The sequence below is a fragment of the Pinus tabuliformis genome, chromosome 1_1, assembly GCF_031772625.1.
Source record: "Pinus tabuliformis cultivar Carrire ecotype Pingquan chromosome 1_1, CPIR1, whole genome shotgun sequence".
Classification (NCBI taxonomy): domain Eukaryota; kingdom Viridiplantae; phylum Streptophyta; class Pinopsida; order Pinales; family Pinaceae; genus Pinus; species Pinus tabuliformis.
In genome coordinates, this window is record NC_142297.1 from 67,197,538 (window position 1) to 67,269,626 (window position 72,089).

General features: G+C 40.0%; 1 protein-coding gene across 1 annotated transcript; it reads left to right on the top strand.

Annotated features, from left to right (window-relative positions):
* Positions 1-36,674: 36,674 nt before the first annotated feature.
* On the top strand, positions 36,675-37,373 carry LOC149211599 (uncharacterized). The gene has a single exon (XM_089388437.1). It carries the CDS (start codon positions 36,675-36,677, stop codon positions 37,371-37,373), a length of 699 nt encoding a protein of 232 aa, XP_089244563.1.
* The last annotated feature ends 34,716 nt before the right edge of the window (positions 37,374-72,089 follow it).

The following is a 72,089-nucleotide window of genomic DNA, read 5'->3' on the forward strand; positions in this document are numbered from 1 at the left end:
GATAGCAACTCACGTGTGCATGCTTTCCCTTGAAGCAAAACAACATTCCCTTTACATGACAAACAACAATCCCTATGCCCAAATATGACACATGTTGCATAAAGATGAGAGCATGAACAACTCTTAAGATCAAGGAGGGGAAGCTTGATATCATCATCTTACCAATAAGTGACCAAGGATGATCAATTGCAGGATCCAAGGTAGGCTCCGAAATTTGCATGCAATCCAAAATTTTGGAGGATGGTTGTAGCCACTACAACAAAATAGTAGAATAAAATAGTTGAGGTTGATCAAGATGAAGACTATTTGTGTTTACTACATTTTCATTATTCACATTTTCTACCATTCAACATTATTATTTAAAAATTTTATTTCATCATTTTTCATAATTAAATTTATCAATAATATCTATCATCTCAACAAATTTAGGTAACTCAAGAAATTTAAAATTCAAACTACTCTTCAAGATATATTTAGTAATACATGGAGGGACACCATTGAGAATTAATTAGTTGTTAAAAATTGTGATACCTAAAACTAAATCACCAACTAATTACTAACAGACAATTACATACACATATAGAAATATAACACAAGAACTATAACATTCACAAACTTTACCATCCAAATCCAAACACTTAAACACACAAATCACTCCAAGCATCCAAACACAGACACACAAAAACCACTCAAAACATCCAAAAACAAATGCACAACCATTCAAGGAAAGAAACACAGACTAAATTAAATAAAACAATTATATGTTCATGTCAGGAAAATAAAAGGTAATGTAAATTTCAAAGTATGGAGTTTATCTCCAACATGTACATAATTACAAGAATATAAATGTATGGCAATGTTTCCCTTAGCTGGAATCAAGCTAGATCCATCTAAATTTGGATCTATCATGCGCCGAGAAGGATTAAATCACTCGAGGTGCAAACCCTTCCTCAAGTTATACACTCCGAAAAGAAGGTTTGCACCTCAAGGGATTTTGTACCTCTTGGCACATGATATATCCGCAATTAGATGGATTTAGGTTGGTTCTACAATCCAGTATGAGGGCGATGTGTAAGTATGTCTGTGCTCACCTTGGTTGAGTCTAGACACCCATTGCACCGAGATTCACATTCTACAACCCAGTATGACCCCGATGTGTATGTCCATGCTCAAAGTTACTTTTTAGCTAATGTCGGCCAACATAAAAATAAAAAATTAGAAATCTAAATAATGTTTATCTTCATCTCTCCAATAAATAATAATAATGAAAATAGAAAAAAATAATGTTGGCCCAAAACAAAAACGAAAATAACCGTATAGATAAAACAATTACAATACAATTGATGCGTTTAGATAAAAAAACTACAATACAATTATCTCATGTGCTTAATAGTTCTTTTATCATATACATTGAATTTGAATGGATCATAAATTTACCTTCAACAAAAAAATTTACTAGACTGAAATTCCAAATTAGGTAAAATTTTAAACATCTTTACTCTTTACTAAACTACCATTTCTTAAATCAAAGTAAAAATGTTAATTCAACACAAAGAATCCAAAATCTTGCTCTAAAATATTTTAATATTTCTTTTAATTAATTATTTGTAAAATGAATCTTTAAAAGGAAAACCATATCCTATGGATATATTAAAATATCTATACACAAATATTTTTAGGTCAAAGTTGTAATATTCGAAAATATTCATCTGATGTGGTTTTATTATAAATTTTGTTAAAATTCCATGTAAAAAATATCATTAAATATAATAATAATATTGAAAGATTAATTTTCATATTAATATTATTATTAAATATAATATGAATATGAATATATTATAATATTAATATTATTCAAACTAATAACTTTTAATTAATACAACATTTAATTTAATATAATATTAATGTTTTTTATATTATAATGATATATATTAACTCTAGATATATATGGGAGGGATGAACAAAGACATAGAGTGATAGAGGTGGAGAGATAGAGGGAGTGAGAGAAAGGAAGAGAGAGGGAGGGAGGGATAGAGAGATGGAGTTGGAAGGAGAGAAAGGGAGGGAAGAAGAAAGACATAGAGAGAGAAAAGTGGAGAGAGAGAGGGAGTGACAAGGAAGAGATGGAGAGAGAATGTTTATGCTTGGGGGTGAGATAGAGAGACAAAGGAGGAGAGATGGAGAGACAGGGGAGGGGAGAAGAAGAGAGAGAGAGAGAGAGAGGGAAGGAGATAGTGATATATTTGGAGGGCAAAGAGATAGAGAGAGAGAGAGAGGAGGTTGTTGGAAATAATACTGAGAGGGGGGGGTGAATCAGTATTATCACATTAATAAAACTTTTTCATTTCCATAATCAGATTCATATATGCTACTTCCACAACTTCTTATGATTAAGTTAATTGATCTTCAATGAGTGCATTACAACATTATCAACCATATTATCAGATAACAGATGCCGTAATAGAGAATAGATCATCACACATAAGGCACACACATGAACACCATGATATAAGGTGGAAACCCAATGCGGGAGAAAAACCACCTGCTGCAAGTCATCTCAATCTTCTTCTTAATAAGAAAATCCTTTTACAATATTTGTACTGGTGCAGTCTTATACCAGTACGGGAGCTACAACCCCCTTTTCTCTTGTACTAGCCGATCCATTTACTAGTACGCAGGCTGCTACCTGCTACAATGCTCCAAAGATCTCCCTTAGCTTTTGTACTAGCTTAGATACTAGTACATAGGCGCTGGCCTACAATCTTCTCTCCTCCAGGTACCACGTTTCATCAATTTTCAGACTGGATACACTGAAGCACAACACATAATCTGAAAGGCCACTTTTCATCCAATTTTCATACTGGACCCAACAACAACATTGAAGCTCATAATCAAACAACCTTCTGAATCACCCAATCACCAGATCCATACATATACAATGATATTATGAGAGTTATCAACCAGATCTAGTACATAAAGATAAGTCATTAATCATGCTATTATTTGAACTCAATACTAGTAACCAAACATCAGTTATGCACCCAAAACCCTACAGAATAGTCAAAGGAAGTTAAAACAAATTTTAAGCAGGGATCGCAACTTCACTGGTATAGATCTGCGGATATCTGTACTACCTCCACACCTGCGCCTTCTGTGGCGCCGCGACCACCGCACCTGCGCCTTCTGTGGCGCCTCCGCACTGCGCCTTCTATGGCGCCTCCGCACTGCACCTTCTGTGGCACCTCTGCACTGCGCCTTCTGTGGCACATCTGTGGTGTCTCCGCACTACGCCTTCTGTGGCGCCTCCGCACTACGCCTTCTGTGACGCCTCTGTGGCGTCTCTGCACTACGCCTTCTGTGGCGCCTCCGCACTGCGCCTTCTGTGGCGCCTCCGCACTGCGTCTTCTATGGCGCCTCTATGGTGTCTCTGCACTGCGCCTTCTGTGGCGCCTCCGCACTGCGCCTTCTGTGGCACCTCTGTGGCGTCTTCGCACTGCGCCTTCTGTGGCACCTCCGCACTGCGCCTTCTGTGGCGCCTCTGTGGCGTCTCCGCACTGCGCCTTCTGTGGCGCCTCTGTGGTGTCTCCGCACTGCGCCTTCTGTGGCGCCTCCGCACTGCGCCTTCTGTGGCGCCTCCGCACTTCCACAGCTGTAGCGCTCGAGAGATCACCCTTCACAGATTCGCTTTCAACTTCCCTTTCATAGATCAAACTTTTAAAACAATAACCCAATATTTCAGATCTTAAGATATTCGATTTGCCAGAATGAATTAGCCAAGTGATCTCCTTTGCTTTATATAGGCTTAGGCCTTTCACAATACCACGGGCCAAAACCATAGGATCAAAAAACTGTTGGACTAATACCATGAACCAACCATGAAAGTACGTGAGATCAACACTTTTGACGAAGTACCATGGTCCAAAACCATAGGTTGAAATACCAAGGACTAACTACCATGGACCAAAGGTAAGTTCTCCAACATATATGCACTTTTCCTCATAGGTTCAAATACCAAGGACTAACTACCATGGACCAAAGGTAAGTTCTCCAACATATACGCGCTTTTCCTCATAGGTTCAAATACCAAGGACTAACTACCATGGACCAAAGGTAAGTTCTCCAACATATACGCACTTTTCCTTGCATGAAAGTGCGTGAACTTTTTCTCTACATGAAATAAACTTTTCTCTGCATAAAAGTGCGTGAACTTTTCTCTACATGAAATAAACTTTTCTCTGCATAAAAGTGCGTGAAATTTTCTCTACATGAAATAAACTTTTCTCTGCATATAAGTGCGTGAACTTTTCTCTACACTATAATTTATTATCTGAGATGAGTGGGTTGCCATCAAGTACAACATATGTATCATAATGCCAACAATCTCCCCCTTTGGACTTGATGGCAACAACAACCAATCACTCTCCCCCTTTGACATCAAGGGCAAAGGGTTATGCTCCCCCTAAGAACATGCTCCCCCTGACTATAAACCAGATCTGCAAAGAAGAACCATAATCCATGACCATGAAAGAGATAGATTGCAGCAATAATCAGACCAGCATCCAAGATCTCCTTCTGTACGTCCTCCATAATGCCAACAATGCATTATAAGCTCCCCCTGAGTACCTGTTGAAATCTCTGAATGAGCTCCCCCTTTGAATATGTCATGGTGCACCAATCTGATCATGCTCTTTCTGAGAACACGCTGAAATGTCTGCTCTGCTATATAGTGTTGTTCATGCTCAGGCTCCCCCTGACTGTAAGCAAGGTCTACAAAAGGATGTTCTACATCACAAATGACCTTCCTAAAAGATTCAATACATACATCCATCACCCAACCAAGTGGGGATATATCAGAAAAATGAAAACCAAATACATTACATCTTCATCCCAGGCATAGTGGGGAAACCAACATAGGTCGTTACATGACCTGAAGAGATGACACTATTACATCATGAGTCTTGATATGACATCACCTAAATAAGATGAACATCAGCAACAACACTTTATGATCTGCTCCATAGTATCTGTCAACAGCAACTAGACCAGCAACTTGTATTAGTGCATGAATCATCAAGGTATGTCCGCATCAACAGAATTTCACATTCTATGTGAGAAACATCATAGCCATCCAGATCTACATGAATCAAGTATCATCAATTGGGAATATCTGCATTAATCAACATATGTATGAAACAATCCTATCATCATATAGATAAGAGCTCATTATCATCATGTCTCCAACAATGCAACTTTGAATAATCATCCATGTATCCAGCCAACAATCCTCATCCATTTGTGCCAAGAATGAAAGGAATCATAACTGTAATATATGATCTTTATGCATATGACGACAGCAGCATATGAGTGACTCAACATCAAGAAGATGTGAATTCAAGCTAAGTGCTTCCCATGCAAGCATCATTAGAGAATCAACCATAAATCTGATCCAAGAACCATGTGAACAACTCATAACCATAGCAAGATGAATCATTTATCCATATAAGTATCATCACCAAGGACTATTAACCATAATGCCAATAATGCATTAAGTCCATATGCTCCCTCTAAACCTGTGCCATCTGTCTGATCATGCATATCAATAAGAAGTATCACGACATCATCAATATCAAGTTAGAACCAAAACACTTCTAACCATCATATCCACACATCATTATTATTAACTAGAGCAAAACTGATCCTTCTCTTGAATCTGTCCCTACTGCCTTTCTTCAAACAATCATATACGCGACTGTGCAGTAACTAACTCACGTATATATGCAACTTTCCTTTATGGAGTTTGCATATGAGATTCAGGACACTGAAGTTTTTTACTTTCAGCTCCCTCTGATTCTGGTATGTCTGTACGTTGTGCAGTGCCACCTTTTTCTGACTGTACTTCCTTTTTCCTCCATATCTTCAAGCGTGATGATGACATTTTCTCCTTTTGATATGGTGCCCACACTTTGTTCCTGCATTCCTTAGCTATATGTCCAAGCTTGTTACATGCATAACATCTTACATGTTTCATATTCCTCCTTTAACAATCAGCAGCTTTGTGACCAAACATATTGCAAGAAAAGCAATATCCATAAAAGTACCTTGAATGTGATGATCTTTCTGCATAATGGTCTTGAACCCTTCTTCTTCTACATCTAGCTACAACATGTCCAAGATTATGACATACATAACATTCAACATTATTCATAGGAGGAGTAAAGGATTTTCTTTGAGGAATCTCTTTTCTTGGTTGATGATGAGATTGATCTTTCATTTCTTCGTTGATCACTTTAGATTTCTCTTTAGAGTTCCTTGCCTCACCTTGTGAACTAGATTCACCTTCAACAGATTCATGGAAACCAAGACCAGTCTTTATAGCAGGAGACCTTTGACTACTAAGAATATCATCCAAGACTTTAGAACTATCTTGAAATCGTAAAAGCTTATCCTTTTCTTCTAGTTTACCTTTCAAGATATTTACCTCAACCTGAAGCTGTTCTTCCTTTTCAAGAGATTGCTTTTTCAAATCTTCTTCAGCTTTCCTTCCTTCTTCCATTTGTTCCCTTAGTTTGAGAATCTCCTTTTCTTGTTCTTCATTCAGATCCTGCTGCATTTGACGAACTCGGAAGGCACATTCTAGTTGAGATTTTAAGCTGGTGACTTCGTTTTCTTGTTTTGCAATAGCTTGGAGTAGATCTGTATTCTGCTTCTTTGATTCTTCAAGATCTCCTTTTAGTGAGAGGATTGTAGCTTCAAGATTTTCATAGTAGCTGGATCTATCTTTGAGTTTCTTGATGGTTGTGCTTCTTTCGTTGACTTCTTTTCTTAATGATGTCACTTCATGCTGCAATTTTTGACATTGGTCTTCCTTGTCCTTGAGTATATTTCTTACCTTGTTTCCTTCTTCTAGTTGGGCCTTTAGTTTGGTAGCTTCTTCTTTGAAATCACATTCCCTTTTGTTCAATAGATCTTGTTGATCTCTAATTTTGTCTGTCAGCCTTTTAAATTCTGCCTCTATTTGATATCTTTCTTGTTCACCCATAAGAGCAAATTCAGTAGTTTCGCTATCACTTTCATCTCTTCCAAAAGGAAAGATAGCTGGAACATCAGAGGATAATATATTCATACCTGATAATGATTCTGAATCTGAAGAGCTTCTTATACATAATCCCCAATCGATTCTCCCACTGTCATAGTTCTTCTGAGATGACTTCTTTTTCTTAGGTGCTTTCTTCTTAAGCTTCTTTCCCATTGTTCCACGGATCTCCTTCAAGCGATCAAGCTTCTATCAAAGGACCTGCTCTGATACCAATTGTTGGAAATAATACTGAGAGGGGGGGGGGGTGAATCAGTATTATCACATTAATAAAACTTTTTCATTTCCATAATCAGATTCATATATGCTACTTCCACAACTTCTTATGATTAAGTTAATTGATCTTCAATGAGTTCATTAGAACATTATCAACCATATTATCAGATAACAGATGCCGTAATAGAGAATAGATCATCACACATAAGGCACACACATGAACACCATGATATAAGGTGGAAACCCAATGCGGGAGAAAAACCACCTGCTGCAAGTCATCTCAATCTTCTTCTTAATAAGAAAATCCTTTTACAATATTTGTACTGGTGCATTCTTATACCAGTATGGGAGCTACAACCCCCTTTTCTCTTGTACTAGCCGATCCATTTACTAGTACGCAGGCTACTACCTGCTACAATGCTCCAAAGATCTCCCTTAGCTTTTGTACTATCTTAGATACAAGTACATAGGCGTTGGCCTACAATCTTCTCTCCTCCAGGTACCACGTTTCATCAATTTTCAGACTGGATACACTGAAGCACAACACATAATCTGAAAGGCCACTTTTCATTCAATTTTCATACTGGACCCAACAACAACATTGAAGCTCATAATCAAACAACCTTCTGAATCACCCAATCACCAGATCCATACATATAAAATGATATTATGATATTTATCAACCAGATCTAGTACATAAAGATAAGTCATTAATCATGTTGTTATCTAAACTCAATACCAGTAACCAAACATCAGTTATGCACCCAAAACCCTGCAGAATAGTCAAAGGCAGTTACAACAAATTTTAAGCAGGGATCGCAACTTCACTGGTATAAATCTGCGGATATCTATACTACCTCCGCACCTGCGCCTTCTGTGGCACCGCGACCACCGCACCTGCGCCTTCTGTGGCGCCTCCGCACTGCGCCTTCTGTGGCGCCTCCGCACTGCGCCTTCTGTGGCACCTCTGCACTGCGCCTTCTGTGGTGCCTCTGTGGCGTCTCCACACTGCGCCTTCTGTGGCGCCTCCGCACTGCGCCTTCTGTGACGCCTCTGTGGCGTCTCCGCACTACGCCTTCTGTGGCGCCTCCGCACTGCGCCTTCTATGGTGCCTCCACACTGCGCCTTCTGTGGCGCCTCTATGGCGTTTCCGCACTGCGCCTTCTGTGGCGCCTATGTGGCATCTCCGCACTGCGCCTTCTGTGGCGCCTCCGCACTGCGCCTTCTGTGGCGCCTCTGTGGCGTCTCCGCACTGCGCCTTCTGTGGCATCTCTGTGGCGTCTCCACACTACGCCTTCTGTGGCGCCTCCGCACTATGCCTTCTGTGGCGCCTCTGTGGCGTCTCCGCACTGCGCCTTCTGTGGCACCTCCGCACTGCGCCTTCTGTGGCGCCTCCGCACTTCCGCAACTGCAGTGCTCGAGAGATCACCCTTCACAGATTCGCTTTCAACTTCCCTTTCATAGATCAAACTTTTAAAACAATAACCCAATATTTCAGATCTTAAGATATTCGATTTGCCAGAATGAATTAGCCAAGTGATCTCCTTTGCTTTATATAGGCTTAGGCCTTTCACAATACCACATGCCAAAACCATAGGATCAAAAAACTGTTGGACTAATACCATGAACCAACCATGAAAGTACGTGAGATCAACACTTTTGACGAAGTACCATGGTCCAAAACCATAGGTTCAAATACCAAGGACTAACTACCATGGACCAAAGGTAAGTTCTCCAACATATACGCGCTTTTCCTCATAGGTTCAAATACCAAGGACTAACTACCATGGACCAAAGGTAAGTTCTCCAACATATACACGCTTTTCCTTGCATGAAAGTGCGTGAACTTTTTCTCTACATGAAATAAACTTTTCTCTGCATAAAAGTGCGTGAACTTTTCTCTACATGAAATAAACTTTTCTCTGCATAAAAGTGCGTGAACTTTTCTCTACATGAAATAAACTTTACTCTGCATATAAGTGCGTGAACTTTTCTCTACACTATAATTTATTATCTGAGATGAGTGGGTTTCCATCAAGTACAACATATGTATCATAATGCCAACAGAGGTGGGAGAGAAAGGGAGAAAGAGGTAGGAAGATAACGAGGATGTGAGAGAGAGAAGGAGAGAGGGAAAGGTGGAGAGAGTGAGAGGGAGTGATAAGGGATATGGAGAGAGGGATAGAGGAGAGCAGGAGGGAAGAGAGATAGAAGGGGGGAGACAGAGAGAGAGAAAGGGAAGAGAGAGACTGAGGGAGAGGAAGAGGGAGGGAGAGTTATATAGATATACAAAAAGAGTTTGTATGTTTTGGGGGTGATATAGAAAGACAAAAGAGAGACAAAGGGAGATAGATATATAGATGGAAGGTGAAGAGAGGGAAGAAGAGAAGGATAGAGAGAGGGATAGATAGATAAATCGAGAGAGAGAGAGCATGTATTTGTGGGGGGGTGAGATAGAGAGACAAAGAACGAGAGGTGGAGTGAGATGGAGAGAGGGAAGAATATTTCTTGCACTAGATGCATTGATTTCAGTGTAGTTGGTGATTTCTAATTCTATTTTATTGGTTACAATGAAGAACATAAACTAAATTAGAGGGGAGAGGAGGAATGAAGAGATAGAGAAGGAGGGGAGTGAGAGAGGGAGAGAAGGCTAAGAGAGAGGTAGGGAGACACAAAGATGGAGGGGGAGAGAGGAAGAGAGAGAGAGGGAAAAAGTGACAAGGTTGGAGGGCAAAGAGAGAGAGAGAGAGATAGAGAGAGAGATGGGAGGAGAGAAAGGGATAGAGAGTAAGGGTGAGAGAGAGAAAGGGAGAGGGATGAAGAAAGAGGAGGAGAGAGGGAGGGACAAAGAGATGGAGTTTGGAGGGGAGAGCGGGTGTGAAGAAGAAATACAAAGAGAGAGTGAAGTGGAGAGAGAGAGAGAGAGAGAGAGAGAGAGAGAGAGAGAGAGAGGGAATGACAAGGGAGAGATGGAGTGATAAGGGAGAGATGGAGAGAGTGTGTGTATGCTTGTGGGTGAGATAGAGAGACAAAGAAGGATAGATGGGGGGAGATATAGATTAGATGGAGGGGGAGAGAAGGAAGAAAATTTCTTACACTAGATGCATTGATTTTAACATACATGGTGATTTATAATACTATTTGATAGCTTGCAATAGATGCATTGATTTGAGTGTAGATGTTGATTTTTAATGATATTTGATTGCTTTCACTATATGCATTAGTTTTAGTGTAGATGTTGACTTCTAATCCTATTTGATTGTTTACACTAGATGCATTGATTTTAGTGTAGATGTTTTCTAATTCTATTTGATTGCTTGAACTAGATGCATTGCTTTTAATGTAGATGTTGATTTCTAATGATATTTGATTGCTTGCACTAGAGGCATTGATTTAAGTGTAAATGTGATTTCTAATCCTATTTGATTACTTGCACTAGATGCATTGATTTTAGTGTAGATGTTTCCTAATTCTATGTTATTCCTTGCACTAGATGCATTGATTTAAGCGTAGATGTTGATTTTTAATTATATTTGATTGCATTCACTAGATGTATTGATTTCAATGTACATGTTGATTTCATATTATATTTTATTTCTCTCACTAGATGCATTGCTTTCCATGTAGATCTTGATTTCTAGTCCTATCTGATTACTGAATTGGATGCATTGATTTTAGTGTAGATGTTTTCTTCTAATCATATATGATTGCTTGCATTAGATGGATTGATTTCAGTGTAGATGTTGTTTTCTAATTTGATGTAACTGGATGTATGATCGTACATTAATTTTGAAGTGATTGGATTAAGAGTGTGATTGATTTTAGTGTAAGCACAAAAAAAGTATTGACAATGTGCATTGAATTTTTTGTTAAAGGAATTCAACCTATTAATATTAGAGAGCAAGAGAGAAAAGTAAGATGTTTACTACAATAGCTTGAGTTAAATATTTGAATGGTTTACGATTTCAAGTGTGCTTTTCAAATAATCGATATGAAAATATGGCAAGACTATTAGGGGTGACTATAAGAATAGTAGAAGAAAATAGTTGAGATTGATCACCATGAAGACTATTTGTAATTTTCTACATACTCATTATTCACATTTTTTTCCATTCAACACTATTAGATTGTCACATCACATTCAAAATATTTATTTCATCATTTTTCACAATGAAAGTTATAACAATATCTATCATGTCAACAGATTGCGGTAGGAGGGACACCATTAAGAATTAATTAGTTGTCAAAATTTGTGACACCTAAAATTAAATGTAATGGATGTGCAATATCAATCGTCATGCAAGATATTGACAAGATTGTCTTCCTTATTAGTCACCAACTAATTACTAATAGACAATTACATACACATATAGAAATATAACACAAAAACTGTAACATTCAAAAATTTTACCATCCAAATCCAAACACATAAACACACAAAACGCTCAAAGCATGCAAACACAGACACATGCAAACCATTCAAAAGATCCAAACACGGACTTAGAAACCATTCAAGGAAAGCAACATAGACGAAATTAAATAACACAATTCTATGGTCATGTCACGAAAAGAAAACAAAATGTAAATTTCAAAGTATAGAGTTTATCTCAAAGTGTTGTGCTGGCTACAACCATCCTCCAAAATTTTGCCTTACCTTCATTTTGGAGCCTCCCTACCAACCATCCTTAGCAGCATGTCTTGCACTAACAGGTACTTATGATTTAGTTGAGTTTATGTGGCTTATCAACTTGTGTTCACTATCTTGTTTTCCTTTGACCCGCAAGCTAACATCCTGTGACTTGGTCATCAAGTGGTTCTTGTGCTCACTTACAGAATTGCACAGAACTGGAGGGATACCATCTTTTCTCTCCGGAATTGCACAGAACATCAAGGAAGCCTGCTTCTCTATAGAAACACATAGAGGAAGACAACTTCCTTCCCTCTGAAAATTGTGCATAGTAGCCCATCACTGGGCTTGCTCTCAAAATTTGTGCAGATCTAGCTGACAACCTTGTCTTGAACCTAGAAATTGCATAGAGCCTGAGGGGCCACCAGAGCCACTCAGCCCAAAAATTGCGTAGATTCTGAGGGGCAGCCAGAGCCACTCAACCCAGAACCTACACATAAGTTCTATTTTTAGGAGCTGGGGTTTATAAAAAAAAATCATTTTAGAAACCTTTCGCCAAGTGTCGATGTTTCCTAGATTTGTGGCATGCATGTCAAGTCTTATATATGTTTACATAGGTTTCATTGATCTCACACTTAGCCATTTTCCCTAGCAACCTAGCCTCATCCATCTTCCTAAAACTGTGCACTTTTCTTATGCAATCCTCAAGCTTCCTCCCTTGCCTGCTGAAACCACTTAGTGCGTAGAGAACCAACATCCCTTGGCATCCAAAACTGTGCATTGCTTTCCTCCAGTGTTCTTCCCCAGATGGAACCCATTGTCATTAGAAACTGCACAGTATTGTCCCTCAGATGCTCAGTCTACTTTGCACCCTAAGACTGTGGTAGATGTGCCCGAAACCCATCCTGTAGCAGTTCTTTGCATCCAGAAACCATGCAATATTTCCTCCCAGCTTTCCACGCTGCATTGCACTCAGAAATTGCGCAGAGGTGTCCCCTTAGGACTGTTAGGCCCCTATACTACTAGTGTAACCCCTTATTGTTATTAGTACAACCCCCTTATTATACTGTTGTACCCATGTAATCCCCATATTGTTATTATTGTGCCCGCCCACTATTGTTATTATTGTGCCGTCACATTATTATTGTTATGTCGGCTCTAATTATATTATGACCCCTTAGACTCGTATATATAGAAAGGAGGTCTTGTCATTTGTATCATCTAAGAATTGTTCATTTGTGTAATGTAAAGGAGGTTTCCCCCTCGAAGACGCTTATTTCTAAAGAGTTGATCTATCTTTTTTATCTTTTTGTGAGCTGGTTTCATAACATTTAGTATCAAAGCTTTGGATTCTAGGGTTTCGCTGCTCCAAATAGGTCATCGTGGCATTTTCACTATAACTTGTTTTCTACGACGTTTCAGAAGCGGAAACAAAAACCCATTTGAGATGAAATTGGTCTGAACCGCGGCTCAAAATTTCAGATCCTGTATCGCTATATTTTTGGAGATATAGTCTGAGGAAGTTAGGGTTTTTGCAGACCCCTGAATTACATTCCAACAGGTCACCTTAGGAAAATTGTCATAACTATCTCTCTAAGCATCAGATTGAAATTTCATAAGTTACAAAAAGAGGACGGACTGTAGTTTCTTGTGTATATTTTTCAGATCTAAAGGTCAAAATAGTGACACGTGGCACTTCATACAAGTTCGCTCTTCTGAAAAGGTATATAATCAGGTCATCTTGGGAGATTGTGCATAACTCTTTCTTGGAGAATCCAATTTCGATCAGACTGGTGGCATTGGAAAGAGGACACAGAGGGCCATTGCAGGTCACAATTGCAAAATTGGAAGAGCTGAAATTATAGATTTATAGTCGTTTCAAGATCGAGCTCCTAAAATCAAGAAAAGGCGATATGAGGAAGTTTGATGGCAAGGATCCGGTAAATTGGATACTATAGATGGAGCAATATTTTGATCTACATGAGGTGCAACTGTTACAAAAGGTACGTATTGCATATTCATATTTAGAACCGAATTAATTTTTATGGTATAAAGGGCTTTGTTCTTGTAAACCACTTGTTACGTGGTCAATTTTCACGGAGGAAATGATAGGACATTATGAGGATACAAAGCAAAACACCTTCTTTAGCCAATTAATAAATCTCAAACAAAAGTGTTCAATGGCAGAGCACATTAAGGACTTTTAAAAATTGAATATAACGGTAAATGATATTCCAGAGAAGCAAAGGATTGATGTCTTCATAGGTACTTTAAAGCATAACATTCAACATGAGTTTCGTCTTTGGGAACCTAATTCATTGGAGAAGGCATTCAGGTGGGCAAGAAAAATTGAAAGCAAAATTATGGAAACAAGGAATCCCACCACTCACGACTATAATTATGGAAGTTTTTCTTCTCCTATCCTTCCACAACCTACAAGGTTTAAACCACAACAATTGAAAGAAAAAAGAGAAAAAGGGATTTGTTACAATTGTGATAACAAATGCACTAAAGGTCATAAGTGTGCTGAGAAGAAATTATTTTACATAGAGTATGAAGAGGAGGAATAAAAGGATTAAGAAACATCAAAAGAAGAGGATATACACCAAGACCCAACCCCACAGAAAAAAGAAATGAATCCGACCATATCTTGTAAAGCATTGGAAAGAATTACCACTCCTCAAACTCTCAAGATAGAAGGACATATCAAGAAGAAAAAGGTTCAAGAAGTGAAAGATCACATCAAGAAAGAAGAAATGAATCCAACCATATCTTGTAATGCATTGGCTGAAATTACCACTCAAGAAATCAAGATAGAAGGACATATCAAGAAGAAAAATGTTCAAGAAGTGAAAGATCACATCAAGCATCAAGAAATGAATTCGACCATATCTTGTAAAGCATTGGAAGAAATTACCACTCCTCAAACTCTCTGTGGGGTCGTTAATATGCCATGATTATTGTCACTTGTGAACGCTTATTCCACCCATTTCCACCATTCTTCATCATGTCATTTATTATAATTTATCATTTAAATCCATTTTATAAATGATTTATGCTCTCATGGATGAATATTATTTATTCTCTTTTATTTTTAATAAATTGATTATTATGCATTATTTTACCAATGATAGTTCTAATAAGTTGGTTGTAACTTTATCTACCATTTTTAGCCTCCAAAGTAACTTCCAGATTGAAGATTTGATTTTTAAATCAGCCAACTCAGAAATTCGCTGGTTTAAGGAGTGACAGTTTTGCGGTTAAGATTCTGAGAAAATGAAGACGAATTTGGAAAATCCGAAACATGGGTTTTGTCCAGAACGGGCCTAATTATCTTCATATAAAACATTTTCCCCAAATTCGGCTTGTACAGGGAGAAACGCAGGGTTCTTTGAGCACGATTTTATGAGATTTGTTGTTGCGGCCGCCCTCCAAATCTTAGCTGCAAACCTAAATCCGCCTTGTTCTTGTTGATCAATGGGTTAGAATCAACCTAAATTTGTAAGAGAAATCATGATTGTAATTATCCATGCTCTGATCTTCTTTATTTAAATGAAACCCAAGATCAGAGACGGAGGAGGGAGAACGATTGTATTTTGTAATTATAAGTTTTCAGAACAACTTGGACCATGGAGTCTCGGTGAGATCTGCTTTTGTATACTTTTGTTAATGCAATCAATATAAAGGAATTGGTGTTCACTTCGTTGTTGCATCTGAAGTAAGTTACGGCGGTGCCATTGGAAGCTACGGGCCCGGCTCCAACGGACACTTGCCGCTGTTGTATCATACGGTGATTTATGTGTGGTTTTCTTATTTCTATTGTTTAAGCAATCTGATACATTCTTTATATAATACGCTATGATTCTGTTATGATCAATGAATGAACGATTTCTCCATGTAAGAGCTCTGCACTATGTAAATGAATTCACACGGGGTCGAATTGTATCATTATTCAGCCATTTATGTAACAGAGTGCTGGTATGAATATTTGTGGGATTCGAGAATAGCATCATTCTGTTTAGAAACATAGCTGCATCATTCAATAACTTTCAGATTGCTATATTAATGTAAATCATGTACATGCGGATGATGATTTGCTGTTCCATTTGATTAAACTGTCTACTTGTACAAAAGATTGCTCCTTCTTTGTATATAAGTTGATGCCAAGAATTGAGAGTGTTGAACTCGTGAGACTTAGTTTCTTTCTTGCTGTTTCATTTTACTGTTGTCCATTTCATTTCATGCTGCTTTTTGCCATTTCCTTTTTCTTGCATTTATTGCTTTGGTGTGAGAGGAGGATCAAGGCTGTCGTGAGACACAGCAGACGCTATTATGCTCCCAGATCCATGATCCATACTCTAATTCTTTTTTCATCGATTTCTAGAGAACTGAGTTATTGCTACCATATCCTCGATTGATGGTTGTTTGAATGAATGATTTAGTTTAGAACATTTCAGTTTCTTGCTGTCCCAATTAGATTTCTTTTTCAAGCATTCATTTACTTGTGGGTTTTAAGCACTATATTGCAAAACATTACTCTTAAGTAAATAGCCGCCTCAGACAGAGTACACTCTTGAAATAAAAATTCGTCCCTGGGTTGATAATTAATGTGAGGTAATTAGGGGTTTAAAAAACACCTTTTTATCGCTCCACATTTTGGCGCCGTTGCCGGGGAGAGTGTAGCCATTTCTAAAGAGTAGTGTGAATTTGATGACTGCCTGCTAGGAAAGAGTTGGATCTTAAAAACGGAAGGTAAGAACCTACGTACGGAGCATGTAAAAGCCCTGCTCCACTGTCCGCTTTCCTAACAGACTTGCTCTTGCTTTATTGTGTAGAAGTAGATGTTTGAATTTTTGTGAATGACTAGAAAAAATAGAAATTTTGAAAAATAAATCACATAATTTCACTCAAGTGGTGATGTAAGCACCACCCATTTCACTAACTAATTGACAGGAATATTGGAAGAAGGAGCTTCGAAGGAACACATGAAGGACATCTTCTGTTATGGTAAGAAACTGCCCAACATTTTTTTGAATTTCCTGCTCAACTAATTCCACACCTTCACCGCAATAAACCAGTACAACATGCTTACAGTGTTGAATTGCCAAATTTACCCACCCTTCCCACCCATTCTATCTCACATGTGTTGTTAGAGAAAACCTACAATGAGATTCAGAATGTTTTAAATTCTAAAATTGTAGAAGCTATGGAAGAAAATGAGGTTTCTTGTAGGATGCATCAACAAGTTATTTTAAAAGCTCAAGAACTTCATGATATGATGGCTATGCGAAATCAAGAAAATAAAGGATACATTGAAGATTGGTTTCACTCCATCATTTGTTTGCAACATCACTCTATGCTTCAACAATTTTTGATATCATTTTTTCAAGGGAAGCCACCTTCTCATACCCTAATATCCATTAACATGCATTTTTCAAATTTGGGTATGTGCATACGTGAAGCCTTACTTCGAAAATGGCTTCACTGGAAGTACTCATATACGTAGTTATATTCATTTTTCAAATCAAAATAGGTTAGGGTAGAAAATAAAATAAATAAGGGAATAAATAAATGCATTTTTGTTTTTCCATGTAAAACTAGGGTTTTTTTTGCAACATGCTATGCAAATCAACATCGGTGATAATTTTTTTATAATTTGTGTATGTAGATGAATCATAATGGAAATAATAAGTTCTACAAACACTCATTTTCATTTTTATCACCAATTTGAAAAAATGCTTGAATTTCATTTTTTTTTGGCTTGCGGGCTTGATGAACTTTCTGGAAAAACAGTCGGGACAGTCATGTTTTGAGGGACCAAAAATGAATATTTTTAAAACCTGTTTCTACCCTAAGTAGCCCTTGATGTCTACTTTCCAATCCAATTTGAATCACTCAATTTGGATTTGAAACGAAAAAGTTAGAGCCAAAACATTGACCGGATGTCTAGCGGGAAGCTCAGGAACAGAGTTGGGACAGTCCGTTTTTGGAGGCCTAAATGAATGAATTTTTAAAACCTGTTTCTATGGTAGATTCCCCTATGAATCTAGTTTACAATGCAATTGGAATCACTCATTTTCGATATCGTATGGGGAAGTTATGATCAAAATACTGACTGTCTATCGTAAATCAGCACTCTTAAAACTCTGTTTTTCCGGCTGTTCCTTACACATTTTGACCTATCAATTCTTCTTGTCTTCAAAACCTGTTTCTATTGGAGATCAATAAATGAATCTATTTTTATTTCCAATTTGAATCATTTGATTCCGACATCAAACGAAAAAGTTATGCTTGAAATATCAACTGTTGGTCTAAGCCGGGTAATCGAAAATGACTCTATTATGCAGGTTGTTCTAAACAAATTTGACATATCATATCATTGAGTTTTTAAAACTTGTTTCTATTGGAGATACACCTTTGAATTAGCTCTCATTTGGCTTTGGAATCACTCAATTTCAACGAAAAACAAAGAAGTTGTGATTAAAACACTGCAGGTTAGTATGATTGGCCACTGCTCTCCCGCAGGTAACAAATAAATTTTACTTTGTTATTTTCTCTATGGATTTGTTATACAGAATAACTACTTGCTATTTTTTGCATAATTCTTGGATTAGGGGAGCCCGATCACCTCTCTTTATCCATGATTTAATGTTTTATTGCAGGTAGATACTCGTTTTTTGCAGGTCCTGGGAAAATAAAGAAGGTCAACTTATGGACGAGTGATTTTTCAAAGAAATTTTTATAAAACAAAGGAATTTTATCCAAATCATTACCCAACGGATTCATAATAGAACAAATGAGGAATTGATTTCAATTTCAAGATTCATGTCTTGTCACTGCTGCCAAAACATTTTTCAAAAAAATCATTTTTTTTACATAATATCATAGCTGTTGTAACTCAATTTACATATTGTTTTTTTAAATAAAATGTTGTTTCTTTTCTAATTTCTTTTATATTTTGTGTTTCAGGTGTTGCTTCATCCAAAGTGCAACTCATCCTCAGCATCAATGCAGTGAACAGCTAATTCATTCTTTGCGTGTTTTTGCTGTTCCTTTGCGAAAAAGGAACAGCACTTGTGTGTTTTTGCTGTTCCTTTTCGAAATGGAACAGCATTTGCGTGTTTTTGCTATTTTCGCTGTTCCTTTTCGAAATAAAACAGCATTTGTGTGTTTTCACTGTTCCTTTTCGAAATGGAACAGCATTTGCGTGATTTTGCTGTTCCTTTTCGAAATGGAACAGCACTTGCGTGTTTTTGCTGTTCCTTTTCGAAATGGAACAGCATTTGTGTGTTTTTGCTGTTCCTTTTCGAAATGGAACAACATTTGTGTGATTTTGCTGTTCCTTTTTGAAATGGAACAGCACTTGTGTGACTTTGCTGTTCCTTTTCCAAAAGGAACAACACTTGTGTGTTTTTGCCGATCCTTTTCGAAATGGAACAGCATTTGTGTGATTTTGCTGTTCCTTTTCGAAATGGAACAGCACTTGCGTGTTTTTGCTGTTCCTTTTCGAAATGGAACAGCATTCGTGTGTTTTTGCTGTTCCTTTTCGAAATGGAACAGCATTTGTGTGATTTTGCTGTTCCTTTTCGAAAGGAACAGCATTTGTGTGTTTTTGCTGTTCCTTTTCGAAATGGAACAGCATTTGTGTGTTTTTGCTGTTCCTTTTCGAAATGGAACAGCACTTGTGTGACTTTGCTGTTCATTTTCCAAAAGGAACAACACTGTGTGTTTTTGCCGTTCCTTTTCGAAATGGAACAGCACTTGCGTGTTTTTGCTGTTCCTTTTCGAAATGGAACAACATTCGTGTGTTTTTGCTGTTCCTTTTCGAAATGGAACAACATTTGTGTGATTTTGCTGTTCCTTTTCAAAAGGAACAGCACTTGCGTGTTTTTGCTGTTCCTTTTCGAAATGGAACAGCGTTTGTGTGTTTTTGTTGTTCCTTTTCGAAATGGAACAGCACTTGCGTGTTTTTGCTGTTCCTTTTCGAAATGGAACAGCATTCGTGTGTTTTTGCTGTTCCTTTTCGAAATGGAACAGCATTTGTGTGATTTTGCTGTTCCTTTTCGAAATGGAACAGCACTTGCGTGTTTTTGTTGTTCCTTTGCGAAAAAGGAGTGCAAAGGAACAGCACTCGTGTGTTTTTGCTGTTCCTTTTCGAAATGGAACAGCATTCGTGTGTTTTTGCTGTTCCTTTTCGAAATGGAATAGCATTCGTGTGTTTTTGTTGTTCCTTTTCGAAATGGAACAGCATTGGTGTGTTTTTGCTGTTCCTTTTCGAAATGGAACAGCATTTGTGTGTTTTTGCTGTTCCTTTTCGAAATGGAACAGCATTTGTGTGTTTTTGCTGTTCCTTTTCGAAATGGAACAGCACTTGCGTGTTTTTTGCTGTTCCTTTGCGAAAAGGAATAGCACGTGCATGTTTTTGTTGTTCCTTTGCGAAAAGGAACAGCACTTGTATGTTTTTGCTCATCCTTTGCGAAAAGGAACAACATTTGAGTGTCTCTGCTGTTCCTTTCTCAGAAGAAACAGCATTTGTGATTTTTCGAACGACATTTGCATTTTCACGTTTTTGTATGTATTTTTGTTTTTTGGTGTGCATTTTCTTTGATGTTCCTTACACAAAACACCGCTTTTTGAGTGTTTTTGCTGTTCATTCAAAAGAGCAACACTTTGGGAATATTTTTGAGGGCAACCCTTTCCTTTCTCTTGTGGGATTATTCATAGTTCAGCTCAACCACATTCTCCTGATTCTCTTTCATGACATGAAGTACACTACTTTTATGAGGACAGGAATTATGGATTCTTTTGAAGCAAAGTTAATATTATTCACGTTATGATCTTTAAAAGGATAGCTCCTTGATGATAGATTCTTTTTAAAAAGGGACACAATTATTTATATATTCCTTTACTGCATTGTTCTCTGTTGTACATGATACTGATTGATCATCTTAATACCATGCTGGTTCCACCCTTCCTGGTTATAATCTTCTCTGTCTGTAATAAATGAGATTATGGGTATATTTTTTATATTGACATGTTCAACTTCTTCCGCCATCCCTGCTCTTAAGGAGTACTGAGCCTCCCTCTTTTTATCATAAAAATTTGAAATAACAACAAAATTTTGTTCGCAGATGGAGGATAGGGGGTCTCATTACGAGCCAGCCTACCATGTTCATAAGGTTGTAACAAAGTGACATTCCCATTATGGCCACCACACTAGGGTTATGATCCATTGGATAGCCAAATTATCCTTGGAACAGGAGGTCTCATCACGAGCCGGCCTGATCACTTTTGCTACCTCCTAGTGAATGGCAGTGTGGTTGTCTGGTTACCACGCCAGCACACTGATCTCTTCTGTAGAACAGCACTAAAACTCTCCATTTATAAATTGAGGATCCTGGCTCATATGGGTTAAAAAGCAACCCTGCCGAAGCTATGGACGCCTGCTGGCAGCAGCGGCTCTGCTTATGGTATTGAAGTTATATCTTTTCGTCAATTATTATTATAATACCCTTTTCTTATTTTCTTTTTATCAGAGAAGTTATTTCCTTAACTTTTTCCCTGTTTGAACCTTTATGCATGGGAAATTGTTTTATGATCAATCACATCATTTTCAGCTAGAATACCGTCAGCAAAGCATCTTTTTAGCATATTGTTGTCCTTTTTCGTTTTGTATAAACTATCATCAATCCAAAGCGTCCTATCTCTTATTCATAACTATCTTTACACACTTTGCTCTCAACATAACCATAATTTTCACCGTCCTATCATTGATAAGTGTACTCTGCTTTACTTACTGATATATTGTTCATTCCATTGCCTTGCCGTCCGCACCACCCCTCTCATATGCTTTATGGTTATGGAACCCATTTTCCAATTGGAGGGGGGGAATGTATGCATTATGGGATTGCATGTGATATGATTACTACACTTTGCCATACCTTGTTGATTTGACAACCTATTAGTATTGCATGTATACATAAGTTTTTCTAATTGCAATTTTGCATGCATTTTATCTGTTGCTATTCCAAGCTAACACTATGGATTCAAGAACATTGTATGCAAAATAGTGCTTTGTTTACAGGAGAACAACCAGTATGGGCAGAATTCTATTCGTAGCATGACCACACTATTGCACTTCACAGTAGAGGCTCGTGAACGTGAACAATTCTTCAAACATGATGTGCTTCCCTGGATTCTACCTTTTGCATCACTTTTAGCACCAACTCTGCCTACATCAGCTTCAACAACTGCCAGTATTTATATGTCATTCCACATTTTTGGAGGTAAAACTTGAGGTAAAATTGCATAGTTTTCTAATTTATTATAAATTTAGGAGAATCTAATGAAAATCCATTTTGAGCATTATTTATCATCCTTCATTTCACATCTTTACCACTTCCCTTTTTTCAGCAGCATATCATTTCCGAGTGTGGGGGAGTGTTCCTTCATTTCTTTCTTTTAACCACATCATTCATATTATTTATCATCCATTTCTATTATTATTCATTCTCAACACCTCCCTTATTTCATGTTGTTTTACACCAAGCGTACAATTCAACAGCTGGTAGCAACCACCTCTATTTGTTTTCTAGCATCGCATGAGGACATGCTAATTTTTCAGAGAGGGGGAGGAATCGCTACGCATGATGGATGTTTCCTATTTTCTTTCTCATTTAAGGCATGCAATTTCAGTCATACAATTTCAGTGTAGAAATTGATTTCCATAATATTTTTAAAACTATGAACTCAATTCTTGTGATCTCTAGGAAACACAGACATACTATTATACAAACCTAGATCATTTCAAGTTATATTGGTTCATACAATTTCGGAAATCATGTACTCTCACCTACAGCCATTTTATTTATATCTCATGATCCATGCATCAAAACGATCTGATTTTTGGATCATAGAGACATTCATGTATTGTAACTTTACTTGCAACATTTCAACACAATCTGGTTTGTAGTTTTGAGAAAATGCTTAATGAAGTTTGTTGTTATCTATATCATATTTTGCTGCAACTTCATACATATAGTTGAATGTCAATGTAAAAATTGTTATGCCTTCATCGAGATTGCTAAAATTGAATATTTATTAATTAAGGAAGCATTCAGTTATTCTCAAATTTTTATTGCTTGGTTAACACATGGTTTTTGTCTTTGGGTTGCATGAGAACATGCAATATATTCAGTTTTCGTTGCATGAGGACATGCAACATATTGAGTGTGGGGGTGTGTGGGGTCGTTAATATGCCATGATTATTGTCACTTGTGAACGCTTATTCCACCCATTTCCACCATTCTTCATCATGTCATTTATTATAATTTATCATTTAAATCCATTTTATAAATGATTTATGCTCTCATGGATGAATATTATTTATTCTCTTTTATTTTTAATAAATTGATTATTATGCATTATTTTACCAATGATAGTTCTAATAAGTTGGTTGTAACCTTATCTACCATTTTTAGCCTCCAAAGTAACTTCCAGATTGAAGATTTGATTTTTAAATCAGCCAACTCAGAAATTCGCTGGTTTAAGGAGTGACAGTTTTTCGGTTAAGATTCTGAGCAAATGAAGACGAATTTGGAAAATCCGGAACATGGGTTTTGTCCAGAACGGGCCCAATTATCTTCACATAGAACAGTTTGCCCAAAATCGGCTTGTACAGGGAGAAACGCAGGGTTCTTTGAGCACGATTTTCTAAGATTTGTTGTTGCGGCAGCCCTCCAAATCTTAGCTGCAAACCTAAATCCGCCTTGTTCTTGTTGATCAATGGGTTAGAATCAACCTAAATTTGTAAGAGAAATCATGATTGTAATTATCCATGCTCTGATCTTCTTTATTTAAATGAAACCCAAGATCAGAGACGGAGGAGGGAGAACGATTGTATTTTGTAATTATAAGTTTTCAGAACAACTTGGACCATGGAGTCTCGGTGAGATCTGCTTTTGTATACTTTTGTTAATGCAATCAATATAAAGGAATTGGTGTTCACTTCGTTGCTGCATCTGAAGTAAGTTACGGCGGTGCCATTGGAAGCTACGGGCCCGGCTCCAACGGACACTTGCCGCTGTTGTATCATACGATGATTTATGTGTGGTTTTCTTATTTCTATTGTTTAAGCAATCTGATACATTCTTTATATGATACGCTATGATTCTGTTATGATCAATGAATGAACGATTTCTCCATGTAAGAGCTCTGCACTATGTAAATGAATTCACACGGGGTCGAATTGTATCATTATTCAGCCATTTCTGTAACAGAGTGCTGGTATGAATATTTGTGGGATTCGAGAATAGCATCATTCTGTTTAGAAACATAGCTGCATCATTCAATAACTTTCAGATTGCTATATTAATGTAAATCATGTACATGCGGATGATGATTTGCTGTTCCATTTGATTAAACTGTCTACTTGTACAAAAGATTGCTCCTTCTTTGTATATAAGTTGATGCCAAGAATTGAGAGTGTTGAACTCGCGAGACTTAGTTTCTTTCTTGCTGTTTCATTTTACTGCTGTCCATTTCATTTCATGCTGCTTTTTGCCATTTCCTTTTTCTTGCATTTATTGCTTTGGTGTGAGAGGAGGATCAAGGCTGTCGTGAGACACAGCAGACGCTATTATGCTCCCAGATCCATGATCCATACTCTAATTCTTTTTTCATCGATTTCTAGAGGACTGAGTTATTGCTACCATATCCTCGATTGATGGTTGTTTGAATGAATGATTTAGTTTAGAACATTTCAGTTTCTTGCTGTCCCAATTAGATTTCTTTTTCAAGCATTCATTTACTTGTGGGTTTTAAGCACTATATTGCAAAACATTACTCTTAAGTAAATAGCCGCCTCAGACAGAGTACACTCTTGAAATAAAAAGTCGTCCCTGGGTTGATAATTAATGTGAGGTAATTAGGGGTTTAAAAGACACCTTTTTATCGCTCCACACTCTCAAGATAGAAGGACATATCAAGAAGAAAAAGGTTCAAGCAGTGAAATATCACATCGAGCATCAACAACAAGTTCTCCAACTTTTAAAGGATAACGCCACTTTGGTGCAAAATCAAATGAAACAATAGGTAGATCAACATCGCAGTGAAAAAAATTTTGACGTAGGTAATTGGGTATTTTTACGGCTACATCTCAGGCAAGCTATTTATGAGAAGGAAATGTTAACATGCACTTAAGAAATGGAGACCTTACCTAATGAGAAGACACTTCAAGGTAAAAATGGATCATGATAGTCTTAAATACTTTTTAGAACAAATATTATCTCTAGAAGAACAGAAAAAATGGGTCACAAATATGTTGGGTTATGACTTTGACATCATCTACAGAAAAGGGAAGAAAATTTTTCTTGCAGATGCACTCTCAAGAAAGGATGATGATGTGGAAGCATTGTTTTGTGCTATTTCTATTATCCAACCAGATTGGATAAACAAAGCAAGGGATGAATGGAAGAAAGACAAAAAAGTGTTTTCACTCATTCAAAAGTTGCAGAATATACCAATTCAAATAATATTTCCAGAACTTGGAGAGGAAGGAAAAATCATATTGGAAACTGGAGCAGTCACAGAAACAAGAACCTGACAGCTATGAAATCGATCAATTTCAAAGTATCTCATCAAGTGGAAGAACTTACCCGCTGAACATTCCACATCGGAGGACAAGAATTTTGTACAGAAGCATCAAGAACTACTCAAGCGTTGAGGACAACACTTTTTGAAGGAGAGGGGCATGTTAGGCCCCTATACTACTAGGTTAACCCCTTATTGTTATTAGTACAACCCCCTTATTATATTGTTGTACCCATGTAGTCCCCATATTGGTATTATTGTGCCCCATAAAAGCCCATTATTGTTATTCTTGTTCCATTACATTATTATTGTTATGTCGGATCTGATTATATTATGACCCCTTAGACTCCTATATATAGAAAGGAGGTCTTGTCATTTGTATCATCTAAGAATTGTTCATTTGTGTAATGTAAAAGAGGTTGCCCCCTCGAAGAGGATTATTTCTAAGGCGTTGATCTATATTTTCTATCTTTTTGTGAGATGGTTTCATAACAAGGACCCCCATCTGTGGCAGTGTCCTATGCCTCAAAACTGTGCAGTGTTGTCCAAGCTGCCCTGTTTGTCTTACATAGAGAAAATTTGTAGATGGGCCTCCGAGGGCCTCATTCTGGCAACAGTCATTGCCCATTGAAACAAAGTTGATCTATCTCTCAGTGACAATAGGGAAATGTGACATGCTGAGATCACTCCTAAAGAGTTGAGGAGAAGGACCAAGAAGACAAAGTGATGATAAAGGCTAGGACTGAATTCAAATTCCATTGGATCCATGACCATCTCGAGGGTAAGTATGGTAAGTAAAGAACACCTTTCCAAGTACAACTCTTATTTGTGTTTGTAGGACTTCTTGTTAGTGGCATATCATCATGCCTTCAGTAACATGCATGTGCGCAAAAACAAAAGTCATTTCATGTGTTTCCTCTACATGTATTGCTTCATTTTTTCTTGTTTGACCAACTATCATCTTCAGCCTGTTGATTGCTATGTCATGTTTGCAACCTTGTTTTGGTGATGTTGACGGTTTGTGTATAAGTTGGGTTCCCTACATAAACATCTATGACACTCACACACGATTTTGTAAGCACTGTTGCGCGAGTGTCATCACGACCGTCCGAAGGTCTATCCGAAGTGTCGTACTCGTCTCTTTCACCATTAGACAGTCGCACAGTCAAGCGCACTGAGACAGGTTGTCTTGTTGGTTTGAGATGTATTTTCTTAGCTACAACCATCCTCCAAAATTTTTCCTTAGATTCGTTTTGGAGCCTTCCTACCAACCATCCTTAGAAACATGTCTTGCACTGATAATACTTATGCTTCAGTTGAGTTTCTGTGGCTTATCAGCATGGGTTCACTAGCTTGTTTTCCTTTCACCTGCAAGATGACATCCTATGACTTGGTCATCAAGTGGTTCTTGTGTTCACTTGTAGAATTGTGCAGAACTGGAGGGGAACCATCCTTGCTCTCTGGAATTGCATAGAGAAACAAGGCAACCTAATGCTCTCTAGAAATGCACAAAGCAAGTAGACTACATTCCCTATGAAAATTGCGCAGAGTAGCCCATCAATGGGCTTGCACTCAAAATGTGCACATATCTGGTTGAAAACCTTGGCTTTAGCCTAGAAATTGCGTAGAGCCTGAGGGGTAGTTAGAGCCACTCAACCCAAAAAAAGTGAAAAATCCATCCAGAGGCTTGAAGTCCATTGCATGTGCTCCCAAGTTGACTGGTTACCTCTAAGACTAAGCAAACTTGCTTTGCACGCATGGGATTATTTTTCCCTAAAAATAAAAAATAAAAAATAAAAAAGAATCCCTAGGTTTTAGGGATCTATTTTTAGCAGTTGGTGGCTATATGGAAAATTCGTTTTAGTAACCTCTCGCCAATTGTCACTATTTCCTAGATTTGTGGCATGTGCGTCATAAGCCTTGATCTTATAAAAACTATTTATTCGACGCATTAGAGCTCAATCTTCACTTCGATCCTGAGGCTCTAGCATTCCCCATCGCATCTAGGAGAATTTAGCAAACTCAGCTCAACTCTTTCTGGGTAATTCTGTTTTCATGTCTTTTGTTTCTTTTCTATCACTTTTTGTATCTCAGTTTATGTGAGTGCTGCTTTCTTGGTTTCATTTAACGCTTTCTATTATTTTAATTCATGTTAGTATGTAGAAGGATTATTTCAAGTTTTAAATTGCATCTCCTTTCTCTCACATGCATGACACTGTTTCTTCACTAACGGTCACTATTATCACCCCAAGAAACTCACCTAGGTTGTATATCAGTGATGCTCGGGAACATTACAAATTCAACAAAATGTTGGATAAATGGTGGATGAATGAAAGAAATGCTGCATACTCAAGCCAGATAACCACTCCTACTATGATTGACCCCAGACATGGGTGAACACCCCCAGGCTACAAGGCTTTTAACCACCAATTACTCATAGTTTAAGGAAAAGGTGATAATGGAGAAGACTGACCACACCAGCAGATGCACAGGACCCTGTGATGGCCGGCTGCAACCAGCTAAAGGTCTGTAAATCTATTATTTAATACACAGACAGGATGACAGCTCTCTATGCATTAAAACAATAGAAACCTGCAAGCAATTTAAATGAAACAGCTAAATTCTAACATAGAGGTGGGATGACAGCCCCTCTACTGCTAAAAATCAACAGCGCATCAACAACTGCAAAACAGGCACAGCCTGGAACAAGAAAAAGAAGTGGAAAATGAGCAATTGACAGCAAAAGAAGCTTGTATTAGTTGGAAATGAAGACCAGACGCTGCAGGTTACATAATAGTTACAGTCTCCAGAAGTTGAGCCTTACAACATACTAACTCTCATCTAACACTCATCATCGATTACATCTATTTTCTGGGTATATATAGAGTTTGTTTTACAAAAACCTCTGCTAGGCTACGCGTGGAGATGTCTTAATGGATCATCAACCACTTTTACATTTAGATATGGGCTTCCTGCTACAATCTGAACACTTTAATGAACAAAATGGTTCTGTCTGTACTCTGGTGTACACCTTGAACGGGTGGAAGGTTGACTGGATAAACTTCCATAACTGCCATATAGTTGAATTGCTCGAGGATGTCGTTTCTTGTCCTTGACCATGCCATTCCTTAATTGTGGTAGCTAGATCATAATTCACTTCTTCGTGCACCCAAAATTGGCCCCAAAACACTGATGAATACTCTGGAAACACTTTGAAAACGAACAGGGACCGAGACAAAACACTGGCCATCGGATGGCAAGAAGAATAGCCAAGATCTGCTCTCAGGAGGTGATGGGAAGGCGCAATATGAATATGAGCCGTTAGATTAAAGAAATGGACGGTGGAGGAGAGATTGCGATATCGAATCGGCGGAAGACAAAGGCGATAGGAGCTTTAACACAATATGGGTGCGATTTGCGATTTGCGATCGGATCGCATATTTCATATCGCAATCGGTAGAGGACACAGGGTGTATCGGAGGAAACATGTCGCAGATGTGATTTGTGATAGCGATTAGATTGCATCGCAACATCACGTCAGAAGAAGTCAAGAGAACAGATTGAGGCAGCGGTCATGGGTGCGATATGCGATCTTATTGCATCGCATAGGGAAAAACATAGGCAGCACGGGAGTTCAAGGTTTACAAAGGATTTTGAATGAAAATAGGGACAATGGGAGGTTAAGAAGGTGCGAAGAGACCACAGGAGGAAGAATAGAATCACTACTGCGGGCATCATTCGCAGCACAACCAACCATCAGTCCTGAAAATTGACCTTCAATCGTTGAAGCTTGTAGCAGAGCTAACAGTCACCGTTGCGATGACTCGCTTCACACACTTACTTGTTTTCCTGTTTATTGAATCTTGCACTCACTATTTTCATGCATGTTCATTCACTCATGTCTGTACCCAGCTTCGCACATGCATTCAGTCTTTACTGTTATCAGTCACCCGTCGACAAGACTGAGCTGCCTTGGCCCAGACCTTGCCTTTCCCGGCTTACACTCCGCATTCCTGGGATGGAAGGCCATGCCTTTCTCCCAGGAATTGCATATAGCTTGCCCAACACTAGCCTCCTAGGCTTGCTTTACGCAATTCTGAGATGCAGTGCCCCATTGGCCATGGGAATTGCACAATGCAGTTTTATCAGGTTGTAGTCATGCTAACTGAAACTACGCATTGCATAGTTTTAGTCCTCAAAAGGCCAAGATGGATTATGCTCTATGCAGTTTCAGCAGTTAATTAGTTCATTGACAGTCCAGACTATGTTCTGCGCAGTTCTGACAGTCAGTCTCCCAGCCTCGTAATGAAAATTGGTCAGTCACCCAAGTGTGTTGCATGTCAGTCCTCAAGTTGTTTTTGTTTTCAACTAACATTGTTCTTTCCATGAGTGTTTCTTTATCTTTGGGTATCACAAGTGTTCTTCCATCTCCTAGAATTATATGTACAATGGCTTACAAGAGATAAGGGTCAAAGGACACCACTGAGAGCGCAACTGGAGATGTGGTCGAGCAAGTGTATATGAGCTTTCCCATCTATGAATACACTAAGTTGTTCATAGACAAGGAGATCAAGATGAAATGGTAGGACATTAATGAAATATTTTCAGGCACATCTGAGGAAAATCTAGAGGACCACAGTGTCTATGTCAACATATGCAAGTCTGGCTTGTACCGGATTGCATGCAGGTATCCTGCTTTTCCATGCGCAGACATGATCCACTTGATTGTCTCACATAATGATCCTAAGGCAATGGTTTTGAGAAGTGTTAGTGGAATAGAACTTGTTACCTTTAGGGAAAAATAATGTTAGGCGATGTATCACTTGCCAAATTCAGTGGTCACAATGGATGCACCCTTCACTAGGGCCAGTAGCAGTGCAAACTCAAGAGACATCTTGAAGAGCTGGGTGAGAGAGTTGTCCAAGTTCAGGAAACCACCCAACCAAGTGTACAAGATGAGGATACCGCAGAAGGATTATTATCTCTTGGTCATCTTCTGATCTAGGTCTGAGTGTGACAAAGGACCCTTCCAAGACCTTTTACTTTCGTGATGTGTTAAATTGCATTTTTAAAAGAAAATAAATGAATACATGTGCATGTTGTAAAGAAGAGGAACATGTCAATCATCAACAACATAAAAAACATAAGTCTTTGATAACGGAGTTCGTCCAGGGGGGACTACGTCTCTGGGCCCGGGTGTCAAGATGGTGTAGGCTGCAGCATTAAGTGTTGTCAATAGTGATGATGTACATAAGAGGTGATGTTGCTATCATACAAGGAAAATTCCCTCACTCAGGAGTGGCTCCAAGAGATGTTCCACTACCGGAACTCTCAGTCAAAAAGGACTCCTATAAGTATGACACAAACTCATGCATTATGAGCATCCCACCAACATGGCATAAAAGGGATCTCAATGCAAACATGGATGACAACAGCATGAGTATCCCATCAACATAAAATGAAGGGATCTCAAAACACAACATGATGAATCATGACAACCAGTGCATCACATAGGCGATTCCGCGTCACATAAAGCAAGAATCATAAAACGAGTAATAAACAAGATCCCACATTAAGCATCAACAAGGATCTGTGTAGCACAACGCATAAAGAAAAAGTACATGAACATTGCATATACCTCACAACCAAGGGCCATTTGAAGAAGTGGGTGTCAAATTGCTGAAGCTGCTCGGACCATCGATCTCATGGCATCAATCGCATGGAAATGGTTGCTCGCACATGAATGCTGACACTTGCATTCCACTTAGAAAAGTGTCTAAAGAATATAATGAGAGAATGAGAAATCTAAATGCACCATCAGATTTGTGGCATCGAATAGTGCAAAATTGACTATCCAAAATCTGAATTCTGAGAAGTTGAGAATCTGGGGCTCAAGGAATCTTTTAGATTCCCTCTAGATTCCTTAAATATTCTGCTCCATGGGTGGATTGGAAATCTGCAACTCCAAAGGATAATCTAGCTTTGCCATTGCGATCCCTATGGAAAACCATGAAAAACGACTATAAACTTGACTATATTTCGACATGGAGAAAAATTATCTACTCAGGAAAATTGCAAGGATCATGGTTCCGCTCCCTGTTTTTGCAGCAATCATGGTTCCACCCTCATACTGAAAAATGGCCGAAAAATGCAGAATTTTTTTGGAGAAACAGAAAACATCATTGTGTTTGTGGTGTCGAGAAGTGTTGAAACCATATAAAATTTATCAAATTCTGACAAAATGAAAATTTAGCCCTCCTACAAAATTCTGCCTCAAACGACGTGTACTATCTTCCTCCGCCTCAAAATTCGTGCCCACTCCTGGTTCCTCTCTGCTCGGCACACTGGGAAAATAGCGTTGAAATATTAACAAGTGGGTGGATTTTTTCAAAACTTCGTTGGGTAGAGTGGCTAGAGATCTGAATTACAAGGAGGAGGTCGGGTGGTCAAAGCCCGCCCTCTCCCATTTTACATAATAGAAATACCTTTGTTTTTGGAAGGGAGGTCGGGCTGGGCCCGCCTCAGGCAGCCCACCCACCTCACCTAACCATTTTTTTATGGTGGCCCATATATATTCCATGGGCGGTTTGTTAAATGGTGCTGTGGTTGGGTCTGTGCCCCAAGGGCTGGCCCACCACCCAATCTCTCGTGCAACGGTGAAGTTCCACACTTAAACCACGGGTTCTCCAGGCATGGGGGGAGGGGCCAGGGGTAGTTTCTTGCCCCTCCAACATTACATGTTGATACGGATTGGGGTGGCAGGGTTGGTAGCCCGCCACCTTTTTATTAATAATTTTTTGTTTTAATATAACCATATTGTGCTTTTTTTTTAAATCCGTTTTTGACCATAGGAGTCTTTTTAAACAAGCGACAATTTCACCCGGAATCTGGTCGGAGCTGGCTAGATTCCATCCACTGGAAAAGTTCAAATCGTGGCCTCCTTAACCCTTCCCAGTAAGTAAAAAGTCAACCAAACTTTGACTACTTCTAACTTTTGCATACAGACTCGGATTGACGAACTGTTCACACCGTCACGATGAGGACGACGAGATCTACGCTCTAGTCCTAGTTCGAGCTTAACCCAAACACATTGAATTTTGAGCTTTCTTGAGTCCTCCTTGTCTTGTGTGTGTAAATGGAGCCACCTGGATCAATCCTCCCCACTGAGGAGCTTTGGTCCTCCAAAATCATGAAAAATATTCTGCAACTTCTTTGTACCTTGTCTGTATCACAAGCGTCCTAAAAAGGTCTTGCTTCCATCTCCTTAACCTTTGTTCTTCGAAGCTTTAAGCTATGAGCTGATACCTGCAACCTCTACAACCTATAGTACATTGTCTCGCAAATTACATGTTTAACTTTCATGACCAACTAATGACACAAACATCCCACACTTGCCACGAGTTTATAACACATACTCGGTGGTCAAGTTTACAACATGATGGACACAGTACCCCAGCTATGACAACAAGGCCAACATATCATTGTTGCTTCAACAAGTGATGAAAACACATCATCACTGCAACACATGATTTACAATAATAAGGCCACACACTATTTTTGCTTTCGACAAGTGATGGAAACACGACATCACTTTCAGAGTTTAAAATGCAACTCAAAATAAGACTAGACATCATTGTTGCTGAAAAAGTGATGGAAAACACATCATCACTTTTACATTTTAAAATGCAACAAATGATTTACAAAAGCATGACCATGAAATGACAAAATGTCTAGAAACCATTTTTCACTTATCAATGTGAATGGGTCTCCTCCTTGCGGAGGTTTTGCTTGTCGAACCACTGCTTCACCTTGTTCACGCACCGACGCTTTGTCTTTAAGGCACTGCCCTGGATGGAGCCTCCAACAAGTGGCTCTTTGATGACCACTTCTATCGCAATGACTGTATTAGTTTTTCTTCCTCCATATCTGCTTAACCTGTTTCTTTTCATGTTGTTGAGAGGGTCTTTCATGCCTCATCCTTTTGTGTGCTTCCATTCTTTTCCAACACTTAGAAAATGTATGGTTATGTAATCCACAAAAGGTGTGTGTTTTTCGATGCCATGTTCTTTGTTCATCATTAACAACATGATAATAATCGAAATGAACATTTGAATGTTGAGAGTGGTTATACCTTTCCTTGCCGTCTCTGGTGTAAGTATGGCGATGAGAGCTTGCCTCAGCTCTTTCCTTGGAACGGAAACTGCCATGGGATGATGGGGATGTGTTCCCATCATTCTCTTTCCTCAACGATTTTGATGATGTCTCAGAAGAATCTGACACCTTAGAGCATTCTCCTTTAGTGTATCTCGAGCCTACAAATTGAGGTCTCTGCATAACCTCCAAAGGTTGAGTTACGCCTTAGTTATTAACACCAAGTTCTCCTTCCTCCTCGTGCCTTGTCCTTGTAAGGAGCCTCATGTTTGTCCCTGTAATTGGGATCTCCAAATCTCCAACAGAACTCATACTATGTGAAGATGAAACCAAAAGGAAATCAACATCTTTTACCTCCTCTTTCGATTTGTAAAGAACTGATGAGGGTTGCTCATCATCTATTGTTAGTGGTTCACTAATTGTCGTGGCGCATTCCCCAACTTCCTTTCTAACATACCCAAGTCCTGTTCGATAGGGAAATTCTTCTACTTTGATGGGGTTGACAATGCCTTGGCCATTAATGCCCAAGCCCTTTTCTTCATACCCCATTCTCTTCAACAGTTTGGAGCCAAATTCCTGAGGTATGATTTTCAAAAACATCGAAATAATCATCAGGAAACATACATGAAGATGGACAACTACTTTCTACCTCACATGGGTCTCGCTGTAGCTTTTCCAAGGCCTCTTCCTTTGTTTGCAGCTGTCGTAGAAAACTTTGTTTTTCCTCTCTCTTCATGTAGACGCATCATCAATTCAGCGTTCTTTGTTTGAAGATTATGTTTGTTTTGGTTCAATTCTTCCAAGGCCTCTTCTGTGGCTTGCAACTGGAGCTACAATCACTCCTTTTCCTCTATTTCTTTCTGTAGAGTTTCATACATGATTTCTACCCTTTTGGAAATGTTGAGCATGGTCTCGTACATCACTTTTTCATCCTCTGTCGCTACACGTTCCATTGTTCACACTGCAATTCACATCAACGCAAAGACCACTCTGATACCACTTGATCCAGATCCGGGTGTGACGAAGGACCCTTCCAAGACCTTTTACTTTCGTGATGTGTTAAATTGCATTTTTAAAATAACATAAATGAATACATGTGCATGTTGTAAAGAAGAGGAACATGTTAATCATCAACAACATAAAAAACATAAGTCATTGATAACGGAGTTCATCCAGGAGGGACTACATCTCCGAGCCCCAGGGTCAAGATGGTGAAGGCCACTGCATTAAGTGTTGTCAATAGTAATGATGTACGTAAAAGGTGATGTTGCTATTATACAAGGAAAATTCCCTTGTGCAGGAGTGGCTCCAAGAGATGTTCCGCTACAGGAACTCTCAGTCAAAAAGGACTCCTATAAGTATGACACAAACTCATGCATGATGAGCATCCCGCTAACATGGCATAAAGGGATCTCAATGAAAACATGCATGAAAACAACATGAGTATCCCATCAACATACAACAAAGGGATCTCAAAACACAACATGATGAATCATGACAACCAGTACATCACACAAGTGATTCCATGTCACATCAAGCAGGAATCATAAAACAAGTAATAAACAAGATCCCACATCAAGCATCAACAAGGATCTGTGTAGCACAATGCATAAAGAAGAAGTACATGAACACTGCATATACCTCACAACCAAGTGTTGTCTGAAGAAGCGGATGTCAAATTGTTGAAGCAGCTCGGACCATCGATCTCATGGCATCAATCACATGGAAATGGTTGCTCGCACATGAATGTTGACACATCCATTCCACTTAGAAAAGTGGCTAAAGAATATAATGAGAGAATGAGAAATCTAAATGCACCATCAGATTTGTGGCATCGAATAGTGCAAAATCGACTGTCCAAAATCTGAATTCTGAGAAGTTGAGAATCTGGGGCTCAAGGAATCTTTTAGATTCCCCCTAGATTCCTCAAGGATTCTGCTCCATGGGTGGACTGGAAATCTACAACTCCAAAGGTGAATCTAGCTTTTCCATTGCGATCCCTACGGAAAACCATGAAAAATGACTGTAAACTTGACTATATTTTGACATGGAGAAAAATTACCTCCTCAGGAAAATTGCAAGCATCATGGTTCCGCTACCTGTTTTTGCAACAATCATGGTTCCACCCTCATACTGAAAAATGGCCAAAAAATGCAGAACTCTGTTGGAGAAACAGACAGTGCCATTGTGTTCGTGGTGTCAAGAAGTGTTGAAACCATATAAAATTTGACAAATTCTGACAAAATGAAAATTCAGCCATCCTTCAAAATTCTGCCTCGAACGGCATGTACTGTCTTCCTCCGCCTCAAAATTCATGCTCACTTCTGGTTCCTCCCTGCCCAGCACACTGGGAAAATAGAATTTAAATATTAACAGTTGGGCATATTTTTTCAAAACTCCGTTGGGCGGAGTGGGTAGAGATCTGAATTACAAGGAGGAGGTCGGGTGGTCAAACCTTGCCCCCTCCCATTTTACATGACAGAAATACCTTTTTTTTTGGAAAGGAGGTCAAGCTGGGACAACCTCACCTAACCCTTGTTTTACGGTGACCCATACATATTCCATGGGCGGTTTGTTAAATGGTGTTGTGGTTGGGTCCGTGCCCTAAGGGTCAGCCCACCACCCAATCTCCCGTGCAACAGTGAAGGCCCACACTTAAACCACGGGTTTTCTAGGTATGGGGGGAGGGGCCAGGGGTAGTGGCCTGCCCCTCTAACATTACAAGTTGATACGGATTGGGGTGGCGGGGTTGGTGGCCCTCCACCCTTTTTTTAATAATTTTTTGTTTTAATATAACCATATTGTGCTTTTTTTTGAAAATTCGTTTTTGAGGATATGTGGTGGAAAAATTGACTTATGACTCAGGAGTTCTTTGCAACCAAAAACCTAATAGTGGCAAGGCGGTAAAACCCTCGAGGATGAGCAAAGGAAAGGCCAGGGTGCAGACAACAAAGCGTTACATCTGAAGTAAAGGTAGACAACTGAGAGACAAAAGGCATGACAGAAGATGTCAGGAGGGGAGAGATCCCCTCTTATCGGGATATGGTGACGGGAGATGGTCAAAGCAGTCAGCCAAAAAAGGAGAAACAAAACGCTGGACCAGTGCTAGGAGCAACATGGCAGGCAGGCTGCAGGGGAAGATGCCTGCCATGTGCAAAGGAGAGACCCAGGTTCGTGATTCCAGAGAATAAACTGGAAAGGTACAGAAGTTATATGAAGGATCATGCCCTTCTCTGCAAGTTCGTAGGAGTTTGGCTGTCAGAGAGAGACCTTACCAAGTGGATTCAGCAAAAATGGCAGCCCCAAGGCCACATTGAGCTCAAGCTGGGAGTGAAGGGTTTCTTTACAGTAATTTTCTCAAACCTACAAGATAAGGCAAAAATATTTGAAAATGGACCTTATTTCTATTATAATGTTGGTCTGTCTATGCATTATTGGGAGGAATGCTACAACCCCGATCAGGAAAAATTTCTAGCAGCGCCAGTCTGGGTTCATTTATTCGGGCTACCTATAGATTTCTGGGATCCGGAAATATTGGAGGGGATAGGAAACTCAATAGGAAGTTTTGTGAAAATAGAAAAAACCATGAAGAAAGGAAGGTATACTTCGTACACTAGGATATGCATCTATATGAACTTAGCAAACCCCATCCCAGACTATGTGGAACTAGAGTATCATGAAGAAGTTTGGCAGTAAAACCTAGACTACAAGCACATCCCATTTAGATGCCGTAGGTGCCATTCCCATGGCCATCTGGCTAAGGAATGTCCGATTACAAGAGAAGAAGAAGAAGGGAGGAGCACCCTGCAAAAGAGAGGGCCAGCTGATCAAGAAGGATTCCAAGAGGTGAAAAGTAAAAGGAAAATAAACAAATAAATCTCCAAGGAAGACAGGAAGGAAAAACAAAAAACCCCAGAGAAATCCAACAGCTTTGAAATATTACAGGAAGAGGGTGAAGAGGAGGACCAAACCATGGAAAATCAAGAGGATAAGGAGTCAGACAATAGCGCGAGCAGTGAAAGAAACCACACAAAAAGGAAAGCCCCGAGTGAGACCATGGATAAAGGTAAGGAACAGGAAGAACTAACAGAACAGATGGAAACAGACTTGGAGACAAACAGGGAAGATTTAAGTCAAGAGGAAGAAGTCTTAAGAAAACTATTGAATGAATGGAGGAATTTGGATGAGATGTTTATCCCTGAAGACCAGAAGAGGTTGTATGCAGAAACCTTTCAGCAGTATAAGGCTAAACTGGATAAAGGTAAAGCTACGCCAGAAGAATACCAAGAAAGCCAGAGGGAAATCAGAACAGATCAACAAGGGCAAGGAAAGGGGGGAAAAGAAAAGAGGAAGGAAAAATCTTAAGGATTCCATCCAACTAATGGGAGAAATGTTGGTGAACATAGGAAGAGTGGTCCCACTGTCAGCGGTGTTTTCAAAACCTATCCCAATTTAATCAATGATTTTGACATCATGGAATATTAGAGGTCTAAACTGCAAAGGGAAACATAGACATTTAGAGGCAAGGCTAAGGAAGGACAAACCACAAATCATGCTTATTCAAGAAACTAAAATTTCAGGTCAGAAGATTGAGGAAATTCTCAATAAAATAAAACCAAGATATGAACAAGTAACCATAGATGCCAAAGGAAGTGCAGGAGGGATAGCAATTATTTGGAATCCAGCAGAAGTCCTATCAGATTGGTGGATAGGAATGCCAAGAATCCTGACTGGAAGATTCAGACTCATTTGGCAAAGTGAATGGGTGGTGGTGTTGGCTATCTACGGGCGCCATACCCACGATGATAGAGGCCTATTCCTTAACCACTTAGAAAAACTTAAAAATATGCACCAGGAGCAGAGATGGATTACTGCATGAGACTTCATCTTGATAACATCTAGAGAAGAGAAGAAAGGCAGAATAAGCAGAGAAGATCTGGAGATGGAAAGATTCAGAGATGTCCAAGCAGAATTAAGGTTGGTATATATCCCTACTATATATGTCAAATTCACCTGGAACAATAGAGGAGGTGGGGCCAAACAAATCGCGTCAAAATTAGATAGATTTCTAGTTTCTGAGCACATAATAGGGTTGGAAATTTTTTATGAAGCCTCTATCCTACCCTCTATAGGGTCCGATCATTGGCCAATCAAACTAGAAATAGCCCTGAGCGATCAGAATAAAAAGAGACCCTTTCGTTTTGAATCCTTTTGGCTTAGAGCTCCAGATTTCCTAGCCAAAGTAAGGAACTGGTGGCAGGAAAGCAAGAGGGGAATGGTAGGCAGGAACAAAATGCACACGTTCCAACTCAGACTTAAGGAAATAAAGAGCAAAATTAATAAATGGAATAGGGAAGAATTCGGCAACATCCAGCAGGAGCAAGGAAAACTTCAGTCTAGATTGGAAGGAATACAACAACAAATTATCAAGGACGAAAGAAACGAGGAGTTGGCTGAGGAGGAAGGCAGGGTAATTAATCATCTGGAGGAAAGACGCAAACAGGAAGAAATTCTGTAGAAACAGAAATCTCGGGTCCAATGGTTAAAAGAGGGGGAAAAGAATTCCAAATTCTTCCACAAAGCAATGCTGAATCACCAGCATCACAACAAAATTTTCTCTTTGAAAGATAGTCAAGGAAACAGAGTGATGCAGTAGAAAGAAATGGAACGGCTCTTGGTGGAGCATTTCAAAGGCATCTTATTATAACCAAATATTAGTAGAACAGAGGAAATAGACAAGGTCTGTCATCTTATCCCTAAGAAAGTTACCAGAGATCAAAATATGGCTCTGCTCAGGGCAATCACTAAGGATGAATTAGAGGAAGTGGTCAATAAAATGGCAAAGAATAAGGCCCCGGGTCTCGACAACTTCACCATTGAGTTTTACCAGGCAGCATGGAGTTTTATGGGAAACGACTTGCTAGACTTAGTGGAGGAATCAAGGTGTTCTAAACGAATGCACCAAGGAATGAATGCCACTTTCTTGGCTTTGATCTCGAAGAATGGCTGTTTGGACCAACCGCAGTGATTCATGCCTATATCCCTCTATAATGTAGTGTATAAAATCTTAGCAACAATTATGGTAAATAGACTCAAACCTATCTTGCCGAATCTCATAGCACAGGAACAAACAGGTTTTGTCAAAGGGAGGCAGATTACAGACGGAATTATAGTGGCCCAGGAAGTGATTCACTCCCTGAAAAATTCTCGAAGCCCAAGTATGATTATCAAATTAGACTTGGCTAAGGCGTACGACCGCCTTAGTTGGGGGTTTCTGGAAGGCATTCTCAAAGCCTACGGATTTGATCAAAGATGGATAAAATGGATCCTGTCAATGGTAAGTACCCCGGTGATGTCGTCTTGTTGAATGGTACCCCCATCGAAGCCTTCAACACCTCGCGAGGGCTTAGGCAAGGAGATCCCCTGTCTCTGTTCCTCTTCATCCTAGCCGCGGAAGGATTGGGTAGGCTGGTTAAGGCCCAAGTCACTAGGGATCAATTAAAGGGGCTACGAATTTCTGGGCATGATGTCCCTGTATCGCACCAGCAATTCGTAGATGACATTATGTTATATGGCCAGGCCACGCTCAAGGAGGCCCAAAAAATAGTTAAAACATTATCCAAATTTAATCAAGCTTCTGGGATGGAGATTAATAAGGAAAAATCTGAATTTTTTTCTTTAACACCCTGCTAGTGGCCCAAAGATTCTTGGCGCGCACTATGGGTTACAGAATTGGAACCTTCCCGTCAAAATACCTGGGTATTATGCTTAATGAACACCAATACAGGGCAGCTAACTGGGAACCTTTAATTAAAAAAATCAAGAACAAGATGGACAACTGGACCTTTTGCTCATTGAATGCCCCTAGCTAGCTAATTCTTTTAAAAGTTGTTCTGTAGGCTATTCCAATCTATCAGATTTCATGCCAAGCTATTCCAAAGTCCATTAGTCAAAAGTTGGTCGCCATGTTCAAGAAATTTCTTTGGCAGGGAACCAACAAAACTAGAGAATGGGCTTTAATTTCGTGGGAATGGCTAAGTAGGCTTTCCAAAGATGGCGGTTTAGGATTAAGGGACCCCTTCGTTCTTAACCAAGTGATGGGCGCGAAGCTTTGGTGGAGGTGGATTCAGGGTGGCCAAGATTTGTGGAAGGTGATTTGGGAAAGGAAATATGAGGCAGCAGGGGAACCCGCAGCTAAAATGAGAAGTCAGACAGAGGCTAGAGGCTCCACAATCTGGAACCTGGCGAGGGGTAACAAAGATCTCATTAGAGATCATAGATTTTTGGAGATAAGAGTAGGAGATAAAGCCAGGTTTTGGGAGGAATCATGGCAGCAACGTGAAAGGCTTATCCATAAGGAAAACCTTCAAGCCATCCATGATTTCACGTCCCAGGCAGAGGAGAATGTTGTAGGAAAATTTTGGAAACCAGGCATAGGAGGATATTGGCGTAACTGGAAACAAAAAGAAGACTAGTAAAGGGCACCTAAATCAGACAGATGGCAAGATTATTACAAAGAGATGGCATCCCGAAAAGTGGCGAGGAAAATAGGGCAAGATATTCTAAGATGGGGGAACCGAATTCAAGGCACTTTTTCAATAATAGAAGGCTATTATCTAAAAGTTAAATAGAATCAACAGGCAGAGACAAAAAAATGGAAAAAGTTATGGAAAGTCAAACACTGGCCGAAAGTGTCCTTCTTTGTTTGGACAATGTTACATGGCAGGGTGCTTACCTAGGACTAGATACAGAGGAAGGGGCGACAAGGACCATCCCGTTGCACGCTCTATAATTCTCAGGAGGAGACTATGGAGCACTTGATGAACCAATGTACAGTCAGCAACACCCTGTGGGAATGCCATTTCAAATTGTTTGAGTACCATCACAGAAATTATCAAAACATCATTAATACCATAAAAAACTAGCCGAGGAAACCTTACCAAAACCTGGTGGTAAATCGAGCGTGGCTACTCTCCACTGGGTTCTTGATCTGGAAAATTTGGAAGGCACAGAATAGTGTAATCTTCAAGGCAGAAAAACGAACTCCAGCAAACATATGGGAGAAAACCACCAGGAACATGAGAGAAACAATTTTAACGGAAAGATGGAAAGACGAGGATTGGCAAGCGTCGCAAATGGAGGAGAAAATCCTAAAAAGACTAGAGGTAAACTAGAGTATGGTAAGTGGGGGCACCCAAAGAAAAGACCAAACCAGAGAGGTGATAGAAATCAAACAGTATAGACACCCCCCATAGGGTTTTATAAAACTAAACTTCGATGGTGTTGCCAAACACAACCCGGGAGAAGCAGGTATCAGGGGAGTCTTTAGGAATGACTATAAAGAAACCTTGAGAATCTTTGCGATGGACTACGAGGAGGCCACTAATAATGAAGCAGAACTGCATGCTCTGAAGCGAGGCCTGGAAATTGTGATACAGGTAAAATTTAAGAGTCTCCAAATTGAGGGAGATTCAAAACTGGTGGTGGACATGGTAAGGCAATTACAATAGCAAAAACCAGTGGAAAAAATCAGCAAGAGCTGGCGAACGGCATGGCTCATCGGATAAATAGGGAAACTCTAGACCAAAATAGACTATCTAATCCCTTCCCATGTAAGGTGCTCGAGCAATAAACCGGCTAGCTGGTTAGCGAACTGGGGTAGTCGAAACAGGGGCAAGGAGATAGACAATGAAGGAATGGATCCGCTACCTCCAGAGGAGCGCGACTGACTTCAGCAACTGCTCGACATCGATAAGGGTGGTAATGGTAATTTCGAGGTGAATGGCCAGGATCAAATGGTACGCAACAGCTGCAGGGAAAGATTGCAGCGGGTGGGGATGGACAACATATTCGTGGGAAAGGACAGGAGTGATATAAGCGACGGAGCTGGGCAGCTGACGGGGCAAGGTAGAATAGGGCCACGCAACGGGGAAGCAGAGAGAACTGAGACATCATTAAGGGAAGATTTGGAGGGAGTGTGGGAAGTCGGGATAAATGGAAGAGGAGGGACGACAGGTGGCATCAGGGGTACAGAAAGGATACGGCAAGAGAAACTGGGAGAATGTAGGAGTTATGAAGAAGAAAGGAGGACTGACAGGCTTCGTCAATTCCCGAGGAAGGGACGCAGGGATGAGAGCCGGGGAATTAAATGGCTAAGTGGAGGTCAGGTTGAGAGGACAAAGGGAAGTTTACAAGCAAAGGCCTGAGGTGGAAGATGGAAGGCTTATGCAGTATAGCACAAAACTTGAAGGAACACCGAAAGATGGCAGCGAGGCTCAGAGACCAGCCCTCATCTTCGGTTTAGGCAAAGAAAGGTGGTATGTTTCCTTATGCCCCCATCTTTCAGGCATTGTGTTAGCTACAGGTAGAATATTTTGTTCTTTCTCGAAAATGTCATGAACCAGGAAACCGTCTACCAATAGTCGGATTTGAGGAGGCCACCCTGGTAACGGGAAGAATAACCTTTACCCCATCAAAGCAGATGAGGTTTCGGGTGGTGAAAATTTTGGCCCCTGGAGAGAGGCTCGTCTCATGACCAGAAAGGAGAGGTGGGAGGGGAGGGTTTCCTTGTCGGGTCTCGTCGAGCTCCATTATGGGAAACAAAGCCTTACTCTTGTCTACTGTCCAAATAACTCCCGAAGGGCTAAGCCTAGAAATCCTCTGGGTCACTGGGGGGTAAGAAGCCTTCCCCATCTGATGGGGAGCCGCGGGAAGATGGTCTGGTTTGCTAAGACTAGCCAAGTTGTTCAGAGTAGGGATTCCGGGGAAGTTGAGAGAGGGGGGAGGGTCTTGGGCTGCATAATAGGAAAGGTCGTGCTGTGGCTCAGGACTGCGATCCAGAAACACTTGCGGGACCTTCATGCTAAGGCTGGGGGATAAGTGATTGGATTTTACCAGAATTACAACTTAAAGGCACTAACTTGTGGTTTGTTGTCTTGATAGGTAGGCAAGACACTATAAAATCAAGGTTTCAGGACTGCAGCAAGATGGATCTGAGGAAGGAAAAACAAGCTTGGACCAGGGAAGAAGGCTCAGGTAGCAACCCGAAGCGGAGAGGAAGGAAGCCAGAATCAGAAAAGATCATGTTCATGATAAATGCGTATATGGCCGGGAATTCCTCTGAAATCTGTGCTCAAATCAATGGGTGGGAACGGGATTTGAGGTCCATTAGCGAGAATAAGGAAATTCCCTGAGGGGAATGGGAGGATCTGGTTCCTGACCCAGGGAACACTAGGAGCAGAAACTCTCTGTTTAACAAGATGCTCCAACAGTATTGGATAATGAAACACATGGTCACTCGGGCTATGGAAAGGAACCAGCCAGTTCGGGAAGAAAAAGAGGAGGAAAGAAAGCAGAGAGAGGAACAGGTAAAAAGCCAGACAATGGAGGAAACAGAAAATCTAAAGGTAACCCTCCTGAAAGAGATTGCGGCCATCCAAGTCCAAGCAACAAGAAATCACCTGATGTTGCGTAACATGGAACAAATGCTGCAGGAACTGAAATGGGTCATGGAGTAGAAGAAGGTGAAACCTGGGAGCAACGCCACGGTGCCTACCCCGGTCAACTCGTCAGATGAGGAATGACAGAGATGAGTCTTTGAATTTTTGTTTAAAATGTTGTTAAAAAAGAATTGTGCCTGGTTGTTATGTTATGGTCCTGTAGATAGATTAGTTAGCAGTATTCAAAAGCATGGTTATGACAGTATGAAGGAGAAAAACATTTTTAAATTTTGGTCTGGTTACAAGGCTGATAGGTGGCGGTCTGGTTTCCTGCGGGTAGACTAGCCACCTGAACATAAGTCTGCTGTAAATTTTTGTTATCATAATATAGAAGGAGGAATGCCTAAGTTTACAAAAAAAAAAAAATCTTTTTTGAGCGTAGGAGTCTTTTTAAATAGGTGACAATTTCACCCAGAATTTGGCTGGAGCTAGCGAGATTCTGTTGCCAGAAAAGTTCAAATCATGGCCTCCTTAAGCTTGCCCAGTAAGCAAAAAGTCAACTGAACTTTGACTGCTTCTAACTTTCGCATATGGACTCGGATTGACGAACCGTTTGCACCGCCGCAATCAGGACGATGAGATCTACGCTTTGGTCCTAGTTTGATCTTAATCCAAACACTTTTAATTTCGATCTTTCCTGACTCCTCCTTGTCCTGTGTGTGTCTCTGGAGCCACCTAGATCATCTTCACATGTCGCCTATATGGTCAAGAGAGTACAAAAACATTCCTATAGAGTTGGGTGATTTCGTTGGATCAGCTGGCAAACGAAGGAAGAAATTGCAATTGGTTCGACATGTTGGCTCTCCTACTGAAGGAACAAATACCAGAAGCCTGGCATCTGCCTGAGGGTTAGCAAGAAAATATTTTCATGTTCGCTTACATACTTGATGCAATCTATGCTCGTCGACAGTTCCTAGGCTTGGGTTGGGCATGGACACTTTCAGAAACCTCTTTATGCAGTTATTACAGGTTCTTCTTCGAGTGCAGCTTCAGTGGAGTTATAATACAACTATCAGAGCGCTTTGTCACCCCAGTGTACGGGATGATATTTGATTAAGATCCACCTTGCATGTCATAGGCAGTGATGGAAGCATTGATTGACATAGTAGATTGGTATGCCTCACCCCTTGGTACCTTCATCTGGATGTACAACGCAGAGAAGGCTCCTCATGTTTCACCGAAGTTTTCCATTGATAAGCTGGTCATGCAAGAGGTTGCGTACCACCTCTAGACAAGGTTGTTAGAAAGATTGCATAGGAAGAAGAAGACACCTTGGCCCGCTCTTCCTTTGCAGATCGGGTTGTATGAGATCCAAAATATCAAGCGTGATGAGGCTAAGATGGAGGAATTCAAGACATTCACCTTTGGCACCAGAAGTTTCAATCCATAGGACCCAAATTTCTTAGTGAAGGAACACTATGCGAGAGTGTATCATCCTTGGATCCAGGGGCATGCCATTAGCCTGAGGAAGACACATGGATATAGTGCTATAAATTCTCAAGGATCGATGAACCAATTAGGATGGTTGTAGAGTGGTTAGTAGTGTAGAAGGCAACAACATCTCATAGAGAAACAACATCAGTAGCAACAGAGGGCATGAGATTTTCGTCTGACAAAGGAAAGAGAAAGGTTGCCCACAATGAGATACAAGGGAGCCCAATTGCACTTGACAAAGATGATGAAGCCAAAGGCAGTGAAGTTGAAGGCATGCATTTAGAGTCAGATCCAAAACTATGAGGAACTCCCGCAGCTCATTGTTGTAGCATACTCTGTCATTTAAATTTTCAATTTTTATATTACTCAAAATTCAAAAAATGGAATATTAAACTTTGAAAATTAAAAGGGAATTAGAAATTTTAGAGTATTTTTTACACTAATGGCGACATTTAAGATGTTATGAAAGTGGGCCCAATCCATCGGTTAAAGCCCGAACATGTCAGCAAAGTGCAATCAAAGATTGGTGAGGGAGACAGGTAAAGTGTTATGTGGGGGAACAAAGAGCACGAGTTATAATTTATAGCCCAACCCCCACAGTTGACCCTGACGTCAACATGGCTGATTGAAATCAATAGCCCATGATCGCTACGGGGGTTCAACCTTGATCAATATCCCGTACACTCCCTACTCCCGCTGCAGGCCAACTCGCATTGTTTGCTTCACATCACCTCCACCATGGCATCTGCCACTCCCATTCATTTCCGCCCAGCTCACCCACCACACCCCATCACCTCATCTACCACTCCGTTAATTCATTACATTAATTGTAGGTTTCCCTCCATTTTGCTTACCATATATAAAAGGAAAGTGAAAACCTCATTGCATTAGTCATTTGCTTTCGGTACCAAGCAGCTTCACCTCCAGTTCAGCATTTCGAGTCAGCAACTGTCATTCACAGATGCCATGGCCAAACAAGTAAGTTCCTCCTCTATCATCCATACCCCATTAATGGACGTTGAACATGATATTTTAGGAACCTTTTTCCTAATTAAGTACCTTTCCCTGTATCAAGAATTCATTCTGAACCATAAAAAGTCCCCTGTATTCATGGCAATGGTTAGGTTAGGTGTTTTAGTAGCATTTGTCCTGAAAACTCACTTGTTGCCTGAATTCATTTAGTGGTTAGCCTCATTAATGTACCCTAAGAAGTGTTTTGTAATGAATGAGTCTAGGGAGAATGTTTTCCAAGTAACCTCTTAGTTAATTCACCAAGCTTTGAATTAGCCTATATCTGGAACTTATACCAACTTTACTAAAGAGTCCTTGGTCTCATATTATGATAACCTGTCACCCTAGGAATTTTCTTATGCTACCTCATTCTTAGCCCCTAAATCTAGACATTTCTCTCTGGATGGAAATGTGTTTTCTTTAGACATGTTTGCAATAGACATAAGACCAATCTTGCAGGTGGTTTCTAATATTTTGGGGAAGGTGGACTCAAGACAAGTTGACAAAGCAGTGTTGGGATTTTTCTCTTTGATGATGAAACCAGAAGTAGTACTAGATATTTCGACATTTTGGGTAGACACAATTAATACCCAATTCATGACTCTATCATTTACTGGTTCTTTCAAGTTTCCTTCAGTTATTACTTATTGATTTCTGTACCAGAATGCTGAACATTTTGCAAGTTTGGAACTAAATATTGTTGACATTAACAAAAAGAAGTAGTCAGTGGTATTCTGGACAAACCTGATAAAGGGTGATCCAGAAGATGGAGACCTGTTTGAATTCACTTCTTTATTCCTTCCAATGGTCTACAAGATCTTGAATGGAGCCTTCCCCCAACGTTTCTTCCCAAAGCTCAATAATTCCTTCAATTGAGCAAGGATGTAAGGTGTGGAGACTGGTTCATATTTGAAGAACATGTAGAGATCAAGCTTTATGGAGCCTCAATCAAACCATATAGGTTACCGAAATTTTTGCCAATGAGGCTCTTTTCTCTTGAGTTTATCAGACAGAACTTGAATGTGGATCAGGTTCATTTTGTTCCCATGAAGAAGGGTTATTTCCTTAAATTTTGCAGAGCAGTAGGACCCTTCATTGTAAACACTAGATAGGCTACTCAAGAGGTTGAGAAATTGTCGGATGACATGTGTCTCTTACAAGTGGTTGAGGGGTCTTATGACCCTCATCAAATTATTTCAAAAAGAAGATTAGAGAATGGCTCTTCAGCAATTGTGCATGAAAGTAGATCAGAAATGGAGAAAATGGCAAATGGGGGTCTACAGAGCACCAAAGGGGCAGAGATTGAAACCCCTAGTATTTCAGAAAAAGGTGCCAAAAGGGCTAGAGAATATGTTATTGATCTTGATGAAGAAGAATTACAAATAGCAAAAAGGACTAAACTTTTGGCTGCAGTGTCTTCAACACAACCTGGTTTGCTAATCCAATTGGGAGAAACACAGGGTGCACCAGCCTCTCCATCCTCCAGAGAACCTGTTCATGATCAGGTTCCTCTGATACAAAGCATGTTTGCCCAGATAGCTGAGAGAAACCAGAAAGTAAAGTCAAATATGGAGGCTCAGGCTAAGTCTCAAGTTGTTCCTAAGAAAACCTAGTTATTGTTTGCTATGGACTTAGAGAAAAGTTAACTTAAAATTGCATTCTCTCATCCTGCTGAGATATTAGTTGGATCCACCAGTAATTTCAAAACTGTTAATTTGACTGTTGATACTCAGAAGCTTCCTATGCTTGACAAGATCAATTTGCACATGCAGACTGGGCAATTGATTGTCAATGATTTGCATAAGACAAATGCAGCTGCTATGAAAGCAGAGAAAATGTTACATAAAGTAATTCAACAATTAAAGTTGGAAAAGGCCAACTCTAGGGCTCTGAATGCCCAGGTGGATGAATTAAAGAAAATTATTATTAAAATAGGAGTCAATCCTGATGATCAACTTGAAATACAAAAATTGTTGCAATCTTCTAAGTCAAAGATTGGAATTTTAAAGAAGAAGTTGAATCTGCCTACAGGTGAGCATCCTATGGCTACAGGGATAGATGAAGTTGAGAATGAAAAGGATAAGTTGTTACAGGATATATTGCAGAAAAATGAAGAAGTTTCTTTACTAAAAGAATATTTGGATAAGTTGTAAAAACAGGTGGATACTCATGTCTGCACAGTAGTGATGCCAGCCAATATAGAGGATCCAATAGCATAGATATTACAGCTAGGGACAGAGTTAAATATGGCCAAGCATGATGTGAAGAAATCACAAAGGGACATGGAAACAACCTATAAACTCTTAAACCTAAGCAAAGAAGAAGCTAGAATGGAGAAGGAAAACGCAAATAAATATAGAGAAGACCTTCTAAGAGCTGAAGAGGAAATTAAAAGGCCAAAGGAGAAGATGAAGGGCAATATGTCCTTAATTCAAGCTAGGGAGATTTTATGGGATGAAATTATTGTAGTTATCATAAGCATCTTGCAGTTCCTTGTTATTATGTCTTATGAAAAAGTAATTGTCAGAGATATGGAAAGTGTGGTTATGCAGGACAAATAGAAAGCATTAGACAGATCAAAGTTTTCCAAAAGAATCACTGATTTTATTAATTCTAAGTCTACTTTAGAGTTAAAGGAGCATGACATTACAGACAAAACACTATGTGCAATAGATTTTAATAAGATGATTGTCAAAAACATTTACAGAAATACTATTGAGAAGAAGATAAATGAGATAAAAGAAGCAGTTTCCAAGTTTAACATCCTGTTTGATAAAAGAGTTAGAGATGGGATTCCCTCTTGCTGGGATTTACAGGGAAACTTGCTGCCATGGAAAACATATGTGACTTTGCTAGTTGAGGTGTAAGGCAATGTTGACAACACCCATGAAAAGACAGCAGTACTGAAGGGAGAAACTATTGTGAATCATCTTAATAATGATTTTAAGCTTCTGTGGATGGTGAAGACTTTGTTTACAGACAAGCCTACTTATAGTAGGATTACAACATGTAGAATGGCACTCAACAAATTGGAAGAAGCACCAAAGTCACATGTACCATTGTGGAGAAAATGCAAAGAGTGGATGATAGAGCAGACAAAAGATGCACCAATAGGACCATCTACTCAAGCTACTGATTCGAACAGTGACCAGCAATCACCAATCATAATTTAATTCCTTTCCATTTTATGTTATCTTATTTCCTGAGGAAAATGAGGTGTCTTTTACCCTCCAATGTAATGTTCTGAAATGACTTTTACTTTAGGCAGTTAGAAAGTAGTTAAGTAGTTTGACAGTTTTGGTAGTTACCAACTATCCTATGATGTATAAAAAGAGGAAAAATCAAAGAAGAAAGGTCTAATTTTTGGAGAATCTAAAGACTACACATTTTGTACTTAATAAATCAATGATTAATGAAAGAATCAGGAGTTTTTCATTTTTCTCTTCCTCTCTTTAAATATGGTAATGAAGTTGCAAGTCTTTGTTTACTTCTGTGAATAAAGTTAAATTTCCTTAAAATAGCACTCCCATGTTTAAAACTTCTTTATCTCTATTTCTTCTAAGTTAAAGTTAATAGTTTCTATCAAACACAACATATTACCTTTTAACTTCTCAAAGTATTCTTCACACAACATTTATATCCAGCACCACATGGCATCTTGGGGCTTTCATATCAACTCTATATTAAGGGTTTAAGATCATGTTCTTCATACTCCTCAAAATGAAGACACATTATACAAATAAGTGACATGCATAATAAAATTTTAATGTCTTAAGCACAATTTCTCCACAGCCTAGAAATTGGTTTCTTAAAGGACAACACTCATCACCACCTTACAGGCTTCACATGCACGATTGTTGAGGAGCATGGATGTCATTGTGAGCATGCATGTGATCCCATCCATTGGCACACTCACCGAGGTGAAGACAAAGAACCAAGTCCAAATATAGGTGGACATGTACTTTGATCAGTTAATGCGCATATCCACCAGCGCATACTTGTAGATCAGCGTAGACACTGCATTAGCATGTCGATGATCTGGCTGCACTTAATACCATGATCTGCATGCTATCTAACGAGTTGTATACAGGTTCCAAATTAGTGTACCTGGATGCAATTAAGGCAAGGGTTCACTTTCAGAAGGATGTCACCACAGAGTAAGTGGACACCATAAAACACTACCAAGATTGACATCAATTTGCCACTGTTGATCATCGAGAGGATGTCTAAGAGTCGATCTTCCCATAGCTTTCCGAGTCTTAGTGATGTCTTGCATGGATTACTCATGCCTATTTTTGTCTCACATAGGTACATGTGCAGATTTTATTTTAAACATGTTGTAAAAGTGAAAGACCAAGTGTCAATAGTAGAATGTAACAGTCATATGTAAGTTGAAGAGTCATGAGGGTAGTTGAAGAGTCAAAAAGGGGAATGTTAAGGGTCACCCCACCCTTGGCTATTGATAGAGCCTCATAACTCATTGTACAGGATTTTGGGGGCCAAGCTTCCTATAGGTATAACTTAGAGAAATCTTGGAGTGTATTGTAACGAGCCATTGGATTCTCCATAGTGCAGAGCTAGCATATTTCTTTAGAGGAGCAGGCGGCAGTGCTAGTGGTTGTCATGGCTTTATGTATGATTGGATCTTTCACTCTTTTAGTATAACAGATCCAACATGTTTCATGCATTTATTGTTATTTTAGTTCAACTATCCTGGTTTCTCTAATGATGTATGTAGTTGTAATTTACGCATCTATGTATGGAGTATTCCATATGTGTTTGTATGAATCTTGTCGAAGCATGTTTTTGGTATAATCCTTCACTTTGGATCATTGGATATCCTACTTTCCATCCTGTGATGTATTTCTGCTTGTGTGTTCCCTTTCAAGCTGCATGCTATCACAGGCTTCTAAGGGGCACACTCTTCACCCCTTCCATGTGTTAGAACCTTTCATGCACCTTCCTTAACTTGTTGCATGATCACACCCTTGCTTCCAACAAGGACATCTTACTTACCTCTGCATGCAACCACAATCAAGGCGATACCGTACTACCCACTGCTGGGACTCCTACTCCAAACAGTTTGAGGTCTAGTTGGGACTTCTTACCAAGGATATGCCCTAACATGTTCGCGAGTCCAACAAACATTTCTAGCGGTAGAAGGAGTGCCAGATGACAAGCTAAGTCCTCACATCCTATTTTGGATCTTCACACATCTATCATGGATATTATTTTAGTTAACCCTCAGCAATGTTTGTCCAACGCAAATCACCTTGAAATCATGAAGGAGTTCTTTGATCACTTTTCTGAACTCACGTATGATGGTGAAGGCAAAGTGGCCTAGGCTGAGCACTTACATGACTTCCTTGCATTCTTGGGGAATCAGGAATATTTTTATGAAGTAGAGGTCAGTATGCTACTTGCACACACACTTCGTGAATACCCGGAACATTGGTGATGCATTCTACCTCACAATTGCATGCACTCATTTAAGCAGTTCAGTGGTCTAATCCAATCGGTTTTCTATCATTTTGATCCTAAAGCTCTTGAAAAAAAATGTTAAAACAACGGAAGGCCCCGCATGAATCGCCTATGGATTTTTTAAAGAACTTTCGTCTACTCATGCTTCAAGCTCTGAAAAGTTAGATGAAATTCCAATATCTTATGGACATATTTGAATATTGCTATCATAAATAAATTTGTCCCAAAGTGAAGAAAATTTTCAAACCCCACTCAACATACTTCGGTGATGGAGTTGTGCAATCACAAGCGGACAGAGTTGCTATCACAAATGACTGTCCGCCTTCCCCTCATCAAACGGCTCCACCCCCACAAAGTGATGTGGGAGAGAGTGCACACACATTTATTCAAATGGTACATTCTTCTAGCCTCACTACTCTTAATTTCTGCGTAGATTTGGTTGGGAATCCCATGGGTTGTCACATGCATTTGTTACATCAACCTTCGTCTTCATGTTCTACTGATCCTCCGGATTGCACTATCTTATGGTCTTCCGTTCCAGACTCTAGACCTATTGTGAATGAGGGTCAAGCCATCAACAGAGTTGGTGTTGCACAACCGACTAGGAATATAAGCATCAACCCGCAGCAAAGGATGACCTCCTTCTATTTGCACCTCGTCTGCTTTTTATTGACATATTTGGTGATTCTACTATCTTTGATCTTCCTTTTGTAAATCCATCCATGGATGCATCTACTTCTAATCATTCGCAGAATACACCTGATGTCAGTCCATTGTTTGAGAGCAGAGAGGAAAAATCATTTATTGAAAATCCACATGATATTTCATCTACTTTTTCCAGAAACACAAAGGGTGAAAATTCTTATTTCTCATGTACCCATCTATTCTATTCATCAAATCATGAGGATGCCAGTGAACTCATTAATTTTTTTTATCATAGTTGTCGTGATCTATTTACTCGTGTATTCGAACACGATGTTGATTCAATCGTTGTTGATCTTTCAAAGTGAATTGTTTATGATGATCTATCTGTCGATGAAGTCAAAACCCCGTAGGCTGCTGAGGCACTTCAGCCCGAGATGATGGTTATGTCAAGCCCTCACTTTCCTGAGGTTAGATTCACTTCTGATCAAGAAATTGTTGAACTACCCAAGGCTCCTCATCACTCATCTGTATGCATTGGAGGAATCATACACAACAAGCACACTAGAAAGATATAAGTTATCTCTCTTTCTCATGTTTTCTTTCCTGTCACAACCAAGAGAGTTCATATGCTTAACATCTACATGCAATGTGTCACAACGCCATGGTAAGTCCACATAGTGCATTTCATGTGCTTTCACTTTTTTCTTTTCTATGGACGCATTTAAACTCGGAGTGTGCTTGTCTTCATTGTTATATCTTTCATGTTTGTTGGTTCGCTTGATTGTTCTTTTCGTGAATGATGCCTTCACCAACATGGGTCAACCAATGCACCAGTGGATGCATTGGAAATATCACTTCACATGATCAAACCCATGCACTGTTAGCTTAGGAGTATGAGTAGTGTTTACTTTTTTCTGGTTTACTTGCATGCATGTTTTCTTTCTTCTTATGTTTGTTTGTTTTCTTGCTTTCCTGCTTTGCTTACTTGCTTTGTTTTCGTATTCGCTTCTCCTCTTTGCTTCTTTTTGTTTTGTTTGCTTTTCTACATTCATAGGTTAGTTTCACATGAAACGTTGTGTGACTCTTAAGACAAGCAAGGTAAAGTACAAAAGGAATTGTACAACTATCAACACTTGGTTATCTGTTGTCCTCACTCTTTATGTAGAACTTTTTGTCTTTAGTAAATGATACACCAATGGAAAACACATTTTGTTTGAAGTGAATCTTGGTGGAAACACAACACTTGCGCTCTAACTAGTACCACCTACTCTAGTCAGTTGTTTTTGGATTAACCCTAGTCAGCTCAGTCAAGTAGAGTAAGGTGAGGGGAAAAACCTTAACAAGTATGTCAGAGGTATATATAACATACTTCTCTAAAGTAAAAACCTCTTCTTCTATCAATAAGTCAAGATCCCTCTTTTGCCTCTGAAATAAATAAGTGCATACCCATAGTTCTTGAAAATGAAAAAAATGAAAATATGAAAATATGGAAATTTTGAAAACAAAATGAATAAGGAGAAAGAAGAGAAAGGTTTCCTACACATAAAAGTGATACAAGTAACTCCGTCGGGGTACTGACCAGGCTCGCTGGAAGCAGATCGATGCTTGTGTTCCCACATGAATCTGTCGGGGTACTATTTAGGACTACTCGCAGTGGAGCAACACCTGAGAGGAAACTTAAAGTTGGACAACCATATTACTTGTGCACCAATATACCCCTCATCCCCAATCGAAAGTTCTAAGTTGATTTGGCTTGGAATGTGTGTTGACCAATCAAGAGCATGGCAAGTGCTACATCTTTCATGCAAGCTAGTGTGGAAACCACAATGATTAGAGAATCAAACAATACTTCCAGAGGAGCTAAACTTGCTTTTCATGAAACAAGCTCCATTCAGAGAGTTGGAGTTCTACCAGTGTGTCACCAATGTTGTTGCGACTACAACCATCCTCCAAACTTTTGCCTTAACTTTGTTTTGGACCCTCCCTACCAACCATTCTTAGCAACATGTCTTGCACTAACATGTACTTATGCTTTAGTTGAGTTTCTGTGGCTTATCATCTTGTGTTGGCTAGCTTGTTTGACTTTCACCCATAAGATGACATCCCGTGACTTGATCATCAAGTGGTTCTTGTGCTCCACTTGCAGAATTGCACAGAACTAGAGGGCAACCAGCCTTACTCTATGAAACTACGCATAGCATTAAGGCAACCTACTCCTCTACAGAAATGAGCAAAGCAAACAGACTAGCTTCCCTCTGAAAGTTACATAGAGAACCCCATCATTGGGCTTGCTCTCAAAATTTGCGCAGATCTGGATGGCAACTTGGCTTTAGCCTAGAAATTGTGCAGAGCCTCAAGGGCAGTCAGAGCCACTCAACTCAGATATTGCACTGAATTCATCCAGAGGCTTGGAGTTCGTTACATGTGCTCCGAAGTTGACCAGTTCCATCTAGGAGTGAGCAATATTGCTTTACATGCATGGGATATTTTTTCCCGGAAAGGAAAAAAAGAACAAAAACATCCCTAGATTTTAGGGATATGCTTTTAGCAGCTGGGGGTTACATGCAAAAGTCATTTTAGAAACATCCCACCAAGGGTCATTGTTTCCTAGATTTGTGGCATTCGTTTAATAAGCCTCGATCTTATGAAAACTATTTATCTAAAGCCTCAGAGCTCATTCTTCACTTCGATCTTGGAGCTCTAGCATTCCCCATCACATCTAGGAGCATTCGACACAATCAACTCAACTTTTTTTCAGTTAGGTTTGCTTTTCATGTATTTTTTGCTTTTATGTCACTTTTTGTATTTCCATTTGTGTGAGTGTTGTTTTAATGGTTTCACTGAATGCTTGTTGCCGTTTTAATACATGTTATCTTGTAGAAGAATTGTTTCAAGTTTTCCATTACATCTCCTTGTTGTCACATGCATGACACTGTTCTTGCACTAACAGTCATCGTTGCAGCAACTCGCATCACACACATACATATTTTCCCATTTACTGAATCTTGCAATCACTTCTTACATGAATTTTCATTCACTCATGCCTGCACCTAGCTTTGCACATGTATTCAGTCTTTATTGTTATCAGTCGCCCTTTGGTGGGTCTGAGCTGCCTTGGCCCAGACCTTGCCTTGCTCGACTTGCACTCCACATTCCTAGGATGGAAGGCCATGCCTTGCTCCCAGGAATTACATAGATCTTTCGCAACACTGGCGTCTCAGGCTTGCTCTGCATAGTTCTGAGAGGTAGTGCCCCATTGGCCTCCGGAATTGTGCAATGCAGTTTTACCAGGTTGCAATCATGGTGATTGAAACTACGCATTGCACAGTTTTAGTCCTCAACAGGCCAAGCTAGACTATGCTCTATGTAGTTTTAATAGTTATTCATCTCATTGACTATCTAGACTATGTTCTGCGTAGTTCGGGAAGTCAGTCTCCCAGCCTCCCAATGAAAATTGCACAAATATTCAAGTTAGTCAGCCTGGTGTGTTGCATGTCAATCCTCAAGTTGTTTTGGTTTTCAAATGAAATTGTGCTTGCCATGAGTGTTACTCTATCTCTAGGTACTAGGTATAATGGCTTCCAAGAGAGCAGGGTCAAAGGACACCGTTGAGAGTGCAACTCGAGATGTGGTCGAGCAAGTCTCTATGAGCTTGCCCATCTATGAAGACACTAAGTTGTTCATAGATGAGGAGATCAAGATGAAATGGCAAGACATCAATGACATATTTTTAGGCACATTTGAGGAGAATCTAGAGGACCTCAAAGTCTATGTCAACATATAAAATTTTGTCTTGTACCGGATTGCATTCAGGTATCTCGTGTTTCCATGCACGAAGATGATCCACTAGATTGTCTCGCATAATTATCTCGAGGCAATGGTGTTGAGTAGTGTTAGTGGGATAGAACTTGATACCTTCAAGGAAAATTACTTTTAGGTGATTTATCACTTGCCGTAGCTGGTGGTAATAATGGATGCACCCTTCACTAGGCCCAACAGCAGTGCAAACTCAAGAGACATCTTGAAGAACTAGGTGAGAGAGTCATCTAAGTTCAGGAAAACACCCAACTAAGTATACAAGATGAGTATACTCTGGAAGGCTTATCAGCTCTTGTTCATCTTCGCATGTTTCATATATGGCCAAGAGAGTAAAAAAATATTCTTGTAGAGTTGGGTGATTGCATTGGATCAGTTGGTGAACGAAGGAAGAACTTTCAATTGGTCTGACATGTTGGCTCTCCTACTGAAGAAACAATTAACAGAAGCACAACATCCGCCCAAGGGTTAGGAAATGAATATTTTCATGTTTGCTTACATACTTGATGAAATCTATGCCTGTCAGCAGTTCCCAAGCTTGGATTGGGCATGAACACCTTTAGAAACCTTTATACAGTCTTATTGGAGGTTGTTCTCCGAGTGCAGCTTCCGTGGAGTTATAATACAACTATCAGACCACTTCATCACCCCGATGTACAAGATGATCTTTTAGTAGGATCGACCTTGCATATCGTAGGCAACGATGGAGGCATTGACTGACAAAGAAGATTGGTATGCCTCACCCCTTGGCACCTTCATCCATATGTACAACATGAAGAAGGTTCCACATATTTTACTGATGTTTTCCATGGATAAGTTGGTCACGCAGGAGGTTGCGTTGTCAGTGACACTGCACAGGAAGAAGAAGGCACCTTGGCCCACTCTTCCTTTGCGGATCAGGTTGTATGAGATCTAGAATCTCAAGCATGTTGAGGCCAATACAGAGGAATTCAAGAGGTTCACCTTCAGCACTGTTGGGTACCAAATCAGGCCATCTTTTTGCCCATTTCCACTACCCTTTTTGACCCTTTTGCACTCATTTACCTATGCTGTTATGTTAAACTTACAAGGTAAATTCCCCCTTTACTTGTCCAATTGGTATATTTTAATTAATGAAGTAAAACACACGGAGTCTATCTATTTGTGGTACTAAATTGTGTGTTTGACCGCAACACAAGCATAAGAACCCTCACTTCAGCGTATTGCAATAGATCTAGTAACGGCTTCCCAGAAGGAGGTCGCTTACCTCGGGGAACAGGCTCTCTGAACTATTCGTAGGCCTTCTTGCTATCTCAGACATCTGATGCTGATACAGTCCAACCAATGTATATATTTGTATCTGCAGTTGCTATGTTTTCGGGAGATCTGTTAATCTCCCTCGCTGTGTATAAATTGCAGGTTGATCCTATGAATGGGGGTTCACCCATTAGTATTGTAAACATTTGTTACCGAGTAATAAAAGATCATCCATTTTGTTGTTCTAATTCTTTTCATGGCTAACGCAGCCTTGATCAGAGAGTTGGGCCCGCTCTTCTGATCAGGTGCTGTGTCTTTGTGTGTGTGTGATTTATCAGTTTATGTTTGCTGTTACAGTTCTTTACTGTTTATGATTATTTCTGTAGTTCTGTAATTTGTTAATCTTACAGTCATGTTTTGAATCTTAAACCACGAACCCTTGGTTGGGAAAGATTACGTGTTTGCCCCTGCATATACCTTGCGCGTTGCCTTGAAAGGATACGCACCCAGATTGATAAAATTAATGTCAGAATAAGGTAGATAAATCACCCCTACCTGGACACCAACATTTTGGCGCCATTGCTGGGGAGGCTAACAAGGTGCAAACAATGATCTAGACCAACCAGAGGGTCAATCTCTCATCCTGGGGAGAGAATGAGTTTTCTCACTCTGCTTCAAGTCCTGAGCGTAGGTACTCTTTTTGTTTGTTTATTTTTGTTTTTCTGATTATTTTGGGCCATTCTCTTGTCCTAGGGAGGGAGGAGTCTTTTGACGCCCTGCTCCAGGCCTTGAGCTAGAATTGTTTTTTCCTTAACTTGTGTGTGCTTTCTTTTTGGGAAATCCCTAGCTTTTACCCTGGGGAGGGACAGTTTTTTTACACCCTGCTTCAGATCTGGGAATATTAGGGCTTCCCGTGGTTTTTTATTATTTTGGTTCTTGTCCCTGGGGAGGGAGGAGTCCTTTGACGCCCTGCTCCAAGCTTGAAACCCTAGATTTTTTGCTATAGCTGCTTTTCTTTTTGTGAGTTCTTTTTCATCTTGGGGAAGGAATGGTCTTTTTGACACCTTACTCCAGGGTTGAAGCATTGTAGGTTCATACCAAGACCCCCCCATCAATCCAATTTTTGTATGAACAAAGAACCAAATAAAAGGGGTAGAGGGAGAGCCCCAAGGGGGAGAAGACCAGACCTGGGAAGAAAAACTTATATACAAGAGATCATAGCAAAGGCTGAATCCAAAGCATCCTCTCGTGTAGTTGTGAGACCAGGAGCAAGAAGGGTGAAGTCAGAAGGACAATCAGTGGAACAGCCAGTATCGGCTGCAGCATTCTGTGGTGACTCAACACAACAGGTTCCTCTGACCGTGGAGGAAACATCTAGCAGTAGACCTGATCCAGAGAATCTTGCGCTGGTGTTAGCAGAGGAGGAAGTTGCAAGTAGAGCATTGGTAGGATCGGACTGTTCTAGTAAAGGAAAGGGAGTCACAGTCGAAGGATCAAGCCATCAGGCCACAAGAGAAAGAGACGAGGAGATATTTACATCACCAAGAGACTGGGGAAGTGCTACCAAAGCAGCTCGAGTTCCGGTAGCAAAGAATCCTCAGGCACCCTCTGCAGAGCCTGTTGAAATCCCCAGTGATTATTGGAAAATATTCATGGCTCCTACAAACTCCACCATCGATTTCCCTATTGGAGATCTGGGAACCAGTGCGCCTACAAAGCCTATTCCATTGGCAGCTCTACCAACCTTCCATGGGCTTATCTCGGAAGACCCTGACACATTTCTATTTGAGTTTGATATAGTATGTCGGGGGTATGACTATACAACAGATGCCCAGAAGTTGAAGATTTTCCCTTCCACTCTAAAAGGGATGGCTCTGTGATGGTTCATGGGCCTTGGAGGAAAATCCATTTCTACATGGGAAGATATGCAGACGACTTTCCTGGAGAAATACCAGGATTACTGTAAATCCCAGAACATTAAGGAGGAACTCTTCAAGTTCACACAGAAAGAAGATGAAAGCTTGGAAGATTGTGTGGAGAGGTTCAACTACACCTTACAGAGGTCAGGTCATTCTGACCTAGATAAGGAAATATTAAAGATTATCCTCCTTCGATCCCTTCGAGAAGACTCGATGGAACTATTGAACATTGTGGGAAAGGGAGATATCTCCAAGGAGAATTTCGAAGATATTTGCAAACTATGTATTCAGTGCTCAAGGGGGCTTGCGAGAAACAAGCAGGGGATCCGTTCAGTAAAGGGATCTGGCGGGGGCATTACAAAAGCAGAAATCAGAAATTTGCTAGACAACCTAAGAATAGATATCCTCAGTACCCTGTCAGCACAGATGGACACCTTGCAAGTAAAACAAAAGCAGCTAGAGCTGGACAGGACTATGGCAGTATTTTGTCTGAAGTGCAGAAAGAAGCACCCGAAGAGGGAATGTCCACTGAATTCCATAGAGGAATGTGTGATCTATGAGATCAATCATGCGACAAGCTCATGCCCTTCCTTACCAGGCTTGAAAGCAGTATTTCAAGGAACGGGGGAGGACACGGAGCAGCTGTACCTCATGGGATCTAGGAAGCCATGGCAGCCTCAACCACCGATGGGAAATCAAGGTATGTACTTGGATCCATCTCAATATTTTAACAATTGTAATATGAATCCTCAGACCATGCCTTATCCTCCCATGTGGCCACAATACCAGTACCCACCTTGGCAACAGTGGAATCCCCAGACCAGTATGAGCTCTTCATGGGCTCCAACATAGTGAGGATCCATTCTTGGTCAATTTACTCAGCAGATGCCACAACAGATGCCCCAGCAGCAGCTCCAACTTCCCTCCAATGTGCCTCCTGGTAACCAACCTACCCGTCCTCATCTCCTAATGCAGCCTAACCCTAACCCCAACAATAAGGGAGCTCATCAAGCTGATGTTCTTAACCTACCTTCATATAGTATCTCCACTGCAGAGTTGTATGAAATGAATCTGCGATCAGGTGGGACAGTTAACGTCCAACCTCTTCCATTTATCATTGATCAACTTCATAGTGAAGGTAAGGAGACAGAGACAGTCAGTAAAGAGCCAGAGTGAACCGATATAACCCGGACACCTCCTGTCAAGCAGCATCAATCTGAATCACCTTACCCAGAGAGATTAATCATGAGTAAACCAAGTCCTCAATCTAAATTTGATTTATTAGGATAATTGCAGAACTTATTTGTTAAAATTTCGTTATTACAAGCTATGAAGGATGTGCCAATCTATGCAAAGACTCTTAGGGAATATTGTTCAAAGAAACCTGCCAAGAAAATTAAAGATCCCCTTACTATACATGTTATGGGAAAGTTGTCGGACTTTATGATGGGAAAATCAATGCCAGTGAAATATGGAGATCCGGGGAACCTGATCTTGACAGTACAGATTAATGGGGTAGAGATTCCAAATGTGTTGGTAGACCTAGGAGCTACCATCAATGTCATCACCACTGAAACTATGCATGTGTTAGGACTTCGTAATTTAAAGCATACACCTACAGTACTGGAATTAGTAGATCGATCTACAGTCAAACCTGTAGGAAAGTTGGAAGATGTGACAATTTCAGTGGACTCATGGCATTACCCCATAGACTTCCTGGTATTACATACACAATCTTCAGTGGGCGGTCATCCCCTAATTTTGGGTAGGCCATGGCTGGCCACTGCAGACGCTTACATTGGGTGCCACTCAGGGAATATGGTCATTTCTAATGGGCATAACACTAAGAATTTAGTGTTATATCCACCTGCAGAACCAAATTCACCTATAAAACCAGCAGGCGGTAAGAAGGTTGTATCTGCGGTGGAGGATGGAATGGAAGAGGAAGAAGTAAGACCCGTCCTTACTATCGGACAGGCCCTACAATTGAAAATGGAATCAGAAGATGATGTAATCACTTCCTTCATGGATGATCCTTGTTCCGTTTCGGAATCGAACCAGCAGATCCTAGAATCTATCCTAAGCTATGAGACTCAGGAAACTATGGAAACAACAGAAGGATTAGAGGAACCACCTGCTGATGCACCTCATGAAAGTATGCAAGTGGAATTGGAACCTGGGAAAACCTTGAATATTAATCTGAACCTGTCAGAATCTCAGAAGGAGCAGCTTATAGACGTTCTACAGAAACATAAAGAGGCCTTTGCCTGGGATTATGCAGATATGAAGGGAATCCCTGCCAACTTATGCACCCATCACATATACATCAAGGAAGATTGTCATCCTATAAGACAACCTCAGAGGAGAATGAACCTTGCATTGAAGAATGTGGTGAAAGAAGAACTTCAGAAGTTACTGGATGTAGGTTTCATCTACCCTATCTCAGACAACCAATGGGTCTCACCATTGGTAATGGTCCCCAAAAAGAATGACAAATGGCAGATCTGTGTAGATTATCAAGAGTTGAATAAGGCAATGCAGAAAGACCACTTCCCCTTGTCGTTTATTGATCAAGTGTTAGACACATTGTTATGAAACCAGCTCAAGAAAAGATAGAAAAGATAGATCAATGCCTTAGAATTCAGCCTCTTCGAGGGGGCAACCTCCTTTACATTACATAAATGAACAATTCTTTGATGATACAAATCACAAAACCTCCTTTCTATATATAGGAGTCTAAGGAGTCACAATATAATCCAGCCGACCTAGCAATAATAATATAAAGCCACAAAAGTAACAATAGAGGGATTCTATGGGGCACAGAAATAACAATATGGGGGTAATAGGGGCACAACAATATAAATAAGGGGTATAACTACAATAGTAATGGGGTAATCACTAGTATTATAGGGACCCAACATGCCCCTCTCCTTCAAAAAAGTGTTGTCCTCAACGCTTGAGTAGTTCTGGATACTTCTACATAAAATTCTCATCCTCCCATGTGGAATCTTCAGCGGATAAGTTCTTCCACTTGATAAGATACTCTGAAATTGATCGATTTCGTAGCTGTCGAGTTCCTGTTTCTGTGACTGCTTCCAGTTCCAATATAATTTTTCCTTCCTCGTCAAGTTCTGGCAATATTGTTTGAATTGGGAGCTTTTCACATATAACCTTCTTTAAACATGAAACATGGAAAACTGGGTGCAATCGAGAAGCTGCAGGAAGCACCAATTTGTATGCCATAGTACCAATCTTTTGCAACACCTTGTACGGACCATAATACTTTGGTGATAATTTATTACCCTTCTTAGCTTGCTTTAGGGACATTTGCTTATATGGTTGTAGCCGTAGGAATACCCAATCACCTACATCAAAAATTCTTTCACTGCGATGTTGATCTGCCTGTTGTTTCATTCTATTTTGTGCCAACATGAGGTTATCCTTTAAGAGTTGGAGGACTTGTTGTTGATGTTCGATGTGATGTTCCACTACCTGAACCTTAGAATTTTATCTTAAATATGATGTGATGGATGGTGGTTGATACCCATAAAGTTCCATAAATGGGGTCATTTTTGTTGCTGTATGGAAGGAAGTGTTATACCACCATTCAGCCAGAGGCAACCATTTGACCCATTGTGTCCGTTTATCAGATACAAAGCAACGAAGATATCCTTCCAAACATTTGTTTACTATCTTAGTTTGCCAATCAGATTGAGGATGATAAGATGAGCTATGAACTAACTAAGTACCAAGACAAGAAAATAATTCTGTCCAAAAATTTCCAGTGAAAATGGGATCTCTGTCACTTACAATAATCTTTGGGTTTCCATGTAGCTTTTGAACTGTTTCCATAAATGCAGTAGAAACTATACTGGCTTTAAATGGATGTGATAATGCACAAAAGTGTGCATACTTGGTAAGTCTATCAACTACCACCATGATGACACTCTTTCCCTCAAACTTGGGTAAACTTGTGATAAAATCCATTGAAACCTCCTCCCAACATTGGCTTGGAATGGATAAAGGTTGTAATAGACCCGGTGTCTTAATTGTTTCAACTTTATTTTGCTGGCAAACCAAACATTCCGCCACAAACTTTTGAAAATCTGATTTAAGGCCATCCCAAAAAAATTCCTTCTTAACCTTGTGGTAAGTTTTTAAAAATCCTGAGTGCCCTCCTAAGGGAGAAGTGTGCAATTCCATAAGAATCTTTTGTTTTAGCTAGGAATCCTTACAGAGGTATGCGATCTTTGTACCATAACGAATCATTTTTCCAGCTAAATGTATCAGAAGTACTGGAATCTTGTTGTAGCTTTCAAATAAGTGCCCACACTTCTTCATCATTCTTCCATTCCTCCCTTGCTTCATTTATCCAATCTGGTTGGATAATAGAAATGGCACACAACAATGCTTCCACATCCTCATCCTTTCTTGAGAGTGCATCTGCCACCACATTTTGCTTCCCTTTTTTGTAGATGATTTCAAAGTCATAACCCAACATCTTTGTGACCCAATTTTGTTGCTCTTCAGAGGATAATCTTTGTTCTAAAAAGTATTTAAGGCTATCATGATCCGTTTTTACCTTGAAGTGTCTTCCCATTAGGTAGGGTCACCATTTCTTAAGTGCATGGAGTATTGCCAACATTTCCTTCTCATAAATAGCTTTGCTTAAAAACTTTCCCTTGATTGGACGACTTTCAAAAGCAATGGGTCTTTCATCTTGCTTTAGAACAGCACCAATTCCTTTTCCTGAAGCATCACATTCCACAATAAAGGTTTTTGTGAAGTCCGGTGTAGCTAAGACTGGTGCTTGGCACATTGCCTCTTTAAGATGTTCAAAGGCCTTTGTTGCTTCCGGAGTCCATGAAAATGAATCTTTCTTCAATAATGTTGTTAGAGGTGCTGCTATTCTCCCATAATTCTTAACAAACTTGCGATAATACCCTGTCAACCCAAGAAATCCTCGCAGATGCTTTATGGATGTGGGGATTTTCCATTCCTTAATGGCTTTAATTTTTCTAGGGTCTACCTTAACTCCTTCATGAGATACAATATGACCCAAATATTCCACCTCCTGGACTCCAAAGAAACATTTGGATCTTTTTGCATATAATTGTTTCTCCTCCAATAGTTGTAGCACCCTGTCAACATGTTCAACATGATCCTTCCAAGACTTGTTGTAGATTAGTATATCATCAAAAAATACTAACACAAATTTTCTAAGGAATGGTTTGAAAATTGAATTCATCAAACCTTGAAATGTTGAAGGTGCATTGGTAAGGCCAAAAGGCATGACCAAAAATTCATAATGACCCTCATGAGTTCTAAATGCCGTTTTCGGAATGTCTTCAATCTTCATTCTAATTTGATGATATCCCAAACGAAGATCCAACTTGGTGAAGTAAATCGATCCATGCAATTCATCCAGTAATTCATCAATAACAGGAATGGGGAACTTATCTTTAATAGTGAGCTTGTTGAGCTCCCTATAATCTGGACACATGTGCCATGATCCATCCTTCTTGTGCACCAATACTACTAGAGCTGAGAAAGAACTTTGACTCGGTTGAATTATACCAACCTCTAGCATTTCTGCAACCATACGTTCAATTTCACTTTTTTGGACAAAGGGATATCTGTACGGCCTGATGTTTGGAGGAACACTTCCTGGAATCAGATGAATAGCACGATCATGATCACACATAGGTGGGAGACCCTTGGGAGTCTCAAATACCTTGGAATGATTGTCCAGGACTTTTTGGAGATCTGGAGAAATAGATGATTCCAATGTGGAAACATCTAGCGAGCATAATTGTGCAATTACACCTCTTTGCTCCTTTTTTAGAAGCTTTGTCATACCATGAGAGCTGATTATCTTTCCTGGTTTCCCTGCAATACCCCTTAATTCAACTTCCTTTCCTTCCGTAGAAAATTTGATGAAAAGTTCTTGAAAATTAAAAGCTATTGTACCCAAGTATTGTAGCCATTGATACCATACAAACTGATTTGGTTCCAAATATACAGTTGCCATACGTACCTTTTGTGCGTTTTGCACATTATTGAGATCGAAGAATTGCTCCATCTATAATATTCCATGTAGCGGGATCCTTGCCATCAAACTTCCTCATATCGATTTTTGGAATATGGTGATTCTTCGATCCAACATTAGCATCTGCGGAATCATGATTAACATTTCTTTTGTTCTCATCATGAGTTTCCTTTACTACCTTTTCACCATTAGTGACCCTTTCTTGTAGCAACTTCTTCAATTCTTCCATGTCCATCTTCAAATCTATCTTCAAATCTACCATGTCTCTCTTCAAATCTGTCTTCGAATCATCCATCTTAGCTTCCATGCCCTTTATCTTAGATTCCACGCCATTTATCTTAGATTCCACACCACTTATCTTAGCTTCTGTTAGCTTTTGTGAGCGTGACATTTGTTGCACTTGTTCTTGTAATTTTGATATATCATGTAGCATTTCTTCCTCTTCTTCATGAGTCATGCTAGAGCTTTCAGGTTCCTTACTAGGTGTTTTCATTTTCTTTCCTCGGGGCATCAGTTACTGATAATAATGCTTTACTATGCCCTTTGAATTCCGTTAAACCAAGCTTACACAAAAATTTAAAAAAAAACTACACACCTTTTTTCACTTTATCGAAGCCTGATATTGAATCTGATGTATCTCTATAATTTCGGATCATCCAATTCTGAAATTGCGACCCGTAGTAGCCTTCTACATCCTATTTCCAATGCGACAAGTCTGAGCCAAATTGGATTCTCCAAGGAAAAGTTATGTGAAATCTCCCACAATGACTTGCTTTTAGACTGGTTCAGTAGAGCGAAATTGTACGACGTGCCACGAGTCACTGTTTCAACCTTTGAATCTAAAAGACACACACAAGAAACTACAGTCTGTCCTCTTTCTGTACCTTCTTACAAAATTTCAATCTGATCCCCAGAGAGAAAGTTATGATGATTTTCCCCAGGTCTCCTGTTTTGAATGTAATTCAGGAGTCTGCAAAAATACCAACTTTCTCAGATCATATCTCCGTAAATATCACACGAAAAGCTCTGAAATTTGTATCCAAGGTTCAGCGCGATTTCTTCTCAAATGGGTTTTTTTTGCGACTTCTGAAACATCACAGAAAAAAATTTATAGCAAAAATGCCACGATGACCTATTTGGAGCAGCGAAACCCTAGAATCCAAAGCTTTGATACCAAATGTTATGAAACCAGCTCAAGAAAAGATAGAAAAGATAGATCAACGCCTTAGAATTCAGCCTCTTCGAGGGGGCAACCTCCTTTACATTACATCAATGAACAATTCTTCGATGATACAAATGACAAAACCTCATTTCTATATATAGGAGTCTAAGGAGTCACAATATAATCCAGCCGACCTAACAATAATAATATAAAGCCACAAAAATAACAATAGAGGGATTCTATGGGGCACAGAAATAACAATATGAGGGTAATAGGGGCACAACAATATAAATAAGGGGTATAACTACAATAGTAATGGGGTAATCACTAGTATTATAGGGACCCAACACACATTGGTTGGTAAGAAGTATTTCTCTTTTCTGGATGGGTTTAGTGGATATAACCAGATCCAGATTGCTCCTGAGGACTAGGACAAGACCACGTTCACATGCCCCTGAGGGAAATTTGCATACCGGGTCCTTCCTTTTGGCATGTGTAATGCTCCTACAACGTTCCAGAGGGCAATTCTGGGAATCTTCTCTGACTTGATAAATGATAGTGTTGAGATCTATATGGATGACTTTACTCTATATGGGGAATCGTTCATGGTGGGATTGAAAAATCTAGAAAAAGTTCTCACAAGGTGTATACAAGCGCGTGTCTCTCTAAGTACAGTGAAATGTCACATGATGATGGAAGAGGGAATTGTTCTGCGACATTTGCTCTCAGTTGAAGGGATCATGATGGATCTAACAAAGATACAGGTAATTCTACACTTCCCAACACCTAAAACGGTCACACAGGTATGCAGTTTCATTGGTTGTGCTGGTTATTATAGGCATTTCATAGAAAATTTTGCAAAAGTAGCACACCCACTGTTTCAATTACTAACGAAAGATTCATAATTTGTGTGGACAAAAGACTGTGATGCAGCGTTTACAAAAATTAAAGAGTTAGTTTGTAGTGCTCTGATCCTTAGAGGACCTAACTGGGCATTACCTTTCCACATTCATATGGATGCCTCTCAAATAGCAATTGGTGCAGTATTGGGACAACAAGAGGATAAAGTACCTTACACAGTCTACTATGGTTGTAAAAATTTGGCTCCTGCTGAATTAAACTAACAGTGACTGAGAAAGAATTTCTTCCTGTCATTTATGCCATCAACAAGTTTTGGCACTACATTACCGGGTATCCTACTTTTGTGCATACCAATCATGCAACCATTAGGTATTTAATGAATAAACCTGTTACCCCTGGTCGCATTACAAGATGGTTGTTGCTACTACAGGAATTTGATATCACTATAGTAGATAAACCAGGGAAAGACAATGTGGTCGCAGATTTTTTATCTAGGATAGAATGTGATGGTAAGGAAACACCAATTGAAGATGATTTTCCAGATGAGCATCTTTTTGCAGTTTCTGCTAACACTCCGTGGTATGCAGATATTGCTAATTATCTTGCTACAGGTAAAGTGCCTCGTCATCTGTCCTATAAGGAGCAAAGGAAGATCATTCACCAGAGTACCCGATATTCATGGATGGCAAGATATCTCTTCCATACAGGAGTTGATCAACAGATTCGGCGTTGTGTGGCAGGAGATGATATTTTCGAGATATTAAAAGCTGCACACGGTGGACCCTATGGGGGACACTTTGCAAACAAAAGAACAGATCATGAAGTACTACAAATGGATATTACTGGCCCTTCAACTTTCGTGATGCTCAGGATTATGTGCAGAGGTGTGATAGCTATCAACGGATGGGACAACCTGGGAAAGCAGACAAAATGCCCTTGCAGCCCTAGATAGTCCTTGAACCATTCGAGAAATGGGCCATCGATTTCGTTGGTCCCTTCAACCCACCTTCGCATCAGAAGGCTTACATCTTGGTCTGCACTGACTATGTAACCAAATGGGTGAAAGTTAGGGCGGTCACGAGAGCAAAAAAGCAAGTGGATGTTATGGCAGTCATGGGAGCAGACCCACAACAGGCCAACGTGGGTGAAGCAGTTGATATGGTGACCAAAGGAACCCCACAGGGATCTCCTACCACCATGGAGATAATGGAGGAGGAAAATCTGGTTGAAGAGGAGGTCATGACCACTCCAACCATGGAACTCAGAGAAGAGGAAGGACAAAGACAAGAAGGGCCCAGAGTTGAGGAAACTATGGGACCCGTCGAGGAAGCAGCAGAAGAACCAGGGTGCGAGGTTGACACTGAACCACAAGAACCAACGTCAACTTCGAGGCCAAATGTAGAATATGCACCCCAGTTCCCTTTCTTTGCCTCGATTCCAAGAGGAGTGAGGGTAACTCGTTCCCCTCGACAGGGAGAAAAAGAAGATTTTGCAATTCTGGTGGCTCTGAATCTGTTACAAAGGCCACAAGCTTACAGAGTGGAAGCCACTGAAGTGGCGAGTGCCTTGGAATAGGAGAGAAAAAAGGAAAGTCTGGAGGCTGGAGAACCAGAAGGAATCCTAGCAGACACAACAACAGGAGAGTATTTCGCCAGTACATCGCCAGTCATGGTGCGTGTGCACGAAAAGGAGATTGGTGTTAGCAAAAAGGAGGGACCAAGTGAAACGGTCTCGACGACTGAGCCAACGATACAGTCAGGCGAGGGGGCTGTTGGGCATGAAATAAGTGGAGAAGAGCGAGCAGGGAAGGAAAATCCCCCAGTCAACACAACAGAAGATGTTTTGAGGGATTTACCTCCGGTTGAGGAAATATTAGTTAAGCAAGAGTGGATAGAGCTGTGTGAACAGCGAAGGCTTCCAGTGAAACAAAAGTATCAGCTGCAGTTCAAGGAAATGATGCGGCTCAAAATGGAAGTAAGGAAACTAAGAAAGAAGGTGCACAAAATGCAGAAACAAATAAAGAAGCACAAACAGAAAGCCAAAAAGGCCAAAACTATCAGGGTTGACGCAGAAACCTAAGTAGACAGGATAGTCATGGCCTCTGCTAACAATCAAACAGACCCAATCGACCAACTGTTTGAAGATCGGGAGTATGCCTTAACAGTTGAAATTCAGTCTTGGAAATCTACTGTGGCCCAATATAAAAATGAGATCAGAAGGACTGAGGAAAGGGCCTCCACAACAATTTTTGGATACATGGAGTGCATAGATGTTATGAGGTTACGGCATGCGAAACAACAACTCAAGATGGAGCAGCTAGAGAAGAAAGTGGCAGAGCTAAAGGCCGACAAGGAGCAGATGTTCAATCTGGTGCAAGAGGTTATGGCATGTCGTCCCCCTGCTTCTTTTTATTCCTTATTTTTGCATGAACGTTTCCTTTTATTTTGCATGGAAAGTATTAAGAATGAGATTAGCTATGAGATGGAGGATGGTGTGCAATTCCTCCGAATTTTGAGGAGTCACAATGTACCAACGCAACATCTAATGTGTGAGTTTTACTTGCACAGGTACTTACTGCAGCTGGACAGAGATTTTAACCTGGTCCTGTATGTAGGGGACATTCATTTAAGGGCCCTCACCTCTTACGCTTTTAACCAAATTCACTGGCAGAAGGCTTGTAACACTTTTGAATCCAATCAAGTTACAAAGCCATTTATAGTAAGAGGGGAACATGAGAGGTCAGACACAATGTTCAATAAGCACAACACCTTTCTGGGGATTGGGGGAAATAGAGATAGAATGGTGAGGACACAAAGATGGTGTCTTGATCTTTGTGTCAAGCAACTCACCACATTTCAAAAAGAGGCCCTTAGTTGCTGTCAGAGGAGGTGGATGATGTCACCAACAGCTGTCCGGAATAGAGAACCTTTTGGGGCACCAAATTTTGCACGAGTACTTACTAGGGTGCCTAGGTATGTGGCATGTGTCCAGACATGTGGGACCTGGTGGATGGGGCTCCAGTTTCAGTTTCCTGTTCTCTGGTTGCCTACCAAAATTTATACTCCAGCTTATGATGTCCTGGCGGATTGGTGGAAGGAAGTTGTCCTTTCAGATGGATTTAAAGTTCCAGGGACAGAAATGGCCGCAGAATATGATCTTGCCCAGCTTCATGAAACATACAGTCTACGGAACCCAGATTTGCGAGGGCGGCGAACTGCATGAGGACATGCAGTAGGCTGGTTGGGGGGAGATGTTGGGTACCAAATCGGGCCATCTTTCTAACCATTTCCACTACCCTTTTTGACCTTTTTGCACTCATTTACCTATGCTGTTATGTTAAACTTACAAGGTAAATTCCCCCTTTACTTTTCCAATTGGTATATTTTAATTAATGAAGTAAAACACATGGAGTTTATCTATTTGTAGTACTAAATTGTGTGTTTGACCAAAGCACGAGCACACGAACCCTCACTCTAGCATATTGCAACAGATCTGGCAACGGCCGGCCAGAAGGAGGTCGTGCAGCTTGGGGAACAGGCTCCCTAAACTATTCTTAGGCCTTCTTGCTATCTCAGACATCTGATGCTGATACCGTTTCAACCAATGTATATCTTTGTATCTGCAGTTGCTATGTTTCCGGGAGATCTGTTAATCTCCCTCGCTGTGTATAAATTGCAGGTTGATCCTGTGAATGGGGGTTCACCCATCAGTATTGTAAACATTTGTTACCGAGTAATAAAATATCATCCATTTTGTTGTTCTAATTCTTTTCGTGGCTAACGTAGCCCTGATCAGAGAGCTGGACCCGCTCTTTTGATCAGGTGTTGTGTCTTTGTGTGTGTATGATTTATCAGTTTATATTTGTTGTTACAGTTCTTGATTGTTTATGATTATCTCTATAGTTCTGTCATTTGTCAATCTTACAGTCATGTTTTGAATCTTAAACGATGAACCCTTGGTTGGGAAAGATTACACGTCTGCTCCTACATATACCTTGTGCGTTGCCTTGAAAGGATACACACATGGATTGATAAGATTTATGTCGGAATAAGGTAGATAAATCACCCCTACCTGGACACCAATGAGCACCAGAAGTTTCAATCCATATGACCCACATTTCTTAGTGAAGGAACATTGTGCGAGAGTGTTTCATCCTTGGATCCACGGGTGTGTCAATGGCTCGAGGAATACCCATGGAGATACTGCTATAACTTCTCAAGGTTCAATGAACCAATCAGGATGGATGTAAAGTGGTTAGCAGTGCAGAAGGTGGCAGCATCTCAGAGAGCAGCAACATCA

Coding starts and splice junctions, on each gene's coding strand:
- LOC149211599 (XM_089388437.1), top strand. CDS start 36,675: ATGACAGAAGATGTCAGGAGGGGAGAGATCCCCTCTTATCGGGATATG.